The sequence below is a fragment of the Amborella trichopoda genome, chromosome 1 (genome assembly GCF_054954075.1).
Source record: "Amborella trichopoda isolate Santa Cruz 75 chromosome 1, AtrichopodaSantaCruz75HAP2 v2.0, whole genome shotgun sequence".
In the NCBI taxonomy this organism is placed as follows: Eukaryota; Viridiplantae; Streptophyta; class Magnoliopsida; order Amborellales; family Amborellaceae; genus Amborella; species Amborella trichopoda.
In genome coordinates, this window is record NC_142336.1 from 48,379,997 (window position 1) to 48,452,085 (window position 72,089).

General features: G+C 34.5%; 3 protein-coding genes and 1 long non-coding RNA gene across 6 annotated transcripts; 3 read left to right on the forward strand and 1 right to left on the reverse strand.

Annotated features, from left to right (window-relative positions):
- Positions 1–8,487: 8,487 nt before the first annotated feature.
- LOC18442364 (uncharacterized) lies at positions 8,488–12,010 on the forward strand. The gene is made up of 2 exons (XM_006852583.4): positions 8,488–9,532; positions 11,871–12,010. Exon 1 carries the CDS (start codon positions 8,916–8,918, stop codon positions 9,489–9,491), a length of 576 nt encoding a protein of 191 aa, XP_006852645.1. The 5' UTR covers positions 8,488–8,915; the 3' UTR covers positions 9,492–9,532; positions 11,871–12,010.
- An 8,471-nt stretch (positions 12,011–20,481) lies between these two features.
- WTF1 (Ubiquitin carboxyl-terminal hydrolase family protein) lies at positions 20,482–22,749 on the forward strand. The gene has a single exon (XM_006852585.4). It carries the CDS (start codon positions 20,834–20,836, stop codon positions 22,466–22,468), a length of 1,635 nt encoding a protein of 544 aa, XP_006852647.1. The 5' UTR covers positions 20,482–20,833; the 3' UTR covers positions 22,469–22,749.
- Positions 22,750–32,308: 9,559 nt separating this feature from the next.
- Positions 32,309–37,456, reverse strand: LOC18442367 (bidirectional sugar transporter SWEET3b). 3 transcript variants are annotated; one of them, XM_088869771.1, is made up of 7 exons: positions 37,014–37,456; positions 35,623–35,691; positions 35,451–35,487; positions 35,126–35,348; positions 34,491–34,652; positions 33,506–33,625; positions 32,309–32,613 (listed from the first exon to the last, which is right to left on the reverse strand). In XM_088869771.1, exons 1-7 carry the CDS (start codon positions 37,066–37,068, stop codon positions 32,515–32,517), a joined length of 765 nt encoding a protein of 254 aa, XP_088725897.1. In that variant the 5' UTR covers positions 37,069–37,456; the 3' UTR covers positions 32,309–32,514. The 3 variants fall into 3 exon arrangements, with proteins under 3 accessions (XP_088725897.1, XP_006852648.1, XP_088725890.1); XM_006852586.3 differs by having other exon boundaries at positions 32,309–32,652; positions 37,014–37,455; XM_088869764.1 differs by having other exon boundaries at positions 32,309–32,652; positions 33,480–33,625; positions 37,014–37,455.
- LOC148783893 (uncharacterized) lies at positions 34,496–35,596 on the forward strand. The gene is made up of 2 exons (XR_016057781.1): positions 34,496–34,665; positions 34,865–35,596. It is a non-coding gene; the product is annotated as an uncharacterized LOC148783893 (long non-coding RNA).
- Positions 37,457–72,089: the final 34,633 nt, after the last annotated feature.

Below are 72,089 nucleotides of genomic sequence, written 5' to 3' on the forward strand. Positions count from 1 at the left end.
CATATATATATATATATATATATATATATATATATATATATATATATATATATATATATATATATATATATATATATATATATATATATATATATATATATATATATATATATATCAATGTGGTTTGCATAAGGTTGCAACATTAAACAATCCAATTAAGGACCACGTCTCAATTTTATCATAAATATACTTTTAAAAATAAATGGTCCAAATAATGTGTTGCTAGATACACAATTTTGCGGACTCAAAATCTTTTTTTCTCTTCATATTCATACATTTCAATGTCGAAATGATCAATTAGAGGGTTTTCTGACATCGAAACAATATTTTATGATGGGTTTTATCGATGCACCTTTAATTCTACATTAATTCTACATTTTAAGGTTTATATATATATATATATATATATATATATATATATATATGGTGGAGATTATGGATCTAGAGTAATTCTAGAGTAAATATGTAAATATGAGACTATTATATTTCATAAGTTCTTGCAGGATTCTATAATAATTTAAAATGAAAATTATGCAGAAAAGGGGTATGATAGATATATCAATCACAAACCATTGAGCATAATTATTATCTCTGATTTTAACACTGAATAAAATTTTAAATTGCATAGTAAAATTTCATTACATTCTAAAACAAACTTTATTTATAACATGTAACACACTGAAACAAACTTTTTAAACAAACTGTGTACAGAAAATATTACAAATGCTTGAAACAAACAACTGTAACCAAATGGAAATATAGCACACTTACTGAGTACAGATACAGTAACTGGAAAAGAGTTTCCAGTGTTGCGGACAGTATGAAGGAAGGGAATTCAAATTGCAATCACACATGCTTGAGTATAAAAAGAGAAGAGAGATAGAACCTGGTAGGTGAATGATAAATGAAGCTATGAGGTCTAGATAGCTTTTGATTTATGTATTCAGTATCTTCAAGGAGAGTCTGAGCAAAGCATAGATGCTTAGGTTGAAGCAGAGAAGTAGAAGGAAGTGGCTCGAAGAGCGAAGAGAGAGAGAGCAGGATAGCTCAGGGAGAAATAGTCTCAGGGAGAGAGAGAAACAGCGGAGGAGAAAATAGAGGAGTGTGAAGAGGGAGAAGAGCTCAGAAGGTTGCGACTCTGCGACTTGGCGACCTGAGTTCAAATGAAAGGGAGCCTCCCCTTTTATAGGCGAAGTTGCTTCGGGAGGAAGTAAAGGGGGGAGGAAACAGACAAGAAAGATAAGACCGAGAAAGAATCAAACAAAAATAAAAAGGAGAGACAAGACTAAAAGAGAATAAAGCTAAAAAAGAAAAGTAAGTGGCTACAGTGAAAAGCCAAATGGCTACAGTGCTTGCTTTGTCTTTTATGAACATATGGCATCTTGCACATTGGTCTCTTTGTCGTTTTATGTCGATGGTGCTTTTGTCGTTTCTGGCATAGTATTGGTGCAGTATGGTTCTTCGCTATCATGATGTCGGTGGAGTAAGTAAGGAGAATCTTTGTACAGTCTGGGGATCTGTCTATTGTGGTGAGGTATCTTTCTTTGGAATATTCTTGAATAATATTCGTTGGTGGAGACTATTCTTCTGTCATGGTCTCTGACTGAATTCTTCTGGATCCTCTTCTTCAGGATCTGTTTCTTCTGCTGGATCCACTTCACTGAGGTGTAGGTATTGGTTGGTATGTAGTGGTGATGATTGGACTGTTTCGTCAGAGGCAATTGGTTTTCGGCTGACTTCAGCAAATATTTCTTTCATTTGATGTTCTAATATTTCTTTAGAGGCATTAGGATTAGTTTGAAGCGTGTTTCGTAAATAGGTTGGAAAGTCAAAAGAGGTATTTGCTGTATTTGGGCTTGTCTGGTATTTAGGTACTTGTGGGGGTATTCTTTTGGGTGTAATGGTGGTGAGATCCATTTTGAAAATATCCCACTATTTTACTGAGATGGTTTTTCCCAGTCTAGGAATATAGGTGTAGTCGGCTGTATTATTTACCGAGATTGTATAGTCCCATTTCATGATCCATGGGATCTGGTATAATGCCATGAAGTATAGGTGAGTGTCAATTGTCGTATCACTATTATTGTATTCCACAAATTGTTCCTGCACGTTTTTGAAAGCAGGAGGTAGAACCAAAGATGTTGAGCCCCACACTAAGAACCAATTTTGAAACCATGTGGGGAATCTTTCAAATATAGGTAGCCAGAATTGGAGGTACTAGCTGTGTGTGTTATTTGGATTTTGATAGTAAAAGAATTTATGCCAAGCTTCAATATATTCGGCATACTTATAATATTTATAAGAGAAATCTGGGTTGTGCAGTTTCCTCCCTTGCGCGGGATTACAACCCCACTCATCATAGGAAAGTAACTTTTTTATTTGAACTTTAGAGTAAGCAATTACTCTGGTGTTCTGCTGAGAATAGTAAACCACAGAAATAGACCCTGTCTCTATTAAAATGGCCTCATAGTATTCTCTGGTTTTTACACCATTGGTTGGGTTCAAATGGTTGAGCAAATATAATGGTGCAAGTTTAATTGGGTCTATATGGATGTGTTGTTCATCTATGGTAATATCCATGAGATAGGCTCGTTCAATATATATTGATCGAGGCGTATTAGGTATTGAAGCAGACTTGGATTGGGCTGGCGAATATATAGGATTTGAAGCATGTGCTTCGGGATAGGTGATTTGGTGAACAGGAGAGTGTGAAGGTGAACGGATTGCCAAAGGCGAAGGTTATCCTTCAAAAGGTATTATATTAGTCATTGCGCGTTTGTCGTGGCGAGAAGTGCCTCGAGAACCCATTGTAGGTAAAGGTGAAAGTAAAATATTATTATTTTTATTGTCGTTGAACAGCTGTAGTGCAAGGGACAAAAGGTGATTCGTCGTTGCTGTCAGTGTTGCCCCTTGCAAAAATTCATGGGTTAAAAAGTCAGGCAAAGAATTGGAAGACTCAGGAAGGTGTTCGATTTGAAAATCAAAGGCGGATAGTATAGCCTGCTAGCGGGCAAATATTTGTTTGGAGACCAAATTTTGAATATCTTTTTGCAAGATATCTTTGGCTGCCTTGCAGTCAGTTCGTATAAGAAATTGTTGGTTAAGAATGTCACTTTGAAATTTTGTAACACAATGAACAATTGCTAGTAATTCTTTTTTAACCATGGAATAGTTTTTCTGGGTTGGATTCCAGGCCTTAGAAATATACCTGAGAAGTTGTTTCTGGGTACCAATCCTTTGTTTGAGAATACCACCCAATCCTATATCTGAAGCATCACACTCTATAATTTTGAAAGCAGTGGGATGAGGAAGAGAAAGGCAAACAAGAGTTTTTACCTTTTGTTTGATTATTTGGACTGCATGAGTATGGATTTGTGTCCAAGGTGGAGGATTCTTTTTTAGTCTATCATGCAATGGTTTAGCATCGATAGCCAGGTTAGGATAAAAATCGCTAACATAATTTAAACATCCTAAGAATCGTTGAAGCTCTTTTTTATCTAGTATTTGATCAGGAAATTTATCAGCAAATTGAATTGATCTATCTATAGGAATAATTGTGCCATGGTGGATCATATGTCCTAGAAATCTAATATTGGTTTTGAATAAAGTAATCTTTTTGGCTGATACAACTAATCCAGCATTCTGGACGACATGAATAAAGGTATTAATATGTTTGATATGCTGATCTATTGATTCAGAGAAAATCAAAACATCATCTATATAGACGATCATAAAATGATGATAAGATTTGAAAACGTCATTCATTATTTTTTGAAATTCTGATGGGGCATTTTTTAAACCGAAAGGCATAACATTCCATTCGTATTGACCAAAGGGTACATTAAATGCGGTTTTATATTTATCTTGTTCTTGAATTTGTATTTGCCAATATCCAGACTTCATATCAAATTTAGAAAAGATGCAAGCTTGAGCAACTATGTCTAATAAGTCTTTTTTATTGGGGATAGGATATCTGATCCATCTTAAGACTTTATTAAGAGGTTTATAATTGATAACAAGGCGAGGAACTCCTCGTTCTTTTTCAACATTTTAATTTACATAAAAGGCTGCACAGCTCCAAGGTGAGGAGCTTGATCGTATTAATTTTTTGTGTTGGAGATCTGCGATTTCTTTGCGGCACATATCAAGTAGGATAGTATTCATTTGTATTGGTCTAGCTTTTGTAGGTATTTGTTTTTCATCAAAACCTTGTTCATGGGGTAGACTTATACTATGCTTTTTTCTTTCTCAAAAAGCATTAGGATGTTCACTACATATAGTAGTTTCTATTTGTTTTTGTATTGATTGAATCTTTTGTTGGATCAAAGGATGTATTTGCTCTTCTATATATTTATATTGAATTTCTTGTTTTAATGTACAAAGAAATTTTTCTTTATTTTGTAATTGACTTTTGATATTGTTTATTTCTTTTATTTTGGGTTTATGTATAAAGTCAAAGTGTATTGGTACATTTTGATAACTAGAGGATATTCTTGTCTGGTCTATTGTCAAGGGATATAAAAAGGTAAGGAATGGGACTCCAAGTATAACTGTTTGGCTTAATCCCTTAACCATAATAAAATGTGTATCAATACATTTGTCATTATTACAAACAGAAGCATTCGATAATTTATAATTTATAAACAATCTACTTCCATCTGCAGTATTTAGTATTTGAGTAGTCTTATCAAAATATTTTGAAGGTACTAGACCTTCATTGATACAATTCAGGTCAGCGCCTGAGTCTATTAAAGCTGAAGTTTCAAAACTATAATCTTTTGCAACTATAATTTTGACTCGTACAAACCATTTTTGAATTAGTATTTTATCTATTAGATTAACTGAATGAAGAGTTACCAGATAAGGTTTCTTTTCTGATGTTTCTGGAATCTCTTCTGGTTCCTCCATTATGATTTGGTCAAATTCTATTTCATCTGTGTCTGTATCTTGTTGAGATGCTTGTTGTAATTCTAAAAGTTTAATTCTATTTTTTAATTGAAATACTTCTTTCTTAATTTCTTTAATTTCTTGTTTCAAATCAGATATTGAAGGTTCTTTTTGTTGAGACGTATGTTGTTCACTTACTCTCTTCATTATTGAAGCAAAATTGTATTCATCAAGAGATTTATTGATGGGAGGTGTTTTTGCCTTAGTTTTTGTTATAGAAATAAATTGAGTAATGACAGATCTTTTTTCATCTGGATCAGTAATTTTATCAATAATGTCCAAGATGAAATTGTCTTCTTGGGTAAGTGTATGAAGATTATGGGAAGGTATAGGACAGCTACAATCATTATCTTTTATTGGAGTAGATGATTCCGAGTCTGTTGACATAGAAGAATCAAATGAGTCTGTCCATGACAGATCGTCATCCTTTATATTTTCTATATAAGAATTGGAAGAAGTATCTGAAGATGTAGAATCATAGTTGATAATATTGTATAATTTTGTTTTTATTGTATCATCTAAATGTAATGACTCTATTTTCTTTTTTACTTTACATTGATGTTTATAATGTCCTACTTTACCACACTTATAACATACTGGTAGTTTTTTCTTACCTTTTGTATTGGGAGAAAATTTATTAATGAGTTTTCATTTTAAATTATTATAGAATCCTGCAAGAACTTATGAAATATAATAGTCTCATATTTACATATTTACTCTAGAATTACTCTAGATCCATAATCTCCACCTTATACTCTAACAATATTAATAAATAGATCCTGGGCGTTTTGGTATCAGAGCCATACAGTAGAACTGTTCAAACAGTGGAACTGTGCAAACAGTTAAACTGGAACAAACAGTAATACTGTTCTTTAACAATAAGGTGTAAAGAAGAGATAAAAGTTACATCTTTACTGAAGAAACCAAAGTAAATTTATATCCAAGAAAGTTGGTCCGAGAGTTAAGGCAAGAGACGAAAGAAGTCTATTGTAAAGTACCCGCCAAGGCCAGGAGAGCTGCTTAGGGGAAAACGCTGGACCCTTGATATATATATATATATATATATATATATATATATATATATATATATACGAAAAAGTCTTTTTAACACCTATAGGCGAAAATAAACAGTGATTTCACCTACCCTTATTCCCGCCCAAAGTTCATTGCATGCTCATAATTGTTCGATAATATTTTATTTTTCATTCTTTTTTATGAATCGAAATGATCTGAAATTTAGAGTGTGTGTACATCTTAGTGAGGCGTACATAATAAACATATATAAAACATAATTCATGAAAAAAATTTGACCAAAATACCCCTGAAACTTTTGGGGGGTATTTTGGTCAATTTATTTCAAGTAAATTTTTTTTTGATATTTTTCGCTATGTTTTATGAATACATGTTCCAAATTTCAAATCATTCTGTTTTGTTAAAAAAACATGAAAAATGAAATACAACAGGATAATTGTCACCGTGCGATGAACTTTGGACAGTGATGAAGGTAGGCGAAATTATTGTTCATTTTTGCATATATATATATATATATATATATATATATATATATATATATATATAGGAAGATACTGCAAAACATCCAAACTTCATCGCATGGTCACTGTTCTCCGGTAGTGTTTCATTTTTCATTTTTTTTTTCTAGAAATCCAAATTACTTGAAATTTGGATCGTGTGTACATCTTAGTGAAGTGCACCTAATAAAAATATGAAAAAAAATAATTCGTAAAATATAAATTGATCAAAATACCCCCAATACAAATTATTTTTTTCATATTTTTATTAGGTGCGTCTCACTAAGATGTGCACACGCTCCAAATTTCAGATCATTCCAATTAGTAAAAAAACAAAATGAAAAATGAAACACTACCGGACAACTGTGACCGTGCGATGAAGTTTAGATGATGATGAGGGTAGGCGAAATCACTGTTCATTTTCGCCTATAAGTGAAATACTAAGTTTTAGAAAATAAATAATCTTTAACATAGAGATCATGAATATGAATTTCTTCTTTTTTAAAAAAAACTAGACATAATAATTATATTAAAAATACATTTGGATCGTTAGTTACCTTTAGACCGCATATTGTAGAAATACAGTCCAGCCCGTATGAAACAATTTTCCTTCATAAAATAGTAGCCCCACAAAAATTTAACTTTGAAAGATTTAGATAAAGAGCCAATATAAAATAATTTCATGATGGCAAAGTATACAATAAGACTATTTATCTTTGGTACAATATGGTCACAATTAATTTTCATAATTGGATGTGAAATTAGATGGTTGCATTTATTCTATCAACCAAACTCAAACTTCAAAAAATTTTTATCAAACTTTATGATACATCAAAGCTATCAGATTTCACATCAAATGGTTTTAAATAATTGTGGCCTCTTTGTATCAAAGATAAATAGTCCCATTATACACAAATACTTTAGAGAGATAATTCAAATAAATTAGAGGTATACAGTTCCATATTTACGCCCCTTAATAATCATGTAATTAGCGAACCGTGATCCATGCGATTATAGGTAGAGAGAGAGAATCGCAGTGTTACATGTCTCAAATTTTTGAGGGACTTTACTGGGTGGCAGTTATTGAGGTACATACATGTTTCAGAAACCGTATCGGCTGGGTGAACAAGTTCCAAAAATTTGGTATTAATTGGCAAATTAGACGACTTTCAGAGAATTGATTTCAAAATATTAAATGAATAATTTTAATTTAAAAATAAAAAAGATAGAAACTAAACAATTTAGGGATCCAAATTACTTGGATCCCTGACAAACTTGCCGATTTTCTAAAACACCCAAATATTCCGTCAAAATTCAATCGCAAATTAAGAACGAGGCTAGTCCCACCAATTCTTAATTCGATCGGATAATTGGTAAATGCTACTGCACATAAAGTTAGTCTATGTTTTTAATTTTAGCGACTTGAATGAATCCCAATGGATTCAAAGGTGTTGTGGAGGTTGCTTCCCTTGAATAATAAAGCCTCCACTTTGCAGCTTGGACGCCTGCCGGTCATCGGTGAGTATAGTTTGTAAAATCGAACCGGAAAAGTTAACTTGGATTTGGCCCGGAAGTGATTTAATTGGCTTAATCGGTAAATCGGTCGATTCAACTGTTTCGATAGGACAAGTGTCGGGTGGTCAAGAAAGTGTTGAAAAAATTTAAAAGGTACAAAAGAATAAAAATCTACTAAAATATGAAAAACATATAGAGAGTGATTAAAACAAAACATATTTAAATGAAATTGAAAATTAATAAAAAAATAGATTTCAACGAATCGATTTGTGTCTAAAGATATTTTTAAATTTTTTGAAAACAATATAAAAGTAAATATTAATGATCAAAGCAATTTATAATCTTTATCATAATGTAAAGAATATTAAAAAAATGTATTACAAATCAAATTTTTTATTTTTTTAAAATTTATATAAATATATTTTTTAAATTACCGATTGATCATCGAAACTGTTCCGATTTAACCGGACAGTTAGCAGTTAAATCACCCGACATTACAATCACGGTTCGTGAGCTCCCCACTAAGTTCCATTGCCATACACATGTGGAGCATGACCGACTTATGACACCACTCCCATGTCTGTCTCTAACGAGTGAGCAGTCCCACAGCTTCTCTCTATCCCATCCTCATGACCACATAAATTAACCTAAAGTTCACCCTCATTGTTTGTCAAAACCTCCCATTTATAAATTCAAAAGCTCCATTTTATTATGCTCTCTTCTCTCTCTCTACTCCCGGAAGATACCTTCCCTCCCTCTCTTCCTCACGCACAAAACCCCCTCTAAATCTCTCACTCTCTCTCTACAAAAGCCCCCTCTGAATCTCTCTCTGTAAAACTACTGCCATCGCCGTTTCGACAATTATCATCTTTAACTCAACCAAACGCCCATTTTCTCTCTCTAAAGATAAGGACACAGAGAGAAATGAAGCAGGCTCAGAGACCAGGCCCCAACCTCGCATCGTGCATAGTGGCCACCATTTTCCTCATCTTCCTCATCATCGTCCTCCTCATCCTCTTCTTCTCTCTTTTCAAGCCCAAGGACCCCCACATCACCGTCAACGCAATCCAGATCCCCGACTTCCACCTCTCCCCCACCCCCTCTCTCCCTAACGGCGCCGTCAACTTCACCTTCTCTCAATACGTCTCTGTCAAAAACCCTAACCGCTCCGTCTTCTCTCACTACGACAGCACCATCCAGTTAATCTACGCCGGCAACCAGGTGGGTTTCATGTTCATTCCCGCCGGGAAAATTGACGGAGGCCGAACGGTGTTCATGTCCGTCACGTTCTCCGTCCAGTCGTTTCCTTTTATGGCAAGCCAAGGCGGTGGCGAGTTTGGGGCCGTCGGATTGGAACCAAATTTGGCAGTAGATTCACGGATGGAGATTAAGGGGAGGGTGAGGGTGCTACACTTCTTTACACACCACGTTGAGTCGAGGACCACATGTCGCATTGTGATTGCTGTAAACGATGGGTCGGTACTCGGGTTTCACTGCTAGCGTTAGTGTGAAAAAGTTAAATCAGCGAATGAATTGAAACGGTAAACAGTTTCACTCTCTCTCTCTAACAGTTTCTCTCTCTACATCGATCTGATTTTGCTTCTCATTTGGGTGTGTGAGTGGCTCTCTCTATTCATTCGTTTTTTGTTATGTTTTCTTTAAGAGATTGCTTTTCTTCTCAGTTTTCTCCTATCTCTTTCTCCTTTATTTTTACTTTTTGATTTGCGGTTTCTTTTTGGAATGTTAAAGGGAGGAGCATTCAAAAAAATGGTAAGGAACATAGTTTTTCTCTTGGTTTTGGTTTTTATCCGTGCTTTCTTTTGATTTTTTTGGATATGAGATTTCATGGTAACAAGTCTTTTTGTTGGCTTTAAAAAAAGAAAAGAAAAAATTTATAGGAGGTTGTTGCGGTGGTAAAATGTAGAATTAAAGATACACCGCAAGTTGTTTTAATGTTGAAAAACCCTCGAATTGATCATCTAGACATCAGATCGGATGTATGAATATGAAAAAAAAAAAAGGATTTTGAGTATTAGTGCCAATACATTATTTAGCCCGTCTATTTTTTAGATTTTTATATGTTTATAGATCTAATTGATTTTAACTTCTTTTGAAGTTTAAAATTTTATAATTAAATATGAAAGTAGGTTTTGGGATAATCCTAAAAACTTTTTACATCAAAATTGTCTACGGTTGCAACCTCGTAGAAACCACAACCTTTAAGAAAAAAAAAAAAAAAAAAAAAGAGGAACTTGGGATGCTGGTTTTGGGAAGCTTTTTTTAACAAGAAAAGCAGATCATATGAGAGAGAAGGTGGGGAATCCTTAGCATACAAAAAGATTTTCTTTTTGTCAGTAAAATTATTGAGAGAATAGTGGCATCATCATTTTGTCAAAATTACTTTTCATCACGTTGGGATTAGAAAGGGTAAAGTGTTTGGTGAATCGGTCGACTAACCTGTAGAAGAGCGTCCCCTTCAAAATTCATCTTAAAGATGGATTTTGGCTCTAAAATTTTGAGATTTGTTAATTTAAAATAGAGCGGTGGTTGTGAATTGAGAAATTTTTACTCTGAAAAAATTAAAATTCTGTTTTAATATTTATTTTCCACCATTTATCTTGAAGCATAGTAAAAGTAATTTTTTTTTTACATCCATCTCTAAAAATAAGCGTACGAAAAGACACGTGTTTTGATTTGATGAGCGAGCTGAGGGATGTGGTCCAAGAGAGAGAAGTAAATTATATTTGAGAAATTTGCTATGTGGCATTGGGATTAGAGCTGGAGGTTGGAAAAGTGGAAGATTGAGGATGCATTTGTCTCATAAAGCAAAGAGACCTCAAAATCTTTTGAATTTTAAAAATTGGGGCACCCAGTGGGGATGGTTGCTTTTTTATTGAGAGAGGGATTTTTGGCTTGGCCTTCCTTCCTAAAAGTCAAGAATGACATGTGATCCCTTAGCTGTAATTCTTTCCCATCTGTTTTTTCCTTTGAATTTTAATCTATCCCTTTTCAAATTTCATTCATCCATTTGCTTTCATGTCACTGAGAGCGGTGACAGACTCATATTTTCCGGACACTTGCCGGATGAAAACAAAATAAAGCCTCCCCAAATCCTCGTTTGAAAAGCATTTCGGCAATAAAAATCTCTAGGATGGTTCTAAAATCAATTTTCAACACCAACAATAAAATTTGAAACTAAAAACATGGTACAGATAATGTAGATCTTTGAAACACGTATTTTTAGCGTAAAATGGACGGTCTAGATAATTTGTTACAATATATATTATTTTTAGATCTTGATTAATTTTTTTTCACAACTATAATATTCAACCCAAGATTATCAATGTAAGGGTTTTACAATGCTTGATTTGCAATGGAGTGTGGTTTGCATAGAGTTGAGGCTTCAATGAGTGTCAAGAAATGTGGTTTCAATATTGGAAATCTTTGTGATAGCCTTAACATATATTTTCATCTTTAATTATAAAATTTCAAACTTAAATACTAGTGTAGATTGAGCATATCTATGAAAACTTGAAAATCTTGAAAATTGACCGTCTAAAAAATGAATTACAAGATGCACTATTTACACAACTTGAAATCCATTTTTTTCTGATGTCCATGCATATTGATGTGGAGATGATCAATTTGAAGATATTTAGGCATCAAAATAACCTCTTCGGGTGAAACTTTTGGGGTGCCCTCTAATTTGATTGTTTATAACCTTGGCTGTATATAAATTTTCAATGAGTTACGAGGTAAGGTTTTCTTTATTTTGATAGGACTATCAAACCATTTTCTTATATGGATAAACGTGCACGTACAGTCTCATGTGGGTGTACTGTTATTATCAAGGAATTGATCTCTTTGGTGAATTTGCAGAACCTAATCCATGTTGTTGGAGAGACAGATGCCGAATTTCATCAAAGAAAGAGAGAGATATGCTTGAAATTTTGAAAAGAGAGGGTCCATGTTTTATGTTTTCCAAAAAGATTAGAGGCTCCCATAGGAGCATATCTCCCATCACACTCTCGGGTAAATTTTTGTCTAGCAGTATGATCCCAATTTTTCTAAGGAAGTACTCCCAAGTAATTTTTTTGCCCGAGGGAGTAAGTGTACACTATGATCTGGCTTTCTGAATGGATATTGTTGGCCTTCATTTTCAGCAATTTTTTGCCATTTTTTAAGCTGGAGGAATGTGTGACGACATGCGGAGTTTTCCTTTCATGCATATGTGTGAACTTGTGGAATGCTTCTAATCTTATATTCTTTAAGGAGGGTATATTATGAGATCATTTATTTTTAGTATAAGAAGGTCACAATTACTTTTAGTTATTGGATATAAAATCTAATAGATGAAAGTCTATCACAACCATTTAAAAAAATTTATTTTGGATTTTGTGCTAAATAATGACACATTTTCAACCACCCGATTGCAAATCTAACTGTCGATAATGATTGAGACCTCTTTTTATCAAAAGTAAATAGTCTCCTTGCATACATTTTTTAAGTATAATAACTTAAAAAGATTTGTTAACATTAAAAAAAAAAAAAAATTAATCTTAAAAGGAGCAATGCAATTGGCACCTAAATGAAAATAGTGGCTTAGCCCGTTTCAAGGTTCCCCTTCATTTAGGGTTGAATGTAAGCCAGCTTGGCCTACGTCCAGCCCTAGCCCCAATCCTTATAGGGCTAGCCTAAACTCTACTGGACCAAATTGCAGAGGTAATAGGCCAGGCCTAGCTCCAGCTTGCTTTGTTTGTTTCGGCCTATGAAATAAAAAGGGAAAAAAATAAAGGAAGAAAGTATTAGGATTTAAGAATCTTTTTAGATGCAGAAACAAGAATCCAAATGTTGGATTCCACCAAGATCATGTATTTATCTAGTTAGAAACAAAATAGGAGAGAGTACGTGCTATAATACAAGAAATAAAACATAAAATGCACTCCACAAGAATACAAAGATTTACGTGGTTCATCCCAAGAAGGCTACATCCATGGGCACGACGAACTGGAATCCACTATACCAATAAAAGTTACATCATATATTTTAAGACATAGAGTTACCTCTCTAACCCTCGACAAAACCAGTCGAGCTAACCTTTTTAGACCCAATCTCTTGATCGGCACCATTATCGATCTTTCATCTCTATTCCACAGCTAAACCACTGTCTATGAAGAGACTCATTTCTATTTCACAGTTAAATCGTTTTTCAAAAAGAGACACTTGATAGCAACCGGAATTTTCTGGCACTAAAAGGGAAAGCACCCAAAATCTTCATAGGCACCGCTTCTTTACAAGAAACAAGCTTCTCAATCTACAGGAGGTACATCCATGTGTTTCTCTCCATATGAAGCTTTCTTCTCTCAAAAGGAAGACCTCTCCTCTCATGCACAGGAGGCCCCTGCTTCTCTCTTTAGAGAATGCAACATTTCCTATGTGGTGACCCAAATAGAGTACACCTATTATTCTTTCTTTTATCCCATATATATAAGGTTAAGACTCCATACTAAATAGGAAATTTCCTATAGATGTTACATATATATAAAAAACCAAAAGATGTATCGTAGAGTCCTAATCTTTTTTTAATTTCTATTTTATTTAAGAAACTTATCATTATCAATCTCAATCCCACATAATATGAAATTTTTTTATGTGAGTGATTTTGGATTTCACTATATCCAATAGAAAGAGCATGGTAAGTCTAGTTGGATTGTGCCAGTGGCTCATACTAGTTTTTCAGAGCTGGGCCAATAGGGTAGAGCTAGGGTGCCAAGCCCATTGCTAGCACTACTTCTAGTTTCAAGCTTTATTGCCCATTTCTTTGAAATCGAGCGCCTTGCCATCACCAAACCCCATATCAATGAGCAATAAACACTATTTTCAAGAACTGATTCCTAATTTACTCAAAAAAAGGAATTTAAAAACTAATAAATCGTAATTTCGAAGGAAATAAAGCAATAAATATAAATTGTTAATGGGCAAAGTAGGACAGCACTGGAAAGAAGAGATCATAATCTAAGCTGGGATCAATCTGTTGGCCAATCAGGTTAAGCCAAATCCTAGTTGATGTGGTGCCAATAGATCAAGCACCAAAAACATAATGCCCAAGAACAATAATATATAATAGATTTGGAAAAACATATAAATAACAAGGACAAGTAAAATAAGAAATCATCAAACTACAACACAAGCAAAAGTAAAGGCACACACCAATTTACATGGTTCAACCAAAATGGGCTATATTTACAGACAAGGGGCAATAATGCATTCACTATTAATGAAATAAATTTACAAGTTTGTAGGACGTCATTATGACAAAAAAAACTCGAATTGATTTTTCCTACCACAATATCACCATCAATCGACTCATTTTTTCTTGTCGATAAATGCCTTCACTGTAAAGAATTATTGATGAAATACAACTCAATATAATGACACAACAAAGCTAGAATTTGTGCAAAACCTCCAATCTCTACCTCCTTAAAACGTCTCTACACTCTCATATGTTTTCTTTCTCTCTACAATCCACTTTTAAAAGGAAAATGCGATAGTGATTTTGCATCACATCCCAATACAAGCACCTCTTTTTTTTTAAAAAAAAAAAAGGAAAAAAAAAGAAGCATTAAAGTGCTTGAGCAAAGATTAAAATGGCTTAAAAGAAATCATGTATGTAGTGTAGCCTTAGAAGTCAATTATTTAGAAGAGACAATCAGGGTGGTGGATTGTTGGTGGTGCTTATGTGTTGTCGTTGGTATGATAATGGTATTGCAATTTCTTCTCTCTGTTTCCATGAAATATCATTTGGTATAACTTTTTTTTGGGGAAATTTATCAAACTGCACATGTAATTTAAACTACATAGTATCTTACCCACAATTTTTGAATTAATTTCAAAATACCCCTCATTCTTGATCAAATTTAAATTCCCATCAACACATCAAAATGGGTTTAGAAATTTATCAAAATACACCTAGAGTAAAACATTATGTAGTTCAAATATTGGGTGTATTTAATAATTTTCCCTTTTTTTAATGGTGATATTGTAGTATAGTATCACATTGCATTGTATCTAATCTTCGGTTATTTTCTAAGAACATGAACACATTAATGTTCCCATGACACAATAATTTTAAAAAAGAGAAAAATAATCAATGCAATTTTGGGGGAATTTTTTCTAAAAGTAATAGAAGTGTATTATTACGATTCACAGAATTACAAAAGGCATGATGTGATAAATCTTGATATCTCTCAATCAAACAAAGAACCGTAATCAAGCATGGTTTTAGAGCATAAGTAGTTTAGGGTGGTGGGGCATCACAATCACAACATGATGTCTTGAGTTGTATTATTGTCATATGCAGGGGATCTTTCTTTTTGTTGATCTAGTAAAAAAATCCAAACAAAGGGATAGTGATGAGAAGAGAATAGAAGAACCCACGACTCAAATTCTTGTTATTTTTTGTGGTAAACAATGGGACAAGCAGGAAGAGAAAAGAGAAAACCAACCACTGGGTTTCATATTATTTTATGGTGGTTCATCCCTCTTTAGCGCGTGGAGTCATTGGACAATGATGGCTTTTATGGCTATAGATTTCTATGGTCACATACCCATAGGTGTTACAGGGGAATAGTAATTCCGGATGGTAATGTTCATTTACTACATTGACAAAACCTCAAAACAACATATCACAAAGATTTTATAGGACCTGAATTTTTTAAAACATGTCTGGATTTACATTGTGATCAATTACAATAATGAAAAGAACATAGCACCCAAAACTATAGATCCTCATATTGATTTGTTGGACAGCTTAGAGCCTAGGTTAGAGTAACACAAATTTAAGGGATCTGTCAAAAGCATAGAATTGATACCCCCACCCTCAACAACCCATAATGTTGGGTATAAGAGGATACGGGTCTTCACTACTTAGGTCCACATTTAGTAGAATTAGGCATAGCGTTTTTAGTCCGCCATCTTTTTATAGTCATCCATCTATTACTTACTGACCTGAACCAGTAGATGTGCCACCAATGCCCTGTGAACCTTTTGGACTTGATCTCCACAGGCCAGAATACTGTCAGAAAAAACATAAAAAAATTTTTTGGAGGGAAATTCGTGGAAATGGCTCGTAAGATGATTAACATGTTTACGTATGCTAATGCATTACTGTTTAATTCTACATAATTATACTATTACTCTTAGATGGTATTTGCTATAACTGATGCAGGTCTAGGTTTTAAAGCTCCAACTGAGGTCTAGGTTTTAAAGCTCCAACTGTGAAGAACCTTGCAGGACCATGTTTAGAAGATGTTAATGATGTAGATAGTCATATTGCGTAGTTCATGGTATGCTGCCCAGGTATTGGAGTGTGCATCATGATAGATAATTAGAAGGACAAGCCCACTGGCGTCTTGTAAATTTCTTAATAAGTTCCACTGAGGTTATTTATCATTATAGCATTGACCTATCAAATAAAAAAAAGGACTGCAATATGCATGCACATGGATAAGATTGTAGATGAGGTAGGGGCTGAAAATGTGGTCCAAATAACGACTAACAATGCTGCAAATTACGGAAAAGCAGGGCAATTGCTAATGGAGAAAAAACTCAATATTTATTGGACTCCCTATGCTGCCCATTATATTAATTTAATACTTAAAAATGTGGGAAAGTTGAAGAGAATCTAAATTTGTATTGTAAAGTGCAAAATAATTGCAAGATTCATATATAAAAATATGTACCTCTACGCTTTATTAAAGGAATGTTGTAAGCAAGAGATTGTCAGGAAGTCCACTACTAAGTTCATCACGACATTCCTTATTATACCATCATTGTCATACAACAAGGCAATATTGAGGTCAAAGATAGAACCGGCAAGCGGTAGTTTAGTAGAAAAGCAATGAGTGAAAGTGGAAGGGAGGTTGAAAGTGTCCTTATCGATTGGAGGTTATTGGCTCGATGCAACCATGGTGTTTCTGTAACTGAATCACTAGTGCAAGTGTTAAGCTTACTTGACTCGGATGATAAACCAGCAATAAGTTTATTATTCGAGGCAATGACACATGCAAGGGAAGCGATAATTTAAAATAACATATGGACTTATGAGATTTTGGCGATTGTCGATTGTAGGTGGAGACATCAACTGCATTGTGAAATCCATGCGATGTGTAATTTATGATTCATTGCCACAATTTATTGTTCCATATCAACTATGAGTAAATTTGGCATAATTTATACTGTAATAAAAGATGTGTAGGGTTCTTTCTTGACCCTCAAAACTTGTACTCCAATGCCATCTTAGACGATTCGGATATAATGGAGGGGGCCATGAACTACATTTACAGGCTTGAGCCTGATTATGATACTCAATTGGAGTGTATGCAGCCGGTAAACCTTTAGCAATACGTGTTTGTAATAAAAAATTTAATTCAAAATAATGAATTGGATTACTACGTTGTACCAATTTTTGGTATTGCTCTTTGTAGCTTATTATGTACATGGAAAAAAGTGGTGAATTTTCATACAATAATGCGAAAAAAACAGTTGCAAAATTGCACCTAGGATAGTTATAATAGCTTAGTACACTACTATTTGTGGATTTTTAAAATTTATTATTTTTCTATTGTTAAGTATTGTCTATATTTGCACAATAGTGGACACTGCATGAAACTTGAATGAAGTAGTTACAAAAGACTATAGTCAGAGCATTGAGTCAAATTTGCACTTTATCGGGAAAAACTAAGGTACATTCCAGTGAATACATACTCCTAGGTGAAATAAGTTAAAGACTCAGACGCTGCATAATTTAGTGTACATCCGCTATAATTTTAAATTGAGAGAGACAAATAAAGAAGACACCCACATACTACACATTCATCAACCTTGATTACGTCTTTTGAAAGGAACTCGTCGATTAGTGAGTATCGCAAAAGACTGCAGTATTTAGACCATGATTTCCTTAGGGGAGAAGATACCAATATGGATGATAATGAAGACGTTACAACACCCAATGAAGGAGACATGACAAAGAACATGGACACCGATGATGAGGAGTACGCATATGATGAAGATGAGGATCATAATGACGAAGAGACAGATGGAGCAATGGAAAACGATTGGTAAGAGCCAGTTATGGAGTATTGTGAAGGGACACAACATGATACGATGCCCAATGTAGAGGTAGATGATGCACTGAGATTGGTATGTGAGGAAGTCCAAACATCGAGGCCTAGCAGCTACTTGGCAAGGGAGGGACAAAGCTGTAGCTGGCACCGTAACCACATTGTTGAGGATGACGATAATGTTGAAGCTGTTGATGGTCATAACACATACCTGGGAGGGGGAGAGCACAAAGGCTGGACAAGTCTAGGAGATTTTGGCCAAGGGAGTAACACGAAAAATATTCCTTACTGGCGATGGGGCACAACTACAGCACTACAAACTCCACCAGGGTGTACTCAGATTTTTTTTTGCACAGTAAACCCTGTGAACTTGATAGTGGGACACAAGAGTACCTCATCCCCCTAGCCACTCTCATTACTAGTAGCCAATATTAGTAGCACTTTGTAACTCTTTCTATTAAATTAGTGTATGCCAAATTCTAAATTATGTTGTATATTAATTTATATAAATTTTTTTAATTCTACTTTTTTAAGATAAATGTAGGTAATAACAAAATATACATAAAACTTACATATTTTTTTTGTTTTTTGGATTTTTGATCAATTTTTTTATTTTTATTTTTACTTGACTGAATCAGATCGGTTAACCATCTAGATTCCCATCCAACCGGAACCAGCCCATGGTCGGCCTAGTTCGATCTTTTGAATATTGATTTCTATTTCAAGTCTTCATAGATCAACCATAGTTGCACATTTTTGGAGCTTCAATTTCCACATTAATGGTTGGAAATAGTATCGTGCATCACAAAGTTTGTTGGTATAGAAATTGCAATTTTCACCGGAATTTTGAGGCACAACCATATGAATCTATGATCTGCAAAAACTACAAAATTTAAATCAATGACTAGGAGATACTTAAGTGAAACAATCTTTTTAACATAACCACTTTATCCATAAGCTAGTTGATATGCCCACATATATATATATTTAGGTGGTATTACCTTGTGTAATGAATGCTGTCTTTAGTTAAAAAAAGTAAATATTAAGGGTGCTTTACATATTTCAATGCAGTTCTAGGTATATTCTAGTCATATGAATGTCGATGATCCATTGGGCATTGATCCATTGTGTCATAAGTGTCTCTCACCGTTCAAATAATGGCTGGAAGGTGAGGAAAGCTGCCGTTCATGTTATGTCATCTAATAGACTTACGTGGGTCCAATCGCTCTTCGTGTACCGTCAGTTCATTTATTGGACGCTGATAAAACATAAAACAAATATTTTATGGAACAAAGTACGCTGTATGCTTCTTGTATGCTAGCAGAATAGAAGAAATATATTATTTTTTATGAGCAAAATACTACCTGCGGGAGAATATTGTGTAGCTACTCCCTCGTTCAAAACACCAATTTAGGAGGATATTTTTAGATTATAATTTTAAGAAACATATAAAAATTACTGAATAGATATTTATAAAAGAAAAAAAGTTGGATTTTTAGTTTTGTGATACTTAGATCTAGCCCTTCAAAAATTGGACGGTTTTTATTCAATCTTGATGCATTATTATTATTTTTTATAGTTTATAAAGAATTTACTTTGGATTTATATTTTGGGAAAATGGCAAAACCCCCAAAATGGACTTTTTAGGTACTTTACCCATCAACATTTCCTCGCAAATACCCTCATACAAAAATTAGTTTTTGAACAAAAATACCCTTCCCTCATAATAAATTATTTTTATTGGAGAGGGCGGTCCGACATTTTGCACAGGTGGTCCAACGATAATGCGTTTCATAGTGGCAGTCGGGCGTTTCATGGTGGCGGTTTGGCGATTAGTTTTTATGGGAATGGCCGGTCCAGCGTTTCATGGTGGCGGTTCGCGATTATTTTTTACTGGAATGGACGGTCTGACGTTTTGAAGTTGCGGTTTGACATTTTGAATGGGCAGTCCGACATTTTGAAGTAGTTGTTCGTATTTTGAAGTGAGCAGTCCGGCATACAAGTGCAGTCCCGCATTTCCTTTTATTGGGATCCAAAAATGATTTGTTATATGAGAGAATGATATTTTTGTTAAAAAAAAATTTAACTTTTTCTATAAGGGTATTTGCTAGGAAACATGATTTTTTATGGGAAGTTGGTAGGAAAAATTGGGTTGGGGGTAAAATGCGTAAAAAATCCATTTTGGGAGGTTTTAACAAATTTTCCTTGTTGTTTTTGCTGAGATTATTTATAAATTATATCCCAAAATTTAAGATCTAATGGTTTTACCTAAGGGACAGTATAGTCCCGAGTTAGTAGGAAATCTTTTGGCATTCCCCACTTTCGTAGAGTGAAGTGTCGTAAATTTGGGTTTAGATATCTTCCTCTTCGACGAGCCGGTCGGGTATCTTTCCTCCACTGGAAAGCCCTAGTCTCGGTTCTGAAATTCTTTTGCAGTTGTTCAAATCCTCTCTCTCTCTCTCTCTCTCTCTCTCTGCGCGTGTATAAGTGTGATTTTCAAGCTCTTCTCTTGAAACCCAAATTCAAATATGGTTCTGGTTTGAAGGATAAAGAGTAGAAGATCTCTCTCACTGTAAATGGAGATTTTCATTCCTTCTGCTTCAAAACCAATTCAAATACTTAGCTCTGCAATGAAAGGATAGGGCTATACGAGTTTGAAAGAGTAGAGCTCTCTCTCTCTCTCCTTTGTATTTTCTTTAGGGATTGTTCCTTTTAGTGAGCATGGACATTAGACTAAGCTTTTCTGCAACAAAACCCTTATCTTCCACCCATTATTCGATGCTTCTTCCATCCTCTTCTCTCTCTACATTCAAAACCCACCCTTTTCCTCCCCTTAAAACCCAACTTCCCATCCATTTTAGACTTACCCAAAATCTCTTTCTAGGCCAGGAGCTTGTTCTCCATGCAACCCAATTGGAATGGATTCATAGGAAGAAAACACAATCAGTCATTTCTCCTATTCAAGCTGTGGTTAAGAGGCGAAAGGAACTCCCTTTTGATAACATGATTCAGAGAGACAAGAAACTCAAACTGGTCTTAAAAATCAGAAGCATTCTTGTTAGCCAACCTGATAGAACTATGTCTCTTAAAGCCCTAGGAAGGTATAGAAGGGACTTGGGTCTCACCAAAAAGCGTCGTTTTATCGCGTTACTTAGACGATTTCCTGCTGTTTTCGAGATTGTTGAAGAAGGGGTTTATTCCTTGAAATTTAGATTGACCGCAGAAGCTGAAAAAGTTTATTTGGAGGAACTAAAGATTAGAAATGAGATGGAAGGAACGTTAGTGACTAAATTGAGGAAATTATTGATGATGTCTTTGGAAAAGAGGATTCTTTTGGAGAAACTTGCACATTTAAGGACTGATCTTGGGCTTCCTTTGGATTTTAGAAACACTATTTGTCATCGGTATCCTCAATATTTTAGAGTTGTTCCAACTGAGCGAGGACCCGCACTTGAATTGACACACTGGGACCCTGAACTTGCAGTTTCTGCAGCTGAACTTAGTTTCGAAGAAAATCAGGCTAGAGAGAGGGAGGAAGCAAATCTCATAATTGATAGGCCTTTGAAATTCAACAGAGTGAATCTGCCAAAGGGTCTCAATCTTTCAAGGAGTGAGATGAGAAAGATTTCCAAATTCAGGGACCTTCCTTATATCTCTCCTTACTCGGATTTCACGAATTTGAGGGCAGGTACACCTGAGAAAGAGAAACATGCTTCTGGGGTTGTTCATGAAATTCTCAGTTTAACAGTTGAGAAGAGGACTTTGGTTGATCATGTCACTCATTTTAGGGAAGAATTCAGGTTCTCTCAACAACTTAGGGGCATGCTTATAAGGCATCCTGATATGTTTTATGTGTCTTTGAAGGGGGATAGAGATTCGGTTTTCCTTAGAGAAGCCTATAGGAATTCTCAGTTGTTGGATAAGGATAGGCTTTTGATTGTAAAGGAGAAGTTCAGGTCTCTTGTTGCAGTGCCTCGTTTCCCGAGAAGGCCTATGCCTGAGTCTGGCATGGATGATGGGGATGATGGTCATGGAGATGGGTTAAGAGAAGAGACAAATAGAGCCGAAGATGGAAGTGAGTGGTCGGATATTGATGATTTCCTAACTGATGGATTTGATGATGATGGTGATGGTGATGGTGATGGTGATGGTGATGGTGATGATGATGATGATGAGGATGAATGGGATGATGATGATGATGATGAAGGTGACGAGATGCCTCCTGACTTTGAAGACAGTGAAAGTATTAGTCTTGGAGAGAGAAATAAACTTAAAGATGTTGAGGTATCAAGAAAGAATGAAGAGAAAGTGCTTGTTCCTGTGTTCCCTGATGGTAGACCAAGGGAACGCTGGTGAGAACAATTTTCAAGCATCCTTAATTTTGGCACTGAGGTTTATCATGAAGAGAGAGCGATAGTTCCCTGAAGAGGCATATGAATACTTTTGAAAGGGAAGAAAATCTGGTGCTTTGATAAATTTTCTTGAGTTTGAAGCCCTATGCTTCCTTTGAAAGAAGGCATATCACTTCTAGAAGCAATTTTCAGTTGGGACTGATATGGAGTTGTTGGATATAACCTTAATGTATCATATGCTATTCTTCCTATGAGGCTATAATTATGCTCAATCTATTATGAAAATCTGCTCTTAATCCAGTAAGTTTAATTTTATGTTCTCTTGGTGTTTGTTTTCTTTCCTGCTCTTTCTTCTGTTGCATAAGCAAATTGACTGCTGTAGATTATGTCTGATGGTGACCATCCAATATCAGTTCTTTCTGCCAGCCTTGTAAAACTTTCATTTCTTGGAACATCAACAATTCAACCTTTTGTATGTGGGGAAATCAGACTTATGTTTCTGCCAATTTTTTTTGTTTTTTTTTGTTTCTCGCTTCTTTCAAAATGTCATGCATTACTAACCCGAAAAATCTATTTTGGTTTCCTTCTTTCCTCCGTGTCTTGTGGAGAGATATTATCTTTTTGTGCCTCTATGGAGTTTATCCAGTCCAGATATGGTTCTTTCTTGTCTTTTGTGTGTATATGGCTACTTTGGTTTGTATATGTTGGTTTCTGTTTATTGGGACTGTATTTTTTTCCCTAAATTGAATCTGTATTAATACAATTTTCTGTAATAAACAGTAATGGTTCTATAGATTTCTGCATGATGTGGACATAATGCTCCAGGAATTTTGCTACCACATGAGATATTTATTAATTTTTAAAGCTCTGCAAAATTTGAGGAAAGGCAACTAGTGGTTCTGTGGTTATAGAAATTTTATCTGCAAATTATTAATAAGCAAAGTGTCATATTATCGAGAGTACTTGATTTTTTTTGGTAGACTATTTTATACATGTGTATTCAGTTGGTGTCATATTATAGATAGCATTAGATATGTTTTTTTTGGGTTGATTATTTTATATATGCCGATTCAATTGTTAGCATAGATTGGATGAGAAAATATTATTAAGGTCCTAAAACAATCATTTACTTATTTAGAGAATTCATAGGATTGCTTATGAACACTAGATATATTATCACCATTAGCATGTCTACCGTGTCTTGGGCTAGTTGCATTTTATCTAAGTAATCATCATTTCACATCAGAAATCATTACATATACATGTGACTGTGGCTATATGTCATGCTTCCTAGTATATCCATGGTTTTCTATACTAGAATATCTTATGGTTTCTGTAACTTTAAGGTTTGGGTTACCGTTCCTGTCTTTTTCTCAGCTGCTTTTCCATAATATGCGCTTGTGTATTGATAGACAGATATGTAGATGTGTGAGTATGTGTGTGTGTGTGTGTGTGGATGATATATGGGGGCACAACGTTAGGAGGAATCTTTAATGAGGTCGGAGGTCATGGATATGTTTGTAGGATTAGGATATCTGAAGAAAAAGAAGCTTTGAGAAAGATAAAGATATGAAAGGCTAGGAAACCCAATAGAGGTTTGGAAGTGCATGGGAGAGACTGACATATTTTGGTTGACCAAGTTGTTGAACAGGAAGTTGAGAACAAAGAAAATGCTCGATGAATGGAGAAAAAGTACTATGGTACGTATTTACAGAAAAAGAATATATACACAACTGCATGAACTATCGAAGAATCAAACTTATGAGCCACACTATGAAGTTGTAGGAGAGAGTGCTTGAGCAACGAGTAGGGCATGAAACGAGTGTATCGAAAAATCAAATCAGTGTTATGCCTGATATTTTTAGCAATTGAGGATATTTTCCTACTTGATTGCGAAGTTCAGGGAGAAGAGAAAAGATCTCCATACTGTCTTTACTGATTTAGAAAAAGTATATGATAGGGTTACCTGGAGAATTAATTTGGTGGGTTTTAGAAAAGAAAGTAGTCTCTAGAGGATATATTAATGTGGTGATATATGTATGGGCGAGCATTAACTAGTGTCAAGACAACTAGTGGAGACAAGTGAGTTTTCAGTGACAGTAGACCTACATCAAGGGTCAGCGTTGAGCCTATATCTCTTTGCTTTGGCTATCGACGAGTTAACTAGGCTTCTACAGGGTGAGGTACCATGGTGTATATTTTTTGCAGATGACATAGTTTTGATTGATGAGACTAGAGATAGTGTCAAAATAAAGTGAGCATTTTGGTGGGATGCTTTGGAATCTAAAAGTTTTAAAATTAGCCGGAATAAGAGAAAATTTATGGAATGCAAGTTTAGTAATAATAGGAGCAGAAACAAGGTAGCAATTTAGATTAATGGTTAATAAATACCTAAAAGAGATTATTTGTGATATCTAGGATCGATAATCCATGAGAATGGAGAGATTGAGTTAGATGTTGCACACCATATTAAAGGTGGGGGAAGTGGAGATGTGATTATGGAGTTTTACGTAATTGCCGCTACCAATGAAACTGAAGGGGAAGTTCTATATGACGGCTGTAAAATCAACGATGCTTTACGGGATGGAATGTTCGGCAGTAAAAAAACAACATATCCATAGAATGAGTGTAGCTGAGATGAGGATGTTGAGATGGATGAGTGGTAAGACAAGAAAGGATAAAATCCGAAATGAATACACCTTGAGGGAACTTAGGGGTGGCTCCATTAGGTGATACGATGAGAAAAGTAGACTTAGGTGGGTTGGCTATGTGCAGCATATATGCATGTATATTGGATTTGGGCAGAGAATTGATTGCTTATGGTATTGGCAGCTGGAACACTATATCTTTTACTTAAAACCCACTGCTAAACTACCTAAAACAAAAAAAGAAATTAAAAATGTGCCTCTATATACTTACAAATGCCATGTCTATAAGGCATATCTATGCAAGGCGTTATGTCTTGTTTTCTAGTGTTTTTTTTTGACTGATACTGGTAGAAACATGCACCATGCCTGGTGTTAACTGTTATTGAATACTTGGTTGCCAATGGAGACAAACGAGTTGTAGAGGGCATTGCAGTTCATACTTATCACTCTCATCCATCTTGGAGTTCAAGTACATTGAGCCTAGTGTCAATGTGAGGAAGAAGGACCAAACTCCTCTATCTCTCCCTTATTTATAAGTATAATAATATCCAAGAAGCTAGACAAAAAGCAGGTGCCAATTGGGACAAGTACTTTGGACTGTCCTCAACAGGAATCACATTTAAGTCAAGCGCGTAGAGCAAAAAATGACCAGCCTTCTACCTTGGTGGCTGGCCCTCCCCACCCTTCCTAGTGGGCATGAGCACCCCGCCTAAGCCTAGGCGGGGTACTTTTGGGCAACATGTCCTTGGGTGCCTCCTTGGCAGATGACTGTCCAATGAATGCTTCTTATGACAATGATACTTCTTGGTGCCTTGGTGCTTTCTGTGATTGACATATGAATGGTTGTCCCAATCACATTAGTGCTCATCATTTGATTATGTGACATTAGATTCAACAAGTAAACGGCTATATACGATTGCAAATGTCAAGGGCATGTTAATATTATCTCATCTCCTGAGAATCGAGGTTGAGTGTTTTAGATATAATTTGTTTTATCATTTCGAAATTTAATGGGAAATGTTTGCTTGTGCTTGATCGTGTGTGTAATATCTATAGTTTAATCTTTGTGAATTTTTTGTCCATGCCAACATTGTGTCTCCATTGTTTGGGGTTTACCAAATGCAACACAATGTTCTTTTGTTGTGTTCATTGTCTTATTGTTGTGATAATTAGTAATCTTGTCAGTTCGGTTGGGAAGTAAGATATTGAAGTACTCAATATTTGAAGGATTTCCAACTATTTTACAAGGAATAGACAACTGGGAACGTTACTTTAATTCCCATCTTTGGTTTAATTTATTAATAAATATGGGTTTTTATATATAATTGTTGATTGGAAGTATTTACAGTCAAGCGTTTAAGTACATGGGCCCTGGTATCTTTTGAGTGTAGAAAAATCAGAAAATGTAGCGAGATTTGGGTCTTACTCAAATTATCTTTTCCTTTTTCTCTTCCAGTTTAAACCTACTAACGAAAAATAATGATTAATATTTCCATTTGTATCCTCTATGTAGCAGCCAGCATGTCAATATTTTTGTTTGATGCACTAGTATCTCACCTTAGAGGTGGATGAAGCCACATATCTTTCTGGTGTGCATCAAAGACTTTCTTGATTAGCACAATAGGACCTGTTGGAAATTATGTAAAGGAGATGGTTGGTGTGGCTATTTGATTGCTTTTATGGTTTAGGATTAGAATTTTGAAAAATAAAATGGGAAAGTCATGCTTTGAATTCATTGGTTGACATCAGCATTTGTCACATGTAAATTCACATGAATCAGTGAATGGAGCTCATGGGCTCAGCCTTTGGACATGACTGAGTCTGGGTTCTCAAATTTCAAACACTGACATGAATATCAAATAGTACATGAAGTCCACTCATGACATATCTTTGACTTTAATAATCTCAGTTCTGAGGTTTGTTATGAGTACATGTGAGGCACTCAAATCAACTTGTTATGAATACATGTGAGGCACTCAACCTCTTTTATAGATGCGTAAGTTGAGGGTGCAAAATTGCCCTATTATTACGGTGCCTCAGTATAGGATTCATTAGTTGGATTTGGAGATGAGGATGTTACGCTCACCTGTGTGCGTGCGCTTGTGTGCATGTGTGAGAGAGAGAGAGAGAGAGAGACGGTTTTTTTTTGTTTTCATTGTGGGGGGGGGGGGGGGGGGGGGTGGGTGCTTAATAACTGGAAACCCTTAAAAGGAACTAGTAGGCTGCTTCATTTTGATGAAAAGTTCATAGTAATCTAATTGCGCAATCCATGGTTAGTAGTGATGATGGTGTGTAAAGGTTTTGTAATACACCTCTAATCTTGTCTTCATCCTTTTCAAAGCTTCCTTCACTTCCGACATCCTAATCCTACGAATGTATCTATAACCTCCATCGTCACTTGTACCAAAGATATGGTACTTCATTCTATTCTCTACCTCAAACAACCAATTCCTTTTTCATGCATTGAGGTTTAAAACAGAGGCTAGAGTTTGCAGTGTCCTTGTACTATAAACCATACGACCGAGTAATCCCACAAACAACATAGTCGAGCAATTACAAATGTAGGAAAGAGAAAACAAGGAGCATATTAAAAAAGAAAAAACTAGATATGCAATGGCACACTGTTTCACAAACACCATTAATGGTCTACTATAGTTTCATGGTATTACAAAAATCTTTGATATAGGAAAGGCTTTAGGACCAGATGGTATCCCTATAGAGGTTTGGAAGTGCATGGGGGAAATTCGCATTGACTGTCTGACAAAGCTGTTCAACAAGGTGTTGAGAACAATGAAAATGCTAGACGAATGGAAAAAAAGTATTGTAGTGCCTATTTACAAGAACAAAGGAGACATACAAAATTGTGCAAACTATCGAGGGATCAAACTAATGAGCCATACTATGAAGCTCTGAGAGTCATTGAGCAACGACTAAGGCATGAAACGAGTGTATCTGAAAATCAATTCGGTTTTATGCCAGGAAGGTCAATAACTGAGGCTATTTGTCTGCTTAGGGAACCGATTGAAAAGTTTAGAACGAAAGGAAAAGATCTCCATATGGTCTTTATTGATCTAGAGAAAGCTTATGATAGAATACCTTGGGATTTGATTTGGCGGGTGTTGAAAAGAAAAGGTGTCTCTAGACACTACATCGACTTGGTGTGAGATATGTACGATGGAGCGGTTACTAGTATACGAACAACTAGTGGAGAGACGAGTGAGTTTTCAGTGACAATAGGTCTACATCAAGGGTCTACATTAAGTGGGCTGACCATATGTGGCGTCGACGAAGTACAACACTTGTTAGGAGGTGCGAATTAGTTCAAGTGGAATGATTGAAAAGGGCAAGGGGTAGGCTCAAAAAGACGTGGTTGGAAGTAGTCTGTAAAGATATGGGGACTTATAGCCTCACTGAAGTTATGGCCTTTAATAGAGCATAATGGAGAACCAGGATTCATGTAGCCGACCCCAAATAATTGAGAAAAGGCTATAATGATGATGATGGTGTTGTTGATGTTGTGGATGGTTCAAAAGGAAAGATGGTAAATAAAATTTTTGGTTAAGAGTTTTTACCATCATGTTTCTAATATATCAGGGACTATGATGCATATCAATACATGAAGAATGAGGGTTTCTACTTGGATACATAGATTCTATGGTGGAATAAGTGGGACAATAGGGTGATGTTTATGTTGTTTTTGACAGTGTTGTGAAAATTATGTGGCAACCTAAGCTTAAAATAATAAGAAGAGGAAAAGACTTTGCTTGTATGCCTTGTGCTGCATGACATTTAGACTTGATAAATGAGTATATTTGGAAGTAGAGGAATTATGACAGGTTAATAGAAATGAAAAACTATTTAGTGTCTCTCCTCGGTGATGTTCATCTTCATCTCCTACATTGCAACATCTAAATTCCATCTCCTAGCCCCGTAAATTTTGAAAGTTTTGAAGATCATTCTACTCCATTGAGACCAACTCTATTAGGTACGAATTAGGGACAATTTACTAATGGGTGTGGTTTTTATAAGGTTGCAACCTTAAACAATCCAATTAAGGCACACCTCCAAATTTTATCATAACAGGTAATTTTGGTGTAAAAAATTCTTAGGATTATTTGAAAATTTATTATCATATCTAATGAAAACAATTTTAACTCCAAAAATGGTTAAAATCAAGTAGATCTATAAACATATGAAAATCTTGAAAATAAATGGTCTAGATAATGGGTTGCAAGATGCACATTTTGGGACTCAAATCTTTTTTTTTTTTCATATTCATACATCTCGATGTCAAGATGATCAATTAGAGGGTTTTTTTTACATTAAAACGAACATTTTCCAATGATTTTTGTGGTGCATCTTTAATTCTACATTTTAAGGTTGCAACCTTATATAAACATTTTCCTTTACTAATATCATTAAATAATGGACAAATGACAATGTAGGCATATAGAAGCTGTTCAAGAATGAAGATGTGAGAGGTAGAGAGAAAATGTATTAAAGCAAAAAAGGGAAGAAGAAAGCAATTCATCATGTTAAAATCCATGAAGAATTTTTCTTGCAAACAAAAGATTCATGTTTAGCTTGTTCGGTCTCATCCAAGCTGTCCAAAATTTTTCTTTCCCTTTCTTTAGAAACATCCACTGGTTAAGTAATTATTAAAATATTCCTCAGTTATGCAGATATTAGCTGCCTTTATTTTATGTGATGTGTCTCCACTTCAGATTTACTGAATCAATGTCATATAATTTGAGTACACTGTACCCATTTTTGTGTGGTGTATTGTACACAGCCAGATAATGTACCATCCTTTCTCAAGGACAGATGGTGGAGATTAACTGTACTTAGAATATCGATTTTTGGGAACTATGCTCAGTCTACTGTCCATTGTTGGGAATGGATGGTGGATACTCAGGCTGTGTTCTGTATAACATACCGAGGATGTGCATGGTATTCTTTACTTGCTATTGCCCATTGTATATACTTTATCAAAGGTCCAGATTCTCTCAGCATATCTGGTTTGAGTCTTGTTATTTTTCAAAACCCCAAAAGAGAAAGAAATATGTAGTGGTTGTCGGAATACTGCTTCCTGCTACCTTTTAGCGCCCCCCCTCCCCCCCCTTCTCTCTCTCTCTCTCACTCACACACACACACACACACACAAAGCCGAGCATGCACACAGAACATGGTGCACCTAATTATTCTCGGCAAACTTTGAAGAAAGGTGAACCTGCAGTTTTCTTCCTTCTTTTGGGGTCCTATTTTGCTTTCAACCTGAAGCAAATAGATGGTTGGTAGTGATGATGGTGTGTGAAGGTTCCTCTAACTCACAAGTTTGGTAAACATAGCCTCAAAGATTTTTGTAGTATCATGAAACTACAGTAGACCATTAATGGTGTATGTGAAACAGTGTGTCATTGCACATCTAGGTTTTTCTTTTTTAATATGCTCCTTGTTTTCTCTTTCCTAGGTTTGTAATTACTCGGTTGTATTGTTTAAAGTACAAGGACACTGCAAACTCTGGCCTCTGTTTTAAACCTCAATGCATGAAACAAGGATTGGTTGTTTGAGGAGGTAGAGAATAGAAAGAAGTACCAGGTCTTTGGCTGAAGTATTATGTGTCATATGTGGATGGATATAAAGGAAGGATGGTAAATAAATTTTTTGGTTAAGAGTTTTTACCATCATGTTTCTAATATATCAGGGACTAAGATGCATATCAATACATGAAGAATGAGGGTTTCTACTTGGATACATAGATGCTATGGTGGAATAAGTGGGAGAAGAGGGTGATGTTAATGTTGTTTTAGATAGTGTTGTGAAATTTATGTGGCAACCTAAGCCTAAAATAATAAGAAGAGGAAAAGACTTTGCTTGTGTACCTTGTGCTGCATAACATTTAGACTTGATATATGAGTATTTTGGAAGTCGAGGAATTATAACAGCTCAATAGAAATGAAAAACTATTTCTAAATTCCATCTCCTAGCCCCATAAATTTTGAAAGTTTTGAAGATGAGTGTACTCCATTGAGACCAACTCATTTAGGTACGAATTAGGGACAATTTACTAATGGGTGTGGTTTTTATAAGGTTGCAACCTTAAACAATCCAATGAAGGCACACCTCCAAATTTTATCATAACATGTAATTTTGGTGTAAAAAATTCTTAGGATTATTTGAAATTTTATTATCATTATCTAATGACAAAATTTTTAACTCCAAAAATGGTTAAAATCAAGTAGATCTATAAACATATGAAAATATTGAAAATGGACGGTCTAGATAATGGGTTGCAAGATGCACTATTTGGGACTCAAATCTTTTTTTTTTTTCATATTCTTGATGTCGAGATGATCAATTAGAGGGTTTTTTTAAAGTAAAACAACATTTTCCGATGATTTTTGAGCTGCATCTTTAATTCTACATTTTAAGGTTGCAACCTTGTATAAACTTTTTCTTTTACTAATATCCTTAAATAATGGACAAATGACAATGTAGGCACATACAAGCTGTTCAAGAATGAAGATGTGAGAGGTAGAGAGAAAATGTATTAAAGCAAAAAAGGGAAGAAGAAAGTAATTCATCACTAAAATCCATGAAGAATTTTTCTTGCAAACAAAAGATTCATGTTTTGCTTGTTAGGTCTCATCCATGCTGTCCAAAATTTTCTTTCCCATTCTTTGGAAACATCCATTGGTTAAGTAATTATTAAAATATTCCTCAGTTATGCAGATATTAGCTGCCTTTATTTTATGTGATGTGTTTCCACTTCCAATTTACTGAATCAATGTCATATAATTTGAGTATACTGTACCCATTTTTGTTTGGTATATGGTACACAGCCAGATAATGTACCATCCTTTCTCAAGGACAGATGGTGGAGATTAACTGTACCTAGAATATCCATTTTTGGGAATTATGCTCAGTCTACTGTTCATTGTTGGGAATGGATTGTGGAAACTCAGGCTGTGTTCTGGATGTGCATGGTATTCTTTACTTGCTGTTGCCCATTGTAGATACTTTATCAAAGGTCTAGATTCTCTCAGCATATCTGGTTTGAGTCTTGGTTATTTTTTCAAAACTCCAAAAGAGAAAGAAAGAAATATGTAGTGGTTGTCAGAATACTGCTTCCTACTACCTTTTAGCGCCCCCCCCCCCTCCTTTCTCTCTCTTTCTCTGACACACACACAAAGTCGAGCATACACACAGAGCAATGTGTGCCTAATTATTCTCAGCAAATTCTGAAGAAAGGAGAACCTGCAGTTTTCTTCCCTTTTTTGGGGTCCCCATTTTGCTTTCAACCTGAAGCAAATAGATCCAGATTTGGTTGCAATATTCACCTGATTATTCATATTTAAAATCAAGACAAAAACTAATTGTTCCATGACTTATGTGATACATTTTAATCCTTGACCAACAGGGCCACCTTTTGCTCCACGTCTGCTTCCTCATATTCTCTTGCTTTCTCTTTCTTCTTTCTGTAAGTATAGTAGACCACCAGCTGCAGAAAGGCCATTGGAACTCCGACAAAATTAGGGGACTGCAATGAACAACCAATTGTTACTTTACCTTAGCTAGGAAAGTGGGGTTCGGGATCAATGTATTGCCTTGTCCAACAAAGGTGCATGGGAATACTTACCCCCCCTAAGCCCCCGTCGCCCTTTCGCCCCTCCCTTTCTCTCTCTGCCCCTTCCATACGTGTGTGACAGACAAGGTGCAAAGTTCAAAAACTCAGAGGTGCCCTCCTGTGCGTTTTGGGGGCCTGGCTGAAGGCACCCGCCCAGGAACAAGGGCAGGCCTGGCCACTGCAAATGGTTTTAGGCTCCCAGGGCGTTCTTAGGGCAGGTGTTTAGGCCCCCAGGAAGTTCTTAGGTCTGTTTTACGGCCCCAAAACCCTCTCAAAATTAAAAATAAATAAATAATCACATACATCATCATTTCATCACATTTACATTAAAAAAAAAATCAAGTTGGAATTTGGCCAATGGCAAGAAATCAAAGTATGAGGAAGTATATCTTTCGATGTCAAAATAAAAAATGTTGAAAACTTGAAAAAAAAAAATTGATCTTGATAGAAATCTAAAAATCTTAGATTTTTTAGAATTTTTCACTCTCTAAAACACACATAGATTTGGGGCCCTCGGCCAGGGTGCATCGAGGTGGCACCTGGGCATCTAGACGCAAGATGCCTAAGAAGCCCGCCTGAGAGGAGCCTAGGTGTTTTCGCCTTCTGGTGGTCAGGTCGAAATTTTGAACATTGACAAGGTGCATGGCCATGCTTAACAATGTATTGCATCTATGTGTATACACATAAGTGTATGTGTTTTGTGTGTCTATGTACCCATATTGTATTGATTAGAGTCTCACATGTTGTTTGGCGATGACTGACTCACCGCTATGAAAAGGTCATTGCCCAAGAACCCATATGCCATCCACAGAGAACTTGTGAAGAATGAGAACAAGGATAAGTAGAATGGCATGAATTCCACACTTTGAGTCTGAACAACCCGACCCTACAGTACATGTTATGGAAATTACAATCTTCGAAAGTTTTAAACATCGTTTACTATTCAAAATGTAAATTAACAGTATAAAACTCATAGAATGAAACTAGTCAAAACAAACAATTATGAAGAAGTTGGCGATTTCAAGTTTTCATGAATAAGTAGCAGCACAATAATAAATTAATCATACCAAGCAAATTATATGTATTCATGCCATATATACTTATGCACCTATCTGTGCATCTGTGTGTGTGTATATCTGTATGTGTATCTTCTGTATCAGTGAAAAAAATCTGTTTCGAGTCAGATAAAAGCTTGGCTGAGTCAATCTGACCTGTTAAGTGGGTGTGGCTTATTAATTAAAAGATTGTGGTGTGTCTGAATTTTTGCTTTAATAAAAATTTTATGTTGATTTGATGAGTAAACGATTTTTTTCATGGTAGTATGTTGGTATGCCTTAGGTGAAGACTTGGGTTCAATTCCCAATATAGAAATGTTTTCTTTTCAGAATTAAAACACACAAATTTGAAAAACTCGCTGGAGTTTTCTGAGCTAAGTAGTTGGCTTAGTTGGTTGACTTGGTTTTAGGAGTGACCAAGTTGGCCTGAGTTTGAGTTTTTGAACAGTGTTATACATGTGTGTGTGTGTGTGTGTATACGCGCACACAGGCTCGTGTGTGTCTCTCTGGGTATAAGTATGTATGTATATATGTATGCGCGAATTTCTACAGATATTTTTATTTGTGTGTATGCGACTGTGCATAGGTATGTTGGTTTGTGTAGGTATGGTTGGTTCTCTAGGTGCTGCCGTAGCATTGGAATGTAAATGAGTTATACATCTGCATTGCTAACTATGCACATGAACATGCACTTACAATAGCCACCAATGGAGAACTGTACATGGTTGCTGAAGCCACCACTGCGACACTCCCCACAAGTGCTTTTCTATGGGGGTGGTCATGAATGAAGAATGCTGATATTGATGCAGTTGTCAGGAACACCAGAAGAACAGCAAACACCAGAAAAGAAACCAACCTCTGCATTAGAATGGTGAACATTAGTAATCATGTAAATATGTTTGGTTTCTTGAAGAAATATTGTGTTGACTTTTGTGTGTTTTAAAGTCATCCCTATCTCTATAATTCAATTATAACTCTTTCTTCTTCATGCTATCCATTTCTCTAACAGCTTTCCTCGATTGTCAATTACAGAGTAGTTTCCCTTAATTGAACACATTTGATTTTCTCAGGTGGTATACGCAGAACTATCAAGTAGTACTAGATTCAGGATTTGGTCTTTGGCTTGGTTGGTTGGTTGTTGAGGAAATGCAACCAAAGTTCAATCCTTCAGATGAATTGCCCAAAAAAGAAAAAATAGTAGTATTAGATTCTTGTGGTGTAAGCTCCTTTGCTTGGGGTTTCTCAAAAGTTCTTAGCGTAAAGCTTCTTAGGAGAAAGATAACAAGATGATAGAAATTGGAATGTGTGGTGATATAGTAGAGGCCTCTAACCTTCTTCTGGCGTGGGGCAAACCAGAAGTAGATAGCTATGAAGGAAGTCTCAAGCAGAACGCCAAACCCATTAATGGTGAGCAAGGTGATGTTTTCCCACTTGTCACTGACCACAGGGAAGCCGTACCAAGTGTAAAGAAGACAGTTAAAGAGCGAGATTATGTAAGGGACGCATGAGAATTCCTCTGTGCTTCTCTTCTCTATCACTCCCCTGAAAGTTAACCTGCAAAATTCAGGTGGGCCAATTGTAGTTATGCCTCTTTACTCTGTTCTTATGGTGTATGTTGATTCTTAGATTAAAAAAAGAGAAACCAAAATTACGTACATTGGTGCTGTGTATAGAAGGAAAGCAGTTGCATTTCCTGTCAATAGAGAAAAGAATCAGATATTTTAGTTCTCTTCTGAAACACACTATAAAGGACTGTAACTATAAAAATTGTAGAAAGAGAAAAAAATTGATGATAAGTCTTAGATTCTTGGTTAACTTGAATTAGTACCAATGATTCCAACGAGTAGGTGCAAGTCGCTTATTGTGATGGTGTTGGGAAACTCCCCTGAGAGTAAACCTGAAGGAAAACCAGGTAACTGGTTGTTGATGTTGTTCAGTACAATTAAGAAAAGTTGTAAATAAGAGAAAAAGAGTAGTTAAATAAAAAAAAGTGTCTCTGAGTAAGAGAAATAAGAAGAAGAAGAAAGGAGAATAATATAGGAAGTGATCAAATCCTTCTCAATTTAAAATGTTTGGAGATGTACTGTGAACCTCTTGCAACTAGGGAACATATTTACTTTATTAGTTGGTGCCAGTTTTGAAGTTAGGATCAGTTGGTTCCTCGTAGTTTCACATATAATTGAAGTGTTCCATTATTTTCTAATTATTTAGGAGCTTCAATAAAAATGGGAGTAAAAATGAAGAATTAGTTAATATTAATGGCCAAGAAGTACTCAGAAAGAAAGTATATTTGGTATCTTGGTAATAATCTATAAGAATGAAGAAATTGAGGAAGATGTTACACATAGAATGGAGTTGGGTGGATGAAGATGTATTTCGGATTCTTGTGTGTACCAATGAAACTGAAAGAGGAATTATATAGGACGGTTGTAAGGCTACCAGTTCTCTATGGATTTGAATGTTGGACGGTCAAGAAAGAACACATCCATAGAATGAATATAGTTGAGATAAGGATGTTAAGATGGACAAGTGGCAATACAAGAAAGGATAGAACTCAGAATACATACATCTAAGGGAGCTTAGAGTGGTTTCAATAGGTGATAAGAGAAAATAGACTTAGGTAATCAAGCCATGAGTAGTGTCGATGAAGAACATTAGTTAGAAGGGAACGGCTCATGGAAGTACTGAGAAGGGATATGGTAACTTATGATCTCCCCAAAGGTATGGATCTTGATAGAGTGGAATGGCGAAACGAGATTCATGTAGCTGAACTCAAATAGTTCAGACAAGGCTTGGTTTATGATGATTTGCAAGCTTTCTGCATAGAGTAGAATGACGGACCAGAATACATGTAGCCGACCTCAAATAGTTTGGGCAAAGGCTAAGGGGATGATGATGATGAACCTTCCTAATTGAGTTATATGAGCCTGGAAACTAATATTATCATAATGTTCAATCACCGGCCAAGCTTTTAATTAGTGCTGAGAAATGGATAACTGCCCGGCTCTCTCTCTCATAGCCTAATATTATCATGATCTTGAATTACTAACACTAAACGTTTGATTAACTGTTAGAAACACATAAATATCCTCTCTCTCTCTCTCTCTCTGAAGTTTTGAGAGATTCAGCTTGTGAGAACCTGAACATGGGGTTCACGGACTTAACAATCAGAGATTCAGAGGGAGAGAAGCTTCAAATTGAGAGGGAGAGAGCGGTTACCTCCAAACAGGGATGAAGACCAATAACTGTCCTCCCTTGCAAAAATGAAAGCCATGATCAGTGCTGTATTTGCTTGAATTTATCAAAAGCTGATTCAAAACCGATTTAAAGAGGCCCCGCTTCTGCACTCTTCCTGGGGGAACTCAACGCTCTTTTTCTTAAATACTATTCTTACGACCGTGTTTAGAAGAGCCTCTGCCCAAACTTTGCAAGTTGAGATGGTGAAACGTCTTCATCCCCTCTCTATAAATCATTGCTTTGTATTCTTTCATCTTCCTTGCTTTATTTGTATATTTCTCTGCAACACCAGCCCATTTCACATAACAAAAAATCAATTACTAGTTTTAAAATGACAGATTTGCCCTCAGTTCATTGTGGGCCGCCCTGTGAACTTGACCTCCCGTAAATTACACAATTGGTTGAGGATTTTTTGGTCTTTCTCAAGGTAATCCAGTTTGCAATGGATATACATCATCTTTTTTCGGCAAGTACTTAGGTGGAATCGGCAATACTTACGTATAAAGTTAAGGGACTTCTAATAAAGTATTTTATTTTTAGTTTTTTTATGCAAATTATATGAATATGAAATTTGGTACTTGTCATCTTCTCATTGGATGCACTTATAAAAAATATTAAAAATACTTTTTTGATATAATACAATGACCAAAATACCCTTTAAAACTTTCAATGGTATTTTGGTCATTTTATTTTATTGGAAATATTTTTTTTATATTTTTCGTTAGTGTGAGTTTAATAAAGGATGTATGCGTATATATCTATTGATAAAGATTAGGTATCTAGAAAATAAGAAGACATCAAGTCAAAATTACTTGGTCATTAACTTATGATACCATATTTATCTATTGTAATTGTGTGTTTACCTTATATATATATATATATATATATATATATATATATATATATATATATATATATATATATATATATATATATATATATATATATATATAGGTACTTATGGATGTAACATTCATCCAAAATACTGAAGATATAGCCCGTTGGGCTTTAGATTGGTGGACGTAAGCTTTCGGCCTGAACGACGTAAATGTTGTGATCCAAAATAGTGAAGATTTGGACAGGTGATCCAAAATAGTGAAGCGTAAATGTTGTGATCCAAAATAGTGAAGATTTGGATTGGTGATCCAAAATAGTGAAGATTTGGATTGGTGGACGTAAGCTTTCGACCTAAACCACGTAAATGTTGTGATCCAAAATAGTGAAGATTTGGATCGGTGGACGTAAAGTTTTGTTGTGATCCAAAATAGTGAAGATTTGGCTTGGTGGACGTAAGGTTTCGGCTTGAACCACGTAAATGTTGTGATCCAACATAGTGAAAATGTAGCCAATTGGCCTTTGGATTGGTGGACGTAAGGCTTTTGCTTGAACCACGTAATTGTTGTGTTCACATACCACGTTCTTGTGTTCTCGTAAATGTTGTGTTTTTCTTTTTCTTCCTCGTGTTCTTGTGTTCTTATAAATGTTGTATTTTTTTCTTCTCTCTCATTTCTCCTATGTTGTCTATGCATGTATGCTTCATGAATTCTAACATGATATTAGAGCACTTCATTCCTCGGAAGCATATGCCCGATCCCCCTGTTTCTAGAGAGAGAGGAGAAAAGCAAATTTGCCTCCCAATCCCCAGAGAGAGAGAGAGAGAGAGAGAGAGAGAGAGAGAGAGAGAGAGAGAGAGAAGAACAAATTTGCCTCCCGATCCCCCTTTTCTAAAGAGAGAGACGAGAAGAGCAAATTTGAAAGCTTTATCATTGTTTAGTCGTCTGTGTTTGCAGCTGTTGAGGGAAGAGGTAAATCTTCCCTTTGAAAAGAAGTATAAGAGCCTATCTGCCCGAATTCGTAGAATTAGGGTTTCTTTTTTGCGAGCTTTTGCAGAGGGCTTTAAAGGATTTTTTTTTTCCCGTTCGGTCCTTCTTTTAGAGAGAAGGATAATTTCTTAGAGAGAAAAGGAAGGATTAGAAGAAGATGGCAACAAATTTCGATCAGTAGTAGAAGGATGTTTTCTTCTTAGCCCTCCATTCAGAATGGACGGTTGGATAAGGACGGTTGGATGATAGGAAGTATATAAGTTTGGATAATGACGGTTGGATAAGAGGAAGTATATAAGTTTTATGCTCTAGAGAGGCATAAAAAGCTTACCCTTAATAGAATGGCCTTTCAAGGAGCAACTCTACCCTTTACAAGGAATATTATTGGGCTTGAAAATATGGGGTCCATCATTTAATTGGTTTCTAAAGGGTTGTTGGTCCCGTCTAAGCATGGCCCCTTGTGGGATGGGCTAGAAACGGTCCTAATTTTTGGCTTATGCACAAAAGTGGCCGCTCTCATGATTAGGATTCTACCCGCGTTCTTGCACTGCCGACCCGAGCCTTTTACCATCACACCAAGTGATGGCCCCTTATTATTTAATTGGTTTCTATTTTCCGTATATTTTAGTTTTTAGTTCAAGCTGGCCATAAGCATTGTTTGGCAATAGACCTATGGGCCGGTTGACCCAACCTTAAAAAAAATTGACCGGGTCACAAACAAATATCGGGTCTTGAATATTATTTCATTATATTACCATACAACAATTGCATGAAATCACTCCTTGCATAAAATCACGCCTATATCGAGGGTAGCTCTTTTGGAAATCATAGTAGAGCAGGAATTGGTAGGATGGTTAGAGCTCACGATGGGTCTATATCAAAGCAATATTTTGGGCCAATTAGTAATTTGATTGCTAATGAGGCTGAATTAAAATTGTTGATGCAATTACAAGTTTTGAATCACAAAATAGTAGTTCAAGGAATCTCATTGAATGTGATAAAATGGTGTAAACGAGAATTGAGATTGTCGTGGTCGTGTTATAGTAGGGGTGGCAATGGACCTGGATCCGACCCTAGACCTGACAGGTAGACCCGACCAGTGTCAGGGAATGGGTCCAAAAATTAGACCCAACGGGTTGGGCCCCTGGTCCAAATCTTGGATCCAAATGTTATTCAGGTCAGAGTCCAGGTCCATGTAACTAGACCCAAAAAGTGTTGATATGTATACTACATTAAGCCAAAAAGTGTTGATATGTATACTACATTATTAAGCAAGAGGTCCATGTAAGCTGACCCAAGAAGTGTTGATATGAATACTACAATAAGCTAAGCTTTCGTGTTGATATGTATACTACATTATTACCCTAGAGTTAAAGGGTGGACCCTTGTCGTAAGGATAAAAAAGGTGGACCCATGTTGCAAGGATAAATAGGGAGTTAAAGGGTGGACCCATGTCGCAAGGATAAAAAAGCTACGCTTTCGTGTTGATATGCATACTACATTATTACCCTGCTAAGCTTTCGTGTTGATATGCATACTACATTATTACCCTAGACTTAAAAAGTGGACCCATGTCGCAAGGATAAAAAGGATGGACCCATGTCGCAAGGATAAATAGGGAGGTAAAGGGTGGACCCATGTCGCAAGGATAAAAAGGGCAGATCCATGTGGCAAGGCTAAATACGGAGTTAGAGGGATAAATAGGGAGTTAAAGGGTGGACCCATATTGCAAGGATAAAAAGGGTGGACCCATGTCGCAAGGATAAATAGGGACTCTAATATTATAGAGATCATAATGCACGTGGTTGGCTCGTGCCTGGCTCTATTGTGTAAGTCATATTCCCTATCGTTAGGGGAGGAGTGGCTCTATTGTGTAAGTCATATTCCCTATCTTTAGGGGAGGAGATAAATAGAGACACTCTAATACTATAGAGATCATAATGCACGTGGCTGGCTCTATTCTGTAAGTCATATTCCCTGGTGGCTCTATTGTGTAAGTCATATTCCATATCTTTAGGGGAGGAGTGACTCTATTGTGTAAGTCATATTCTCTATCTTTAGGGGAGAGAACTGGCTCTATTGTGTAAGTCATATTCCCTATCTTTAGGGGAGGAGAGAGAAAGAGAGAGAGAGAGACTGTGTACCCGGGCTTTAGAGAGAGAGAGAGGTGAATTGGATTGTCTTGTCATTTTTTAAGCGAAACAAATCACACAATAGATAGAGAAAATTAATGGGATTTGAGATAATATGGAAATTTAGATATGAGAGAGAGAGGTGAATTGGATTGTCTTGCCATTTTTTAAGCAAAACAAATCACACATATAGAGAAAATTAATGGGATTTGAGATAATATGGAAATTTAGATATTTAGGAGAAAGATGAGAGAGAGACTTACAGAATAGTAGGAGAGACACATAAAAGTGGAATAGTAGGGGAGACTGATAAAAGTATCTAACATTTTCAGAGAAACTTAAAGGAAGCAAATCACATAATAGGAAGAGAAAATCAAGAGGATTTGAGATAATATATAAATAGAAATATTTTAAAAAAAATATGAGAGGGAGACTTAAGGGATTTTGACGGTTGGGAGAGATTGAGAAATTTTAGAAGTAATCTCTCTCAGCAAATTTCGCGCGCTCCCTCTCTCTCTCTTTTCATGACATACTTTCTATCTATTTCTGCTCCATTACCCCCTTTTCTCTCTCGATGTCCCTCACACCCCACCTCCTCCCTCTCCCTCCCCTTCTCTTATGATGTTCTCTCTCATGTTTTTTCCTACAACCCTGTTTCTATGTACTACATTTCTCTCTCTTACCTCATTTTAGAACTTCTCTATTTTGTTTATCGGTAATAGAACTGTTTAAAACTTCCTTACTTGCTTATTGGTAATAGGATTTTGTATTTTTGCTTTATGGTTTTTTTGGTTACTGAGTGATGTTAGATATTTGAGCATATGTGGGAAATTCATTAGAAAAATAATTACAAGATATATTCAGCAGGAAAATAATTACAAGGTATGCTTTAACTTTGTATGTATGCTTTATGTTATTGTTCGTCTATTTTCTTTCTTCTCTTTTTTGTATTTGAGGATTTAATAAATTAATTATAAATATGATTGTAGGATTATTGCCATAAAATTTGTTTATTTATATTATGAATTATGAATTCATTATACCATTTTAAAGATTTTTACTATCTACTAAAAATTTTAAATAAATAATATTTTCTTTGATATAAGACTTACAGCTAAAAAATCAAAATTATGTATTTATCAATTTTATGTATGGCTAATATTTTAAACAATTTTAAAGTGATCAAAAAAAATAATTTATTGTAACAAAATAATTTCATTTTTTTTTCAATAAATTATTTTTTTATGATCACTTTTAAATAATATATTTATTTTTAAGATTTTTACCATATATTAAAATTTTTAAAAAGAAAAATTCCTTAAAAAATAAATTATGAATTTCTACACTTATTAATTTTATGTAGAGCCAATTTTTTAAACAATTCTAAAGTTACTCTTTTCCTCTCCTTTTTTTATGGCTCCAAAAGCACTACTACTACCCTGATAGATAAATATGTTGTCTTATATTTTAGAGATTTTATATCAGGTTATATAATCCAACACTTAGCGAGAGTAGTTTATTTTCTCTCAACTCTAAAGAGGTAGATTTTTTTTCCTATTTGTTTATTTTTTATTTTTTATTTTTCATTCAACTTCATGCAATTCATGTTGCTTGATGAGGTCTATGCTTCATAAACGTGATTATGGGCCTATGTAGATCATTTAGTTTCATTTCTCTTATATATTGTTCACAATTGTTTGAGTTTTAACACCAGCACTTTGTATGGTTCGTGCATTGATAATTATATTTCATAATTTCTATTAAATATTTATTATTGTCTTATGCATAACGTATTAATAACACTAGCACTTTGTAAGATTTGACAATTCAACTTCGACCAAGTAATGGATCATGGCCCGAGGAGATTATTCGAGGTGAGTTTGGAAAATGATCCTGTGAGCCATTGGGCTCACAAGAAAAAATGAAGCCAAGGGCCCAGATTGAATTTGGGCCGATCTGACGATCATGGATGTCCGGTAATATTTGAATTTTAATTTTTTTTTACAAATCTAAATCACTTCAAATTTTAGGCTTGTGTTCTTCTCATCAAACTGCACCTAATAAAAATATTAAAAAATAATTCGTAAAAAAATTGACCAAAATACCTCCAAAACTTTACTAGGGTATTTTGGTCAAGTTTTTTCATGTAAAATATTTTTTTGATATTTTTTTAAGATTCACCTACTTTTTATGAACACACTCCTAAAATTTGTAAAAAAAAAATTAAAATTCAATCACGATCAAACATCCGTGATCGTCAAATCGACCTAAATTCAATCTGAACCATTGAGTTCATTTTATTTATAATCCCATTGCTTCATAGGATCATTTATATATATATATATATATATATATATATATATATATATATATATATAGACTCGAATCGTTTTTTGGTACGGCTCATGTCACCCATCATCTTTCTCTTATCTTACCTAGGGTGAAGTAAACACAATGACAACAACCTCATACTACTCTATCCTATCTTGCCTTTCCCAAAGAAATCTAGGTCCATTTTTTTGCTTTTTTTTTTCTTCTTTTCTTTTCATTTTTTGGTTTTTAGATACATTATATCCAATTTGTTGAATCACTTCTATTAAAGAGTATTGAATTGTGCTTCTTTGTTGATATTTGAGATCGTGTATGTTGTTATGCTGTATAGGTGAGTTTTTGGCATTCTTCACAAAACTAAGGTTAGTTTGGATGTCAAAGAAAATAAATATTCCCAACGAAAAAAATACAAGTTTGTCCACCTCAATTGAAAAATATTTTCGTCTTATTTTATTATATTGGTAAACAGTTTCGATGTCTAATTTCATGGATTTGTCAAACCTCTTCCCTAAAAATGTTGTCAACCATGCCCCATCTTCGACACTTTGCCTCATCACCCCGAAGCAAAAAAATGCAAAGGAACGTTTATCAGATCCCTCTTCTGCTTCGCCTATTCTCCTCGGACTTAGAAATAGAGAGAGGGTTTTTAGAAAGAGAATTTGGACACCCCTTTTAGAGAGAGAAAGTAGAGAGAGAGCAGATCCTCTTCAAGAGAGAAAAACATAGAGAGGCTTCAGATCCCATTCCCTTTCTATGAAAATAATATGAAAATAATATTTAAGTACGTATAACTATGTGTTTTTAGTTATAATATTAAATGATGTGTGTATACATTTAACAAATTTATGAAATATATTTGATTTTTGGGTCGGGTCCGGTCTAGGTCACACAGTATATCTTCGGACCTGGGTCCACGTCCATACCCGTTGCCACCCCTAAGTTATGGATGTGGGTCGTAGGCAGGTTCATGTATGTAGATAAAAGAACGATGTGGCGGATTTATTAGTCAAGGACGAGCATAAGCTCAAGAGTCAACAATTTTGTTATTTTTAAACGAAAGGGAGAGTTGAGAGTAAGAAGAGATTTTGTGTTGATTGATCATTTTTCGTATATTTTAAAACTAAACCAAAAGATATAAGAGGAATGCACAGAAAGAAGGATAAATAGTTTATCTTTCATGAATATTTTAATTTATTTTTTTCTCTCTCCAAACATTAACTTGCTCCTACTTTTAACATTAACTTGGCCCTACTTCATTGCTTGTCTTAATTAGGGCTATAATTTGTTTTGGGTGCTTTGACAAAATTGTAGCCAAGGTACAAGGCATTTAAATGTATTGGTTTTGAGTGTCAAATCATTTAGGGTGTGGTTTTTATAAGGTTGCAGCCTTAAACAATCCAATTAAGCCGTACCTCTAAAATTTATCATAACATGTAATTTTAGTATAAAAAATTCTTTGGATTATCTTAAAATCTATTTTTATATTTAATTATAAAATGGCAAACTCTAAAAGTGGTTAAAATCAAGTAGATCTATAAATATATGAAAATTTTGAAAATAGACGGTCTATAGAATGTGTTGTAAGATGTATTATTTTCGGGGCTCAAAATCTTTTTTTTTTTTTTTCATATTCATACATCTCGTTTTCGAGATAATCAATTAGAGGGTTTTTCAACATCAAAACAACTTTTTCCGATGGACTTGTGAGGTGCATCTATAATTCTACATTTCAATGTTGCAACTTTATATAAACTTTTTCCAATCATTTAAATGCTATTAAATACAAAGCATTTGAAGTCTATTTTAATCGAAGTTTCAACTGTAACTCTAATCTAATGCGTTTTCTCTCTCTCTCTCTCTCTCTCTCTCTCTCTCATGAGCTTGTATGAACTCAATCATAGAGGCTTGGTTACGAATTCCTCTTAGTTCTTCATTTTCAAAAAATTCCTCCAAAATGCTTGAAAATTATTTTCTTTCATAGTTGTGATAAATTCTAAGCGTAACAATAAGTGCTCACTTTTCTTTATCGTGCATTTATTCGATGACACATAGTTCCAGACGGGTGGCCCCTCCTGAAAAATTAGGTCTTGGGGCTCGAGGGCCGGACTAGGACCAGGCCTGGGCCATGACAAAGCCAGCCCAGCCCGGCCTCCTTTTTCTCCTTATTTTTTCTTGTTGCTTTTGGGTCCATTATGCTTGACGTCGCCTTGTGATCTAGTCAAGACCGGATAGGGCCAGGGCTAGTCTGAGCCGGTTTGGGATAGCCCTATAGACACCTGGGCTGAGCTAGGGCCATGACTAACACAGCCCGTGTTAGGCCCATTGCTTGGCCCTACGGCCAACATAGTAATAGATATAAAGTAATATTTATGTAAGTGTGAGGCTCTAAACAATCAAATTAGGGCGCACCTAAAAAATTTCACTAGAACTTGTTGTTTTGATGCCAAAGATGCTCATCTCGACCTCAAGATGTATAGACATAAGAAAAAAATGAATTTAAAATTTTGGAAAGGGTATGATTTCTATAAGGTTGCAACCTTAAACAATCCAATTAAGGCAGACCTCCAAATTTTTTCATAATATGTAATATTAGTGTAAAAAATTATTGCGATTATCTCAAAATCTATTTTCATATCTAATTATAAAATTTGAAACTCAAAAAATAGTTAAAATCAAGTAGATCTATATGCATATGAAAATCTTGAAAATGGATGGTCTAGATAATGTGTTGCAAGATACGCTATTTCTAGGACTCAAAATCTTTTTGTTTTTCATAGTCATACATCTCGATGTCGAGATGATCAATTAGAGAGTTTTTCAACATTAAAACAACCTTTTCTAATAGATTTTTTAGGTGCATTTTTTATTCTACATTTTAAGGTTGCAACTTTATATAAACTATTTTCTTTAGGAAATAGTGCATCTTGTAATGTATTTTTTGGACCGTCAATTTTCAAGTTTTTTTAGATCTGCTCGATCTAAACTATTTTGACGCTTTAAATTTTATAATTAGAGATAAAAATATATTTTAAAGCTATCAAACAAGATTTTCAGTATTGAAACCACATTTCTCGATAATATTTGAAAGTGTGGTTTCATTTTCTGATTGTTTAGAGCAGCGTTTTAGAAAACGTTGAGTCGAGCCGGACTCGCCCGGTTCGACTCGAGAATCACCACAGAATGAGTCAATTCCACAAATAAACGGGAACCGCCCGTGTTTAGAGAGAACCAGGCGGTTTTGAACAGTAAACTGCCCGATGACATCATCAACAGGCGGTTCTGACGTCATCAACCGGCGGTTCTGACGTCATCAACCGGCGGTTCTAATGTCACCACTCCGACACGTCCCACCCGGTTCTCTCTAAACACGGGCGGCTTTAAAAAGTAAATCGCCTGATGATATCATCAACCGGCGGTTCTGATGTCATCAACCGACGGTTTTGACGTCACCACTAAACCGCCCGGTGACATCAGCAACCGGCGGTTCTGACGTCACCACTCCGACACGTCCTGCCCGGTTCTCTCTAAACACGGGCAGTTTTAAACAGTAAATCGCCCGATGACATCATCAACCAGCGGTTCTGACATCATCAACTGGCGGTTCTGACGTCACCACTCCGGCACGTGCAACAAGTGGACACGTGCACACAGACACATGCGACAAAATCACGTGTGAGGTTGCCCCAATGTTTCCGCGCGAATGCCTTAGTTCATATTACATAGGTATTTATATACCAAAATTGAATACCCATCTTTCGATGTGGGATAATTTCCAAACATCATTAAACGAAAACGGAATGTAAATATATTCTATTAATCAACAATTTATAATCACATGCGGCGAGACAGCGAGATGGTTATGACCTTTGTTACTTCACTTGACCTCCCAAGGTCGAATCCCCTTGGACCCTTATTCGACCTTGGGCCCAAGAGGTCACCCAAGGCCAAGGTCGAATCCCCTTGGGCCCAAGATGTCGAATCCCCTTGGGCGTTGCATTTTAGTTGTATAGTAGTTTTTCGAATCCCCTTGGGCGTTGCATTTTAGTTGTATAGTAGTTTTTGTTGTATATAGTGGTATAAATATTTTTGTAAATAATATAAAAGGCATAAAAAAATGAAAAATAAAAAAGTTAATTTTTTGTATAGCAGTTAATTTTTATTGTATATAGTGGTATAATTATTTTTGTAAATAATATGAAAGGCATAAAAAAATAAAAAATAAAAAGTTTATTCTATTTGAAATCTCCATCTTTCTACTAATCTATTTTACTAAATTTATTATAGAAACCTAAAAAAATAAATTTTTGAAAAATTGAAGTGTTATTTCCAAAATTTGTACGCATTTTATTAATTTTTACATTGATAACCAAATCTTTTATTTTATTTATTAAATTTTACATTATAAATCATGTAATGTACTATTTTTCTTACAGTTGTCAATAATACATTTTAAATTATAAAATATTTTTAATTTGTTATTATTTGTCTAATAAAATAATTATAAAATATAAACTAATAATTATAATTTCAGTATATAATATTATAATTAGTTAGGTTGTAATAATTTTGGATTATAGTTAGTTAGGCTGTAATAATTTGGGTTTTTTGGGGGATTAGGGTTTTTCGCCAAAACGCGATTTTTAATAGCCATTCTTTCATTGATTTAGTCTACTCTTTATTATAGTTCATGTATAATTATATATTTTATCCATAATAATTCTATGATTTTTCTTTTATGTGATGTAAATTTAATACTTAAGTTTATATAAGAGCATCTCAATATGCACAAATTGATCAAAAAAATGAATTAATAATGTAGTACCCTCATTTCTTATTGGATTCTTAAAAAACAACATTTATATTGAATTTTAATAATTTTTTCAGATTTTTTTGAAGCTTTAATCCGACCGATTCAGTCGATTCCCGATCCGGACCGCCGATTCGCTGATCCGGATCGATTTTTAAAGTGCCCGATCGGAGTCACCGATCCACTTTTTAAATCATTGGTTTAGAGCATCGGCCTTATGTAAACCGCACCCGTAAGTAATTATATTGGTCATCGACAATACATTGAATTAGAAACATAGCATGCGGCCACTTCTTTGCGTTTCATCACATGTCGAACAATACAATGAATTAGAAACATAGCACTTCTTTGAGTTTCATCACATGTCGGTAGAATCACATGGATTGTTACCTTCTCTCTTTTTTTAAAATTTTTTTTGGATCTCTTTACCCTTTTGTTTCTCTTTCTTGTACTTGTGATCTTGACTTTTTTATTTAGACACTTAATAGGTGTTTTGTTTCGTTATTTTTAGCACAAAAGCCCTCTAGGCGCACCCACCTGTTCAATTATGAGGCGGAGACCACACAATTGGTGTATAGAAGTTTCAGTCCTCAAAGGTTAAAAATAGTAACAAAACAACAAAATAGAACGAAAACATGAGTTGCTAAATTTCTACTGTTTTGAAATTTTTTTTGGGGAAGTATAGAGTGAGACCATTTTATTGGGTTTATGTGGCGCCTTTAAAGACCTTATGAGTGCTTGTAAAATGAATGATAGAGTGGAACATGTACTCAGTGGGAGTGTGGTCCCTCGTGGACCATACTAAGCAAACAATGTTTACAGATACCGGACTGTGCTTGACGATCTAGGGCAGTCGGTTGGAAAAAACCCATGTTACCTGGGCATAAAGAACAAACCGAGAAGGATTCTAATGGGTTAGCCCTTAATAAGGTCACAGAATATGCCCAGATGAGTGAGCCGAGGGACTGTGTGACCCTTGTGTATAATGGTGGCCTACAGAGACGGGAGCCAAAGCCTCTTCCATGTGCCCTCATACGGCATGCATATTGATAGATCGTTCAGAAAAGCCAGATATCCACCTTTGGGTGAAGCGTATGCATGTGTGAGAGATACCGCTATGTGCCATAGAGCTGTGGTCGCATTTGGTTGTAGTGACATTGACTAGTCTCTAAGGGAGGACTTGCAATCCATAGAATGGGATTGGGACCCCTTGATTCATCGACCTGACTTTGGTGACCCGCTAATGGGCCCCTGCTTGGACTGTGGGTCATGGGAAACACTGGGTCGGTCTGATAAAGCAAGTGTGGTCTGTAGTCCCCAGTTGAAGGTGAAGTGCCTCATGATTATTGATTCCTAAATCATATGGATCATTTTCCTATCATATAAATTTAATTATGTTCATTTTATTATTGAAATGATTTTAGTTTTATTATTTGAATTTTTATGAATCTCTCAATATTTTATTTGTGATATTTGGACTTATAAAAATACAGTTATTGTTCTTAGAAAGTTATAAAAATTCAAATATATATTTTATTTTAAATGGTTTTATTCAATTTTAAAAATAATATTTTTTTTATTCCATGGGGCTCATAGTGCATATGGGCATGGTATGTGGGTGGGGGCCCACATGTGCTACAAAAGGGTGGCACTCCCCACCCTCTTTGGATTCTCTTGTTTGCTTTTAAGATAAAGTTAGTTTGATTTGTAGATTGTAGTCAAATCTTGGAAGAGATATATTAATCATGGCTTCATCTATTTTGTAGCAAGTTTGTTTTAAAGAGATATGGTCAATTTCTATTGATATGGATCTTATCTTATTTATATTTGGTAGTATTTATCTACTTGATATTATTTAACATATCCTTATGGAATATGTGACATAAATCGTGCAATTTTATAGAATGTATGATATTTTTTTTATTCAAATATATTTATGGGAAAATAGTTTTTGAAAGGGGGATAATGATTCATGAACCTTCCATGATGTTGATGGTCCATCTATGGAATAGATGGCTCACATCTCTCACCCCACAAGTTACGCTTAATCGACGGTCTATGTTCAATCTCATGAAGATGCAAGATAAAAAAAACCCTAAAAAACCCTAATCATATTCAAAGCTTATAAAAAAGGATGATCTCTACCTAAAAAATCTCGACACCTTATCTCTTGTATCTAATTCACATCTTTCTCTCTCATATCTCACAAAGGGAGCACGCACCACTCTCTCATCTTTGATCTCTCTCTCTCACATTATGAAAGAACCTAAGGGTTTAGGTTATGGAGTTCTTCTCTCATATTTCTCAAATATGGATTTACGGCTAAGAGTTTTAGGGTTTAGCAAAAAGAGAATCCATCTCTCTCAAACTAGATTGCAAAGAGAATTCACTTAGGGTTTGAGTTTGTGATCAAAGGGGTTCATATTCCAATGGTGTGGCTTGGCCGGAATTTGCCTTTCCGGTTTGAGATTGAAGCTAAGCCGTTGATCCCGTGCCATCAGATGGTGGTGAGTTAATGTGGGGTATAATAAACTCTTCTTTTTTATTTCTTCCAATCTTATCTTTTATTATCAAGCATAATGTATAGTTGTTTCAATGGTACCAAGTTGTTAAGATCTTGGTTTTATTGTTATGTTGATTTTATTTTTAAATTTATCTTATTATAATAAAGACCATCTGTAAGTGATCTTTTGCCAAAAAAAATGGGTGAAAAAAAAAAAAAAAAAATGTATTCCCCGGAAAAAGATCACATAGGTCTTTCTTTCATTGGTATCAGAGCTATTGATATTTGATGCCATTAGTTATCTTTTCTCTTTATTGAGTTTACTTGAAGCTTGGGAACGAGATATAAGAAAGCTAATGACCTTTGTAGTCAAGAAATACAACCACGGCTAAGAATTATTGAAATACTCCAACTCCAAAAAGGCCCTCTGCAGATAAGTATTCTGAGCTATTTTGGAGTAGTGACATGAATAAGATAATGAGGTATTTTTCCATTATATACTTCAATAATATTTTGTATCTTTAAGAGTAGGATCCACTTGAAAAATTTCAGTGGGAGATGCTAAGGGAATCAAGAGTTATGAAATCATTAATGAAGGGTGTCAATTCTGACCCTGCAAAATCCAAGAATTGTCCATTGAGTTCCATGATTTTTCCCACCAATCATATGATTTTATTTTTTGATGAAATTTTGTTGTAATTCGCAAAATTGAGTTTACTTTCAAGCAAAAAAAATGTTCATCAAGAAATTCTTTGTGGTTTGAAAGATATGATCAATTTATTGAAGGGTGCACAAGTGCTGTTTTCTATAACGAAAACTATTTCCATGATTTGGAAGTCATGATTTTATTTCTATACTTGGTCCACACTAAATTTATTTAAAAGAGAAACATCTATGGAAAGAGGGGAATAAAAATTTTGGATTAAAGAGATGTCATCTTCAATTTTCTACAATTTGGTATGTTATTCATTGAAGACATGAACATTTATATTTATCAAGCCTACTTAACAGAGTGATATAAAGCTAGTAAAAATATATATGTTACTATTATGTGTCTAATTTCAAACAAAATTGGTTTGAAAGAGAAATTTCATGATGGTAGAGAGAAAAGACAATTTTACTAGATAGCGTTCATCCTGGAATTCTGTAGTATGATTTATTTGTGACGTGAATGTCACTTGTTTATTTCTCTGAAGAAAAGTATTATTTGATATTAAAACTATGATGTTATGATTTGGTTTTGAGTCTAGTTTTCAACATAAAAGATTTCAAGAAGAAATTCTTTGAGGATTGAGAGAAACAAATTTTTTATTAAAAGGTGCTCAACCTGATTTTCAACTGAAAAAATTGCATTGTGACCTAAATATCACTGAAACGAAGACTCGCTATATGGTATGATTTAGGAATGGAACTGATCATTATTTTATATTTTTTTAATGTATTTCAATACTCAAAAGGATTTGGAGATAAACTTTTTATGAGTTGACATATATCATTTTTTTATCATGGGATGCTCATGTTCTATGTTGCAGTAAATTAAAAGATGTAGCATGTTAATGTACATCTTTGAATTCTCAATTTTGGAGACCTTTAAGACTCATTTTAAAAGGCTTTATAGTGTGCCATGAGTATGGTTTATTATAGTATAACTTCATAGAGATGTAATGCAGAGTTAGCAAGATAAAAGACTCTACGTAGAGTATTCGATTTGGAAATAGCAGAAGAAGAAGAAATACAATACCTATAAAAGCATATTGGTTTCTTCGAAATGAAGGGATATATAGAGAGACTTGGTGGTAGCATATAATCGTTAAAGATCAGTGGGAGAATAAAAATTGTGATATTTGAAATAATGAGATGAAGAAAATATTTTCTTCATGGTGTAAGACAAGAGAATCCAAGTGCCGAAGAGATTGACACTTCATGATATGTAAAACTAATGACCAATATATTCTCCATCAGTTGCGTGCACTTCCAATATCATAAAAGCTTGTCAAACAAGTAAAAGCGATGAATCAAGAAAGCCTAGGTACCACACTACATGGTTTTGAGGTATGAAATCTATCCCACATTATATGGTAAGGTCATATAAGGAAAAGTCATAAGGAAAGATGATTCAATAACTTTGTTTAATGTGCTTTAGTTATATTTTGGCTAATTGTTTTATGAATATGTATAGAGTGTATGGACATTAAATAATAAATGCTAACAAATTTGAAAGTGTCGGTTTTAAATACCTTGTGTTTTTGTGCCTCCTTGTGCTTGAGTATGAACTACTTAAGATAATGATACACATGGAGATATGATTTGATCAAGGGCTTTGAGCCTTTAGGATGAAACACGAAAGATGGGTGTGGTTCATTCAAATATGTAAGCACAAAGGGAGTGTTCTGATGGAACTTGGTGTGTTGCATGTGATGATGGTCTCTTGAAACATGATGCCATTATTGCTAAAAAGGAAGTATTTTGTCAAGACTTTAATAGACATTATTTAGTCATGCTTTATTTTGGATAAAATTATAAGATGGTATATATGATTGTTTTTATGGCCGTGAACTTGACTTGGTAGGAAATTAAAGGTGAATACGGTAAAATAATTTATGAAGGCTAAGCATGTATTTTATAATTAAATTAGATGATTTGAGAAAAACCTAAGTCTATGAATATGGTTTTGAGAAAACCGCATAGTCTTACAAGGTCCATTAAGTTTTTATGAAAATCATTTTAAACTGTCATATTATTATATAACTATTGCTTGTGAATGCATATATATATATATATATATATATATATATATATATATATATATATATATATATATATATATATATATATATATATTAAAAAGAAAAACATTATGTCTTGAAGGTATTTATAAAAGTAGGAAAAAAACTATCATTTATTTTTTTTAAAATACCTATATGCTTTGACCCATGTTTCTAATTGTTTAGAATCCTCGATTACCTAAGACTTTGAACCATATGGAATGTTGTAGGAATGCCATCACGCTGGGCTTCCTTAACACATGTTGTATTTATTAGATAACTTGGTTTATATGAATTTACTACTAAGATGTCTAATGTGGTTGAACCTTTGTGGTTCAAGAAGGGTTTTGCATATTGTGAAACCAATGGGCATTGAATTATATATTGCATGAGACTTGATATGCTACCTCATGATACATGCATAAGAATGTTGAGAATATATATGTTGTATGAGCAATAATTGAGTGGGAGCTGCTACAGTCCCATGTTTTTATTTTTTTTAGCTGCTTGGATATTCAGATATATAGTTGCAAGCTATCTGACAAATCCAGATGATGCGAAGTCTACATCTGGATATGTGTTCAGCTTGGAGGGGGTGCAGTTTCTTGAAAATCAAATAAACAAGATGTGAAGAAATTGTCCAGCATGAAGGCAGAGTATGTGGCATGCTATTTGGTGATCGCGGAGGCCGTATGGATTAAGAAATTTCTTAATCCACTTGACTTTCACCTCGTACGTTGTGAGGCAGTAAGAATTTTTTACCATAGCACGGTGGCAATATGCATGTCAAAGGATAATAACTCCAAGCATATAAAACCATATTTTTATTACTTAAGGAATGAGGGGAGATTGAGAAAGATCTAGATCCAGATAAACTAAATATTCCAGTGGGAGCACCTGCTAGTATTTGACAAGCCAAATAGAACAACAGATTATAATGTTGTTCACCTATGGAACCCAAATGTTTGGTGCTGGTTGTATGATTGCAAAAGGGAGTAGCTTATTTGAATAACTCTTTTGAGCCCATGAACATTCGACCCCATGCGATGATGGTACATGACGGTCTTTTACGATAACATGTCCATGATTCGCAATGCGATGTGAAAGATGAGCTACACCATTTTTGGGACGAGATCCGAGTAGCAAAGAGAAAAATGTGTTACCTGTATAAATCTTTTTGTGAAAGGATTGATGGCAAAAAACCATGATTAATGTATTGAGAGAATAAGTAAAAATGCTTGAAAGAGAATGAAATTGGGAGAGAGAGATGAAAATGAGAGAAAGTGAGAAAGATAGAATGTAAGGCCTTCAAAGACCAAGTGAGAGATGTTGGGTTTATGTGGCCTTTAAAGACCTTATGAGTGCTTGTAAAATGAAATGATATAGTGGAGAACTCAGTGGGAGTGTGGTCCCTCGTGGACCATACTACGCAAACAATGTTTGCAGATACCGGACTGTGCTTGACGATCTAGGCTAGCTGATTGGGGAAAACCCATATTGCTTGGGCATAAAAAATAAACTGAGAAGGGTTCTAATGGGTTAGCCTTTGATGAGGTCGGAGAATATGCCCAGATGAGTGAATCGAGGGACTGTGTGACCCTTATGTGTGATGGTGGCCTATAGAAACGGGGGCCAAAGCCGCATCCATGTGCTATCACATGGCATGCATATTGATAGATAGTTCGGGAAAACCAAATATCCACCTTTGGATAAAGCGTATGTGTCACACCCCAAGAATTTACAATACTGATATTTCTGAGATGTGACAGTCAAATCATATATACATCTCTTGATAGGACAAATTTACATTGACGAATTCTTACAAAGTAACAAAAAAAAAACTTAGCCACAACTACAATATCTTCCAAAGTTGCCCTTGACGAGTACTCAAAATGAAGCCGCAGTTATCCTGAAAAATGTTTACCATAGTTTGATGAGTTTGGCTACTCAGTAAGTGATCATCATAATCCTAAAAATAATCATGGTTGAAGGATATCAATATTTTCCAAAATGAGATCTATTAACAGAAATGCATCAACAGTTTTACTTTCAATAAATGCATAATTACGTATAATCCGAGTAATTGAAATACTTATAACACTTTTAACGGCAGTACATAATTCAAAGGATTTCACAAAATACCCTACTGGCGTCCCAAGTAGGTCACCTATATACCCCATCAGCGTCCTGATGGGTCCACTTAATCCCTATCGGCGTCCCAAATAGGTCCACTTAATCCCTGCAGGTCCACTTATACCTCACCGGCGTACCGGATGAGTTCACTTAATCCCTACCGGCGTCCCAGATAGGTCCACTTATACCTCACCGGCGAACCGGATGAGTCCACTTGCATACTTAAATTATTTGTAAATCTCTTTAAACATTCGAAAGCAGCAATATCATGTACTCAACATATCATTGAAACCATTAATATGAATTTCACTTAAATCATTAATAACAGTCACTCTCTATAATATTTCAAAAATAACCAATCAAATATTTTGGGCTCAAATTGAGAAAGGTAGCAGTTTGTAAAGGCATTCTAGCATAATTGCCAATTTAATATGTATAAAAAAACTCTTATAAAAATTCAAGAATACGGAATTATCACAATTTATGGAATATCAATTCACAAATAAACATTTCACAACAATACTATACTCAATTGCAAAAATGTCAATTTTTAAATAATAAGGCAGTCATTTGCACATGAATTTTACAATGTCTAAATATTCAAAACAGTAGAAAGAAATATCACAATTTTACTAAAAGCAAAAATATCACATTTATTTCTAACAATAGACAAGAAAAATAAATAAATTTATTTTCTAATTTACAGCATTCAAAATTTCTAACATAGATAAAATATCATAATTTTTATTAAAAAGATTATTTTTCAAGATAATGAGGTCACGTGCGCATGAAATTTATCGCGCCTAAAATTCATGATAATAAGCAGAAATAATTATTTCATTTCATTTTTAAAAAGAATGGATTATTTTTCGAGACAACGAGGTCACTTACACATAAAACTGATAAAATAAAGATCCTGGACGGAAATATCACTATTTATTAAAAACAGACTATTTTTCAGGAAGACGATGTCACTTACACACAAAACTTATAAAATAAAGATCCTGGACGGAAATATCACTATTTATTAAAAACAGACTATTTTTCAGGAAGACGATGTCACTTACACACAAAACTTATAAAATAAAGATCCTGGACGGAAATATCACTATTTATTAAAAACAGACTATTTTTCAAGAAGACGATGTCACTTACACACAAAACTGATAAAATAAAGATCCTAGACGAAAATATCACTATTTATTAAAAATAGACTATTTTTCAGAAAGACGATGTCACTTACACACAAAACTGATAAAATAAAGATCCTAGACGAAAATATCACTATTTATTAAAAATAGACTATTTTTCAGAAATATGATGTCACTTACACACAAAACTGATAAAATAAAGATCCTAGACGAAAATATCACTATTTATTAAAAATAGACTATTTTTCAGAAAGACGATGTCACTTACACACAAAACTGATAAAATAAAGATCCTAGACGAAAATATCACTATTTATTAAAAATAGACTATTTTTCAGAAAGACGATGTCACTTACACACAAAACTGATAAAATAAAGATCCTAGACGAAAATATCACTATTTATTAAAAATAGACTATTTTTCAGAAAGACGATGTCACTTACACACAAAACTTATAAAATAAAGATCCTAGACGAAAATATCACTATTTATTAAAAATAGACTATTTTTCAGAAAGACGATGTCACTTACCCACAATTATTTGAGAGGGAGCTTCCGATAAAAAAATTTGGTTCGAGAGAGAAGTTCACTGTGTTTCGACCAGAGAGAGAGATCTCAAAATTTTGTTTTAGGGTGGGAGTGCTCACATCCCCTATTTAAATTCTTATAACGTATTATTATATTGTTTTATTACGCTCTACCTCATACCTGAGGTGTCGTGTTAAAAGCAGATTTTTATCGTACGAAAACCACGTCCGCTAAAGGACGTTGCCAGCTGCAAGCAGCAGGAGGCAAAAGCAGGCAAAAGAAAAAAGGTAAAGGCAAAGGCAAATCTTTTGAAAATAGTGATGGTCCTCAAGGACCATCATATTCAAACAGAACATCACCTATTTAAAATCATATTTTCTCTTTTTTTTTTTTTTTTTTTGAAATTTTAGGATTGTTACAGTATGCATGTGCGATAGATACTCCTATGCGCCATTGAGCTGTGGTCGCATCTAGTCGTGGTGACATTGACTCGTCTCTAAGGGAGAACCTGTAATCCACAGAATGGGATTGCGACCCCTTGATTTATCGACCTGACTTTGGTGACTCGCTAATGAGCCCCTGCTTGGACTGTGGGTCTTGAGAAACACTGGGTCGATCTGATAAAGCAAGTGTGGTCTGTAGTCCACAGTTGAAAGTAGAGTGCTCCATGATTGTTGATTCTTAAACCATATGGATCATTTTTCCATCATATTAATTTAATTATGTTCATTTTATTATTAAAATGATTTTGGTTTTATTATTTGAATTTTTATGAATCTCTCAATATTTTATTTGTGATTTTTGGACTTATAAAAATATAGTTATTGTTCTTACAAAGTTATGAAAATTCAAACATATATTTTATTTTAAATTGTTTTATTCAATTTTAAAAATAATATTTTTTTATTCCATAGGGCCCACCATGTGGGATGTGGGTGGGGGCCCACATGTGCCACAAAAGGGTGGCACGCCCCACCCTCTTTGGATTCTCTTGTTTGCTTTTAAGATAAGGTTCGTTTGATTTGTGGATTGTGGTCAAATCTTGGAAGAGATATATTAACCATGGCTTTATCTATTTTGTAGCAAGTTTATTTTTAAGAGATATGGTCAATTTGTATTGATATGGATGTTATCTTATTTATATTTGGTAGTATTTATCTACTTGATATTATTTGACGTATCTTTATGTAACACTTGATATTATTTGACGTATCCTTATGTAACACTTGATATTATTTGACATATCTTTATGGAATACGTGACATGGATCGTGCAATTTTATAGAATGCATGATATTTCTTTTATTTAAATATATTGATAGGAAAATAATTTAGAAAATGGGGATAATGGTTCATGCCTCTTCCATAATGTTGATAGTCTATCATGGAATGGATGGCTCAGATCTCTCACCCCACAAGTCATCCTTATCGACGGTCTATCTTCAATCTCACAAGAAGAGAAAAAACCCTAAGAAACCCTAACCTTATTCAAAACCTATAAAAATGGATTGTCTCTACCCAAAAAATCTCTACACTTTATCTCTTGTACCTAATTCCTATCTTTAAATCTCTATACCTTATCTCTTGTGCCTAATTCTCATCTTTCTCTCTCATATCCCACAAACGAGCACGCATCACTCTCTCATCTTTGATCTCTCTCACATTGTAAAAGAACCTTAGGGTTTAGGTTATGGAGTTTTTTTCTCCTATATCTCAAATATGGATTTACGGCTAAGGGTTTTAGGATTTAGCAAAAAGAGAATCCATAACTGTCAAACTATCTTGCTAAGATAATTCACCTAGGGTTTGAGTTTGTGATCAAAGGGGTTCATGTTCCATTGGTGTGGCTTGGCCGAAGTTTGCTTTCCGGTTCGAGATTGAAGCTAAACCGTTGATCCCGTGTCATTTGATGGTGGTGACTCGGTGTGGGGTGTAATAAGCCCGGTTGCGGTAATCTTCGGCACTCTTCTTTTTTGTTTCTTATAATCTTATCTTTTATTCTCAAGCATAGTGCATAGTTGTTTCAATGGTATCAAGTTGTTAAGATATTGGTTCTATTGTTATGTTGATTTTATTTTGAAGTTTATCTTATTATAATAAAGACCATCTGTAAGTGATCTTTGCGAAAGAAATGGGTTAAAAAAAAAAATGTATTCCCTGATAAAAGATCACATAGGTCTTTCTTTCACATTTACTTTTAACACAAGGTGGTCACATTAATATTGACCATTGGATGTGAAATTAAGTGGCTGCAATTATTTTATTGACCAAGCTCAAACTTCAAAAGAAAGTTTTTTGAACTTTGTGACACATCGAAGCCATTAAATTTCACATCGGATAGTTGTGAGTGATTTTGACCAAATTATATCAAAGGTAAATGGTCTCATAGCATACAATCTTCTTTTTTTTTTTATAAGGAAAAATTTTATATAAAGAATGCAACCTTAGAATGTAGAACTATAGATGCACCTCAAAAATCCATCATAAAAGGTAGTTTTAATGTTTAAAAACCCTTTGATTGATCATCTCGACATCGATGTATGATCATGAAAAATAAAAAGATTTTAAGTCTAAAAATATTTTATATCGAAATTATATATCATTATAAAATTTGAGAGTGCACCTTACCTCTACACCTACGGATGCTTCAGTATGCCGACTGCACCCTTTTTATAATCACAAAAGTCAAGGTAGTTTATGAGTTGGACACCAAAGCCTCTTACCATTCAAATGACTAATTTAGCCCCAAGTGAATGCAAGCATTCCCGTTTGGTCATTGGTTTCCACCCATTTTCCATGTTTTTTATTACTTAAAAAATACACAGGAAGAGTGTTTGTTCCCAAATTTGGGGTGGATCTCCTTCTCTTCCCAAAGCTTTGAACCTGGGCTAATCGGCTTAACTCCGGTAAATTGATGGCATGACTAAATTGTTAATAGACGTTACATTTAGAAAAAAGTTTATATAAGGTTACAACTTTAAAATGTAGAATTACGGATGCACCTAAAATATCCATTGGAGTATGTTGTTTTAATGTTAAAAATCCTCTAATAGATCATCTCGACATCGAGATGTGTGAATCTGAAAAAAATATATATATATTTTGAGTCTTATAAATAGTGCATCTTATAACACATTATTTGGACCGTCCATTTTCAAAATTTTCATATGTTTACATATCTACTTGATTTAAACCACTTTTGAAGTTAAAAATGTTATAATTAGATATAAAAATAGATTTTCAAATAATCCTAAGAATTTTTTACATCAAAATTGTATATTATGATAAAATTTGGAGGTACACATTAATTGGATTGTTTAAAATTGCAACCTTACAAAAACCACACCCTTATATTTAAGGGTTGTTTGGATCCCAGGGAAAAAATTACCAGGAAAATTGTTTTCTAGGGAGATTGCTCATTTCCACTGTTTGGATTCAAAATTGGAGGTGGAAATTTCTTTGACAGAAATCGTTCTCTATATTTTGAGCTCAAAATAGAAAATATTTTTTCTCTTCATAATAAAAAAATTACTTTCTTGACAGATTTCCTTACCGTGCTAAACACAAAAAAAAAAAATTACAAGCATATAGCTAGTTGGGGACTAGATAAAAAAGGGACATTTTTCCCATCTCTCTCTCTCTCTCTCCTTGTTGATCCAACTCCCCTAATTCTGGTCTCTCTCTCCCCTTGCTAACCAAATTCCCCTAACCCCTCTCTCTTTCTTTCTCTCTCATTCTAAAATATTATTATATATTTGTTTCTCGTCTTTTTCTCAGTCTCCCCATGTATAGAGATTATTTCTACTTCCATCTTACTCTAGCTATTTCCTTCTCTCTCTATCTCTGGCATATTTTCATCTCTAGAGATTCATTGCATTTAACCTCTTTTCTTGATACATATTTCTATTGCGCCCCCTTAAACTTGGCTAGGGGCGCATCTAAAATTCGAGTTTAAAGTGAATATCTCAAAAAAACATCTTGTGGAAGATTTCAGCCATTTGATTGCGCGATGAAACAAACTGAACGACAAGTCAACCAAGAGCAACATTTTCATGTAACAAAATGATAGTTTAACTCAATGTGATTTGTTCGGACATGTAAAACATGATTAATTGTTATGTAGAGAGCACTAATATTGTCACAAAAAAATATTGATGGCTAAGGAAGAGGCAACCCAATATCCCGATCCGAAAAAAAAAAAAAAACTGTGTCAATTCTGTAGCAATAAATGCCATAGAGAGGTATTGAACTTCAACATTAAACAAGCGACCATCGACTATTTTTCTTAGCACTCCAGAATATGTATTTTGAATCAAGACAGGTGAAAAAACTAGTGGTTGAACAACGAGTGTTTGGATATCCAGCCCAATTTGCATTAATTTAATTGACACAAAAATTCCCACATTAAAACTGAAGGCATACAAAACCTTAGGTGTTGAGGATGAGGCATCAATTGAAGCAAAGAGGTATTTACTTAGAGAGAACGGATGTAGAGGTTTTTTTTTATTTTATTTTTAAATATATTTTAGGGATAAATTGAGTATATAAAAGAGAGTGATACAGGCTGTGCGTGAAGAGGATTGGATGACATGTTTATGAGTCATAATAAATAATATGGCTTGATGGAGGGAGTGATGATAAGTTATATAGAAAACTGGGAGAGAGGGAGAAGCTAGTGATGTCCCTTTCGGAACCAGCACGGTGGGGCTGTATCCTTTGGCTGGTGGACCTAAACCAGTTCCGCCTTGTCGTTTTGCCCCTGCTTTGGCAATGGGGTGTCAGGGTTCAAGAAAATGTATTTCCTCGTAGGAGTAAAAACAATGGAGGGACAAAGGTATTAATAAAGGACGTGAGGGAAAGAAAAGAACCTGTAAAGAGATGTAAATAAGGCTTAGAAGCAAAGCTGTAAAGAGAGTGAGAGTTGGATGTTAGGGAAAAAGATGAAGTGCAGAAAGAGAGAAAAGAAAAGACTTACTTCTGGGAGAGAAACTGTCGATCAATGGACTCTATCTCTTGCTAGGAAACTCGGATAGGCACTGATACCATAAAGATTTGTAGAGAAAGAAAAATAAACTTTTAAAAAATAATTTTACCCCGAGACAATCGTGATGGTTCATTCATTGCATATTTTACATTTTTTTTTTTCTTTTTCTTTTTTTTGAGTAATTCAATGGGGGGGAAGATATGCACTTTCCTTTCTTTCTACGTGCAATAAAACAAGGAAAGAGTTACATTTTCTGAAATAAGATAGCAATATTTCTACTATAGCCTTTTCAAAAACTAGGATTGTTGGAAATTAGGATTATTGGATTTTATTTCTATTACTTGGGCTACGAATTGTGGCGCTAGGGCTAGGTAATCACGATCCTAAGGTAAGGCTGGGCCGGCCTGACCATCTTTTTATTTATTTATTATTATTATTTTTCCTTTTGGATTTTATTTGGACCGACCTAACCCGGCTCGGATAGGGGCTAGGGTCAGGACGGGGTCTTTTGGCCCAGTCAAGGCCTGCCAAGTTTAGGCCAGCTCTAGGGGACTAGGGTGGGCTATATAGCAAGCGGCGGCATGGCCCAAGCCCAGCCCCTATAGATGCTATCCAAACAGCAAAACCCCCCCCCATTTTACGGGAAATACTTGTTTGTAAGAACTGTATTTCTTAAGAAATAAAATTTTCCGACAATCTTTCTAAGGATCCAAATGAGGTTCTTTGGAAAAATATTAATCGATTAATTTGTATTAATATTATTTGGTGAAACCATTCCATTTAAAACATGATCTCATGCGCAGGGTAAAAGACAACATTTTAGATACATTATTTATATATCATCGGTACCCTCTCATAGGAAATCCAAAGGGTGCGGTTTGTATAGAGCCTAGGCTTCAAATAATCAAATTAGAGCCTACCTTCAAATACTGTCAAGAAATAAGGTTTCAATATTGGAAATTTTTGTGGTAGCCTTAAAATATAGTTTCATATTTATTTATGAAGTTTAAAGCTTCAAAAATAGTGTAGATCGGCATATCTATGAAAACTTGAAAATCTTGAAAATTAACGATCCAAAATTGCATTACAAAATGCACTATTTCTAAAACTTGCAATCCATTATTTTCTCATGTCCATGTATCTTGATGTCAAGATGATCAATTTGAAGATATTTGGCCATCCAAATAACCTCTTCTAGTGAAATTTGGAGGTAGGCTCAAATTTGATTGTTTAGAGCCTCGGCTCTATATAAACGTTTCCCATATCTAAAAGCTAAACGTTTTGAATATGGCCGAGGCCCTAAACAAAGTAAGTCACATCTTCAAATGGTATTGGAAGAGTTGTTTCAATATTAGAAATCATTGTGATGGCTTAAATTCTTTTTTTAATCTCTAATTATAAAACTTAAAGCTTAAAAAATAATGTAGATCAAACAGATCTATGAACACTTGAAAATTCACGGTCCAAAAATGTATTACAAGATGCACTATTTCTAAGACTTGAAATCCATTTGTTCTCATGTCTATACATCTTGACATTGAGCTGATCAATTTGAGGATTTTTGAGCATCGAAACAACTTCTTTTAATGAAATTTTGAGGTGCGCTTTAATTTGATTGTTTAGGGCCTCGCCTTTATGTAGAACTTTTTCCAAATCAAAATATCTATATATTTAAATAGGTTAAATATATTTTTAAATATGTTAAATATATATGCATTATTTAAATGTTATAATTATAAATATATATTTAAAATAAATTAATAAAATTAGGGTCGGTTCTGTGTCAGGTCTACGCGGATTTGGACTTGGACCAGAATAGTTTTTGGGTCCAAGATTTGGACCCGAAGCCAACCTGCAGGATCCAAAACATACCGTTAGATCTTCTTGTTGGGTCTCGGGTCGGGTCTGGGTTCATTGCCATCCCTACTTGTGAAAGCATCAACGTATTGTGTATTTTAATCCATAGGATAAAAGCCTATCTAAGAGTATTTTAAGACACTCAATTAAGACAAAAATTCCGTACACCGAAAAAAAATTCTTTCATCACGTAATATTCCATATTTTCCCATAATTTTCATGGAGATCCTATTTTCATCTTTTTAATTTTTTTCCAGTTTTATTCCTAGTCTGTGACGGACATTTTATTTCTACTCTTTTAAAGAACAATGGTAGTTCCGGTGTCTCAAGCATTATACTGATCTCCTCTCTTTATTCCTAAAAAGGGTTCAGAAAATTCTATAGTTATAAAAAAAAATAAATGCTATCGAGCTGTTTGATGTTTGAAACATCAAATTGCCCCAAGGCCCCAACCCCAGGACAGTCGAGGTTAGCAACATTGGGTCAACCCAAAATTGACCCTAGGCTCTCAAACAGCTATAGACTTCCAAAGAAAATTTAAAAAACTAAATGAAAAACTAGGGTCTAATGTTTGCGTTGAACTGGGGTAAAATGTGAAAGAATAAAAAACGATGAAAAGGTAGGATCTTTGCGTAAAATTTGAAAAGATATGGAGCATTAAATAATACCGGATCTTTTTCCCTATGTTTATATAATTTTTTTTCAAATTTAGAGACTTACCTCCTCTTCTTCCTCATCATCATCATCATCATCATCATTATAGCTTTTTTTTAATTAATTGGCGTCTACATTTAGAAATGTCACCTAAAAAAAACATGTATATGTAAAATGTAACATTCTAAAATTGACAACTATCTAATTTTTGGACGGTAAGATCTAAGCATTTAAGAACTTAAATTTCAAGCTTCACTTTCTTTCCTTTTTTTTTTAACTTCCTTTCGTGATCCAAAGTGATTGTGCGAAAAATCACCCTTATGGCTTTAACACTAACTCTGAATGTGGCATGCGACAAATGACAAAAATATGTACCTTCTTTGTTCATGCCCACAACGTTTTAGAGGATAACAGAACTATACACAAGCGTTTCGTGACCCTGTAGCCATTTCTTTAAGTCGGGAAGTCAAAAGATATTTTATTCCCTGGGGAGTATATTGGGGAGTATATTATTCATTTATTCTTTTATATAGAATTTCACTTTTGATTAGTTTTAAGACCCCAAATTTTGAGAATATAACCCATTTAACACATAGATTAACCTCAATAAGGAAAATAAATAAATCCTAATTGCACCCTCTAAGCAATTGAAAAGAAATAACGTCTCAGGGTTACCATCCAATTTTCGGAAGTGAGATCTAAGTGTTAAAAAACTCAAATTTCAAATATTTTATTTTGAGAATAATCATCTAGTGATGCTAAGATGGTTACCAAAGTTTCAGTATGAAAATATCCTCCCAAAAAAAAATATGAAATATTAGCAACCTTTTCAACGCAAGCATGAAATATTAGTGACTTCTTTAAAACAAAGAAATGCAATATATACGCATGGTACTTGGATTCCGTAAAGATCTATGAGACTTCTTAGATGGCAACAACGAACGGTAGGACGCATGAATCCTCTTATTCAAAGTTTTCATTTTATGTAAACATTGACTATATTCCATCCCTTGCATAAGATTTTCATTAAGAAGGAGATTATTCAAGGGTGAGGCCCTAAACAATTCAATTAATGCGCACCTCAAAAATTCATTAGAAAATGTTGTTGCCTTGCTGAAAAACCCTAAATTTGATCATCTTGATCTCAAGATGTATTGGACATACAAAAAAATAAATTTCAAGGCTTGGAAATAGTGCATTGTGTACTATATTATCTAGATCACTAATTTTCAAGATTTACAAGTGTGTATAGATCCGATTGATCTATACTATTTTTTAACTTTAAATTTTATAATTATAGATAAAAATAAATTCTCAAGCCATCATAAAGATTTCTGATATTGAAACAACATATTTCGACACTATTTGAAGATGTACCCTACTTTGATTTTTCAGGGCCTCGCCTTATACAAACCACACCCTTTCCATTATGCACTCCCTCGGGCAAAACTCTTTTTTAGAAATACTGTGAGGAACCTGAATTTTTGGGGGTGTTTTCTCTTCAACCCAGCGATCAAGCTTCATAAAAGATTATTTTCGAAAAGTATTGGCAAAAATAAAATTTGTTCTAAAATTGAATATATAGGTTGCCCAGTTTTTTGGGTGGTTAGATTTAGTTGTTTAATAACTTAAAATCTATTTTTTTTTTTTAAATAATTATTTAGTGATTCTTATTCGGATCCCAAAAATTCAACATAAAAAAATCTAAATAACTCAAGTAAGCATTTGTACAAAAAAAAAATACACATAAAAAATAATATTTTATGCTCTTGCAGGAAACTCATACTTGCATCCTTGATTTAAAGGAACGATATAATCTAGCTGTCAATTAAAGGAACGATATAAACCATACTAGAGATATTTTTAGAGAGAAGATTTCATGCTCTCGAGAGAGCGTACACTGTACATTTACTCCCTCGACTAAAATTCAGTTTAGAAAAAAGTTTAGGATCCCAAGTTTTGGAGACGCAACATTATTAACCAATAAACTAACAATCAAAAAAGAAAAACTCCAAATCACAATTTCTTGAAAAAGTATGTCTCAAGATTGAACTTAGACCCTTCAAAATTTTTCAAGGGTGAGATATAAGTATTAGAAAACTTAAAATTCAAAATTTATCTTTTGAAAATAATCATGTAATATTTTTAGAAAGTTCTCAAAATTTTAGATTAAAAATATCCACCCAAGTGGATTTTCATCCCGAGGGAGTAGATAAAATAGTAGAAAATCTTGAAAATATTGGATCGAGATAATTTGATGCATGATACTATTTTTTAGACTTTTTTTTTTTCATCATATTCATATATATTGATATTGAGATGATCAAATTTGAGGAGTTTCCAACATCGTAGCTTTTTTTAAAGATTAGGACATGGAAGAGATCGTAACTCATTGGAAATACATTTTTGTATTAGTCTTATCCGTTTGTGGCTCAAGCATAGTATAGATCCGATCGTTTTTTAAGTAGTAAAATTGAGCGGTGAATAAAAAGTTCAAAATATACTATTTTAAAATTTCAAGTCTTTTTAGAGACAATTTAAAAGGGGGACCACGTATGAACAAATATGCTGGCTGACACAACAAAAGCTCGTGCAATAGTGCCAAAGCATTTAGGGCACAAACAAAAGGGTAAATGTCCCCAGAGGAAAGTCAACTGGCTTTATGCTCAATGATTGACCATAATTTAATGTGAAGATAAAAGAGTTGCAACCCTAAAAAAAGAAAAAAAAAGAAAAAAAATGTAAATTGTTTTTTAGCATGATTTGATTCTTGTCCCAATTATTTGGAGTCATTGGTACAAAATTTATTATGTCATTATACTTTATTAAAGGTTATATCCTCAGTCATACAATAAGTCGCAACATCTATCCTCACAACTTTTATCTATGTATTTTTGGATTTTTTTTTTAGCCTATTTAGTACCTTCCACTTAAAAAAATTGCCCCTCTTAACCAGTATTATATTAAGTCTACATTGCAACTAGCCACTTCACCTAACCATTATTATATTAGGTCTACATTGCAACTAGCCACTTCACCTAAATGTATTTTCTCTCATCTTATAACCTATTTGATTTTTTTTAAAAAAAGTTACAAATAAGAAAACACAAAGGATGAAGTAGAAATTATTAGAGGTCTAAAAAGATGAAAAAAATCTATAAAGATGGATTACTGAAATTTTTGATTGGGATCTTGAATATTTCAGTTAAAAAAAAAAAAAAAAAAACGAAAGTTCTGGTCAACTTAGAAACCATCAGAATTATAAAAAAAAACTAACTGCAAGTAATATGGAGGTATTTTCCAAATTTTTTACCTGTTTTTTTTTTTTTTTTCCTTTATGAGGGTGAATCAAGTTGCCGTGGAACTCACAGCTACTCGGCTCGCCCGCTTGAGTCTGATATGATTCTGCTCTTTAATCTCCAGACTGTGTTGGGGTCGGCTTTAACACAATTAATACTTGTGGTTTGTGCTCTAATTTCTCGATGCTTTAACAAATCACAAAAACTACACTCATTTGATTCTAACCCCACTCCGATGCTTCTCCATCGAGCTCCTCCAGCATCACTATCAGTGACGAGATGAGGCATTTCTCCTCTAAAGCCTCGACATGACGTCGAACCCACTATTTCCACTGTGACATATCCAAAACAAGAAACTTACTATACATATATTTTAAGAGCTTTTTTGTTAGTAGTCAAAATATTTATAATTTTTATTTTCATGAAAAATGAAATGGTAGCAGGTTAACTTGTAGAGAGAGAGAGGGAGAGTTGTAATTTTAAAAAAATATTCTCCTAAGGAGGTTTAGGGCTACTTCTCTAGAACCGTTTACTCAGACCTCCCTCTTGTTTTATGCCTTTATCCAAATAATATATATATATATATATATATGGAAGAGAATTTGCAATGCTTATAAGCGAAATGCTACAGTGATTTCGTTTGAAAAAATATGAAGGTGTGGATAAAATGACCACCACGGATCTAACATGTCCGTGGCTGTACCGTTTTGGACATGTTAGATCCGTGGCAGTAAAAAATTCACATAGAAGCGTCACAAATATTACGTTGTCCATTATGAATCTATTCAATGAACCGCTACGGACATAACAAGTACATAGCGGGTGAAATACTATTTATTTTCACCTTTAAACGGTTTCAAGACTTTTTCTCTCTCGGTATAAGGAAATGTTTCTTATAAAAGAGTAAACTTAGAAATGTTTAGGGCCTCTAAGGGTCAAATTGGGTCGGTAATTCATTTCCTTTTGAAACTTTTTGATGTGGAGCAAGATCCTTTTGTGCCTCCTTTCCAAGCACTTGTCGACAAAACAAAGTTGAACACGTGAATGCTTCCAAAACCAACTTTCCCTTTCTCTATTTTCACCTTTTCTTTCTCACTCATGTTAATAGCTTAGAAGCTGGAAGTACTTCCGTAAGACATAACATAAATCTTGGGGGCCTGCCCACCATGTCCGGTGGCCCCGCGGGCTATATAACACCAAAAGCAACTACCCTAGTAGGTGGCTCCATATCCCATGTGTTATGGTTTCATTGGAACGTTTCCACTGGTACCATATCCACACAAGGGTAGCAACATAGGCCAGCCTTAGATTAGGTCCGGTGCTTGACTTCATAAAGTGGCCCCTGTCCTCATATGGTGGGGCCACTGGTCCTATCAAGTCCAGGTCCGATCAAAAACTAACGAAAAAAAAAAAAAGTTGGGCTGGGCCAAACCAAGCTGACAACATCCCTACTTGGGCCCTCAGGCCACAGTTTGTGGATTAGGAACTACTCTTTTAAGGCTGGGCCAGGCTGCCCTACCCATTGCCAGCTCTATATTCATATTGTTATATTTTGGATCATGGAAATATATCTTTTATTCAAGGCAATGACTTTAAGGTAGGCAAGTTACCCATATGAAAATGGTGGGCAAAACCCTAATCACCGATGTGAATTGTTGAGCAAGGACCCTTATTGTCCAAATAGATGTAGTCATTGATAATTAGAGATCATGCAACTAGGAATTCCTACACTGAAGTTCAACCGCTCTTATCCTTGAATGTAATCTACAATTAGGTCAACAAAACCGTCTAAAAGGAAAAAGTTACGCGCCCTTGTGATCAGGGTGACGGGTGCCACAACATGATGTTTAGAAGTCCATTCGGTTTCTAAATTAAGCATTAAAAAAGATATACAAAAAAAATAAAAATATACAGTTTATTGTATGAAGAAGCTGTTCTTAAGATTCTAATGTAGAGGGGATTAATTAGTGCTAAGAATTGCCTTTCATATTCATTGTGTTGATATTTAATGCTCTATCATATATTTCATCCAAGAGGTTGTTAAATGCAAGCCCATTTATGTGACAAATTTTATTTCTATTATTCTTACAGTTGTATGACAATTTGCACACCTCAAATAAGTTTTTCAAATTTGTCATGGGAACATTCCACACCTCGAAAAGCGTTTATATTTGTCACTTATTTAGGTGCATGTGCTTGAAGGCCCATCCATTTTGCCCTGTCCTTTCTCAAACGACGCCTGTCAAAATAGGAAAAAGGTTAAAATAAGGTTGCCTTTAGAAAAAAAAGTAAAATCCTACTTTGAATCTCACCTTAATCGGCCGCTCTAGTGTTGGAAAGCCATCAAAATAATCATCTCCTTGACTGTTATTGATGTGAGAGAAAATAAAAATTTCAATTTTTAAAAATGACCTTGCTCATTTCACACTACATCTAGGTGCCAATACATTATGTCGCTCACAAGAAATGCTCTAGCATGAGCATATAACATAGGTTCACGATTTATGATAAGATTTGGCAAATATAACATAAGTTCATAAATCATGACAAGATTTGGTAAAGTTTTATGTTGGCTGTCTTATTTAACAAAACACTCCTCGAACTTGGGATTGACTTGGGGCTAGCCAACACCTATATAGATAATATATTTACTGATATTTATAGATATGCAAGACCTGTATTATTTTTAGAGCTTCAAATTTTATAATCAAATGTGAAATAGACCTTTGAGCTCTCAAATGCATTCAGACGTCAAAATTACATTTTTCATCAAGGTTTTGAAATAAGGCTTTATTTTTTTCCCATGAGAACGAAGCCTTACAGATACTGCATCTTTCAAAAAGGGCACAAACACTCAAAGTGAGTAGTAAGGGAAGTGTATATTATCCATAGGGTTAGTATAGAAGATATATATTATAAACCATATGTATGAGAAGGATAGGTACAATATCCTATGGTTCAGGATAACTTGATAATTGAGAGTGTAGTATAGGTGTCCGCAATTATTTCTACTCTTATTACTTATTATTTATCTATATAAGACAAGTATGTCCATTCACACATTAAGGAAAATCTATATTCCTTTTTTTTTTTTTTAATGATACTTTTTCCCATAGTTTCTTCCCTTTGAGTCATATTTCTCTTTGAAGACCCAACACATATGTCATTCTCCCTCTAAAAATTCAAGCCTACTTTATTTTTTTCCTCATATGTCATTCTCTCTCAAAAAATTCAAGCTCTTCTTTTTTTTATACTTTCATCACATTCTCTCTCAAAAAAACCTGCCCGTCTTGGCTCGTCTTACATTCTTTCTGCAAAAATATTGCCCATTTATATGTCCTCTCATTTTCTCTCTTTGAAATAACATTATACAAGAAGAAAGAGAAACCATAGATGAATAAAAAGTTATATAACATACTTTTGAGGCCTCAAGAATGTGATTTCTCTTTCTCTTTTTTATTTCTCATCTCCCTCAATTTATTTGTATTTTCTTATTTGAATTTGGTTTTAGAGAGATAATATGGAGTAGAAAGGAAAATATTGGGTTCTAGAGTGATAATGTGAAAGTAGAGAAAAATGGGTTAAGTGTTTAGAGTGAATGTAAGAGAATGAATAGTTAATTGTATTTTTAGATAAAGAATGTGCGACAGATAAAAGCTAAGGGTTGGGTTTTTAGATAAAAGAGAGATAAAGGGGACAAAGAAACTATAGAAAAAAAATGTGTAAGATGAGAGAAAAAAAAACCATGTGATTTTTCGTTTTAGAAGAGGGGCAAAACAGTCAATTTACCTTGTGTATAAAACAGGAGAGCCAAAGTCAAAAATAACTTTTTTAAAAACTAATATATAAAAAATAAGTGTGGTTTGTATAAGGTTTACAACCTAAAACAATCCAATTAAGAGCACCTCCAAATTTCATCATAACATATATTAGAATTATCTAAAAATCTATTTTTATCTCTAAATCTAAAATTTGAAACTCCAAAAAAAGTTCAAATCAAGTAGATCTATAAAAATATAAAAATTTTAGAAAATAGACGGTCTAGATAATTCATTGCAAGATGCACTATTTATGAGCCTCAAAATCTTTTT

Excerpts from the sequence above, each read along its gene's own strand:
- LOC18442367 (XM_088869764.1), bottom strand. The coding sequence starts at position 37,068 with ATGGCTTTCATTTTTGCAAGGGAGGACAGTTATTGGTCTTCATCCCTG. Across the intron at positions 35,488-35,622 it reads CCTACTCGTTGGAATCATTG|GAAATGCAACTGCTTTCCTT; the intron begins GTACTAATTCAA and ends CTCTATTGACAG. Across the intron at positions 34,653-35,125 it reads TTGCCCCACGCCAGAAGAAG|AGGTTGGTTTCTTTTCTGGT; the intron begins GTTAGAGGCCTC and ends ATTCTAATGCAG.
- WTF1 (XM_006852585.4), top strand. The coding sequence starts at position 20,834 with ATGGACATTAGACTAAGCTTTTCTGCAACAAAACCCTTATCTTCCACC.
- LOC18442364 (XM_006852583.4), top strand. The coding sequence starts at position 8,916 with ATGAAGCAGGCTCAGAGACCAGGCCCCAACCTCGCATCGTGCATAGTG.